This window comes from Puma concolor, chromosome D4 (assembly GCF_028749965.1).
Source record: "Puma concolor isolate L17-30 chromosome D4, mPumCon1.1.hap2, whole genome shotgun sequence".
NCBI classification, from domain to species: Eukaryota; Metazoa; Chordata; class Mammalia; order Carnivora; family Felidae; genus Puma; species Puma concolor.
The window spans coordinates 22389628-22461716 of record NC_141679.1 but is presented as its reverse complement, the minus strand read 5'-3'; positions in this window follow the sequence as shown (position 1 = coordinate 22461716).

Genomic DNA, 72089 nt, shown 5'->3' with positions numbered 1-72089 from the left:
ATATTATAATAAATGATAAGTATAGAATGCTTATGCCAATACCTAAATTTAAAGAAATATCCGAAGTGTGGGCAACATATAAGAGAGATGAAGAAACCAGGCTTTCAGAAAGAGAGGGCCTGATGGAAAGGGTAGAGTGTTAGAACTTCAAACATAAATATAGGCTGCTTCTTTCTAATGGAAGAGAGAAGTGACACAGAGTAATGGGTAATTTAGAAGGTGTTTATATTAGTCTTGGAATGTCGTCAGAGAAGCAAATATACACACATACTCAGACACATGTATATCCCCCCTGGACCTGGGTGGGTGGTAGTAAGGAAACACTGGGTTATTGAGAGTAAACCACAAAGAATTCCGTCACTGATGAGTAATTGAGGGTGACTCTCTTCCCAACAATGCACAATCTGTTCAAGACCTTGACATTCAAAGAAACCAGTGTTACTGCACATGAAGGGAAATTTTCTAGTGTACCCAGGGATTCCTTTTCCTTCCCTATTGGTTAAATCATACAGTTTTAGAACTGGAAGGAATCTTAGACATATTTTAAAACTACCTCTTCTAATGAAGGAGGAGGATATTAAAATCCAGCGAGGTAAAGTGGCATTCTAAGAATCATTAAACCTTTCTGACAGTGGTCAAGAAGTCTTGTCTCTTAATTTCTAGTGTACTGTCTTCCCCAACTATGTGATGAAATCAACTAACAAACATTTAGGGGGAAGTAATTGAAAGGTAATGAAAATAAAGAAATTTATTGTAATGTCTCTGTGCTCGAGGAATTTACATGTTGGAACCAATTAGGAAACAAAAGCATGTATTATTTAAGCTAGTAATCATGTGAATTAGACTGAGAGCACCAACACATCCTAGGAGAAAGAGGCTGGAGCCCTTAAAAATGATCTTTTTTGAAGAACTAATGTAGGTTTTGGAAGTAAACGGAAACATTTTTTCAGGGTTTAGAACAGAGCTGCCTTTGGAAATAATTATCACAGTAATTTTTAATCTTTAAAATTCTATGTTAGTTTTTACAATTTTGTTGATAATTTTGTTTTATTTCACTGTTATTAGAGAAGATAGCCTGTATAATTTATACTATAAAGTTTTTATTAGTTTGTTTGTTTGTTTTTGCTGTATGGACAGATACTTCAAAATTCACTCTGTAGTCCATTACTCAATTTTTTATTATTTTTACTTTTCTATAACGTACCATACTTTTCTTAGTTTATTTTTCTGTGAGAACTATGGTTCTGTTAATGTTTTCTTATATTTCTGTTAATTTTTGCTTCATTTATTTTCATACTATGTTATATGCACGTAAATGTTACTGACTTTTATATCTTCATAGTGGTTTTCCCTACTTCATTAATATCAAATGGCCTTATTTCACTTAATGACATTTTTCCTTACATTTATCTTTACCCGAAATTAATTTGCTCACTTTCCCTTTCTTTTCCTGCTGAACTTTGCTCAGTTTTTTTCTGTCTTTTCAGCTTAGTTGTACTTTTTCAAAGTAGTTCATAGCTTTTTGATATTTTTTGGTAACAGCTGTATTGGAATATAACTCATCTACTTTGGGGCACTTGGGTGGCTCAGCCAGTTAAGCATTCCACCCATGATCTCAGCTCAGGTCTTTATCTCAGGGTTATCCGTTCAAGCTCCACACTGGGCTCCTCACTGGGCATGAAGCCTACTTCCTATACTTTAAAATTCACTCATCTAAAGTATAAGATTTAGTGGTTTTTAATATATTTGCAGAGTTGTGCAACCACTACCATCGTTCCCGAACAATTTCATCAGTGCAAAACAAAATCCTGTACCTGTTTGTCATCATCTTCCAATAATCTCATCCTTCGTCCCTACCCTTCAGCAATTACTAATCTGCTTTCTGTCTCTGTAGGTTTGCCTAGTCTGGACATTTCTTATAAATGGAATTCTTAAAATATGTGACCATTTGTGCTGCCTTGCTTTCATTTAGCATAACGTTTTCGGGTTCATACACGTGTAGCATCTTTTAGTAGTACTGCAATCCTTTCTGTGTTTTCTTTTTTTCTTTTTTTTGTGTTTTAATAATATTTCACTGTATGTATATGTCACATTTCTTTCATTTATCCATCACTTGATGGACATTTGGGTTATTTCCACTTTTTAACTATTATGAATAATGCTGCTGTGAACATTCATGAACAAGTTTTTGTACAAACATGTGTTTTCATTTCTCTTGCATATATGCCCTGGAGTGGGATTATTGAGTCAAATGGTAAATCCATGTTCAATTTCTGGAGGAACTACCGGACTGTCTTCTAAGGTGGATGAACCATCTTACGTGCCTACCAGCAGTGTGCGAGGGTTCCATTTATTAGTGGATGTGAAGTTCCCATATTGTAGTTTTGATGCGTTTTTCCAAAGACTAATGATTTTGAACATCTTTTCATGTGCTTATTGGCTTATGTGTGTATATCATCTTTGGGAGAAATTTCTATTGGGTTTTATTTTTAATTCAGTATAAGAATTGTTACTTTTTAAGAGAAGATAGAGCTATTTACATTCATTGACTAAACCAGCATTTGTTTTTTATCATTTTATGTTTTCTATTTTTTGAAATTTTACTATATGAAATTGATTTATTTTAACTTCCCCAAATGATTTGATGGTTATGAATACTATTTTCAACAATTCTGATGGTTTTATTTAAAATTGTAAAGTTTTTTCCTTAAACATCTCTGGTTATTTAAATAAGATGGAAATTTAGAAATATCTCCTGAGTTCCACTCAGGAAAAATGAGGCCTTTACTAAACTTTTACTTCCGCTTTTTGCTCTGTTCCCAGATTGCATATTGTTGTATAAAATATAAATTTTTTTCAAGAAATGCATGAATAGGTATATGGATACTGGGCTATCTGGAAACAATTTGTTGCTTTTACACATAAATAGATAAAAGTTTGGATTTATAAGCTTTTTCTTGAAGGATGCATATTTATTGCTATATATTGTGTATTGATATTTGAGACTGTAAAATAAGCTTGATGATAAAACATTGTGATTTTTCCTAATTTTTAGCTTTCTTTTTGCCTTCCATATGTTTAGGGATATTTTTTATTATTCCTGTATATAGTATTTTCCAGAGTATGTTCATATATAGATTTTTTGTTTTTTGTTTTGGTCACTTGACCCTTCTTTACATGGCATATTTTGTTCCCTATTATTTTTACAGTTCCTAAAAGTATTTTTAATTATATCATTGATTTGATTTTATGTCAAAATGGTTCTTTTTTTCCTAAGTACTAACTTTTAAACTGGCTTTTTGTTCTCTTTCAATTCAATTCCATTCAGTTTTGCTAAATTATGTTTAACCAGTATCTACTGAGCATGATTATCTACTGAGCATCATCGTATACTGACCTATGCTGAGGATAGATAGATAGATAAAAGTCTTACTCTCGTGGAGCCTAACAGTATAGTTGACAAAAACACTAGATTTGGGTGCATGCAGTGGGAGGGGAAGTATATGCTGCTAAACTGGCACGAAATGAGGAATCTTATTTTGACAATGAGGTAAAGGAAGGCCTTCCAGAGAAAGTAAAAAGTAGTGTGAAACTGAAGCATGGGCACTGTTAAACAAGGCAGGATCACGATGATATTGGCCATGGTTGGGGAATTCTAAGGGACAGAGAGATTACTCAAGCTCCTTGAAAAAAGCAAAATAAAGCAAAGTCCAGGGATGCCATAAAGTAAGAGCCACCAAACCATAAGCTACCATCTGATTTTGTAAATAAAGGCCATATATTATCCATGTATTGTCTATTGTTGCTTCCATGTGATGATGGCAGAGGCAATTAGTTGCAGAAAGGCCTTTGACCTCTGAAACATCAAGTCTTATTATCTGGGTCTATACAGAAAAGGTTTGTCAACTTCTGCTACTGAGGGACAAAAATCCAGTTTTTAATCTGTATGTCTATATGTCTGCCTATCTGTCTGAGCACACCACTGAGCCATTAGGCATATTTTGTGGGAAAGTGAGTTCAAATTCTTACTCTTTTTTAGCCCTGAGAGCAACATGTGGGTAAAATGCCTATTTCTCACCAATATTATCCATAGGTGTGTAGTTTATGGAAATCCTCAGATATTGTCAATAACTAGTTGTCCAGCTTATGTTTCTGTTTTTTCCTCCCTGTATGTTGGTATTTTTGAGAGACGTTATGAGAGACCACACAGGAAAATCTAACAGATATAATTGTAAAACTGCATTATGTGTGTCACTTGAGATCTCAATAATAGAATAATCTATCTTTGTTAGGTTAGGAATTGATGACATGGCCTAACTTTTACCTTCTGGGCTGCTCTAATCTAGTTATTGTTACCATTATTTCTTCAATTTACTGGTCTTAAAATGCTCCAGTTAACCTTGACACTCTCCTTTCATTCTATCGACATTTCTCTTCCTTTCTGCTTGGAAGAAAATAATCTGAGCCCTTATCCACTGGTATGGCTATGTTCCTTGTTCTCCTTTTCTCAAGTTGCCGTCCTGAAAATATCTGTGTGCACACTCCCAGGTTAAGGTACAGAACACTGATTGCCACTGGTGCTCCAGTCGCCACCCTATTCAGAAAACAGCCATGGTGCTATGGCCTGCATGCCAACTCTGACCCTCTGTCTGTTATTATATGGCCTGTGAGCCAATAATCATTTTTACATGTATAATGGCTGCAAAAAAACTTTTTAAAAATACTGTGTCCTTATGTGTGAAAATTATATGAAATTCAAATTACAGTATCCATAAATATACTTCTTTGGGGATACAGTCACGCTCATTCATTAGTATATTGTCTAAGGCTGCATTCACCTACAATGGCCGAGTTGGGTAGTTGCAACAGAGATGATGTGACCCACAAAATCTAGAACATTTCCTTTCTGGCTCTTTATAGTAAAATTTGTGAGTCTCTGGCCTATGGAATTAGTTCCAACTTCTTGGACTCCCATCACATGTCTTATATAATCTGACCTCTAGTAATTTTCTTACCCCAGCTCTCCCCACGGAAATCTTCAACTAAGGTGATTTTTAAAATTTTTTTTCAAATTGTGAGCATTTCTGCTCTTGCTTAGTTCATCTTGTGGTTCCTGTGTGTAATTCCTGGTTCCTCTTTTCTACTTAAATACTGCTTTTCTTTGGTTATGAATTAAAATTTAACCTCATTTTATAAAGTCTTCCCTGATTTGTCCCACCTTTGGTGTTTGACTCATAATAGTTGCTTCTTTAGTCAGGAAAATTAATTCTCAACTCTCAGTGGTTACACTCAATATTTCACAGTTATGCCATAGTTTGATTGGGTGTTTGGTAGGCAGCCTCCATGTTGTAATGTCTCCTTCCATCTTGTGGTACTGATAACTTCTAAACCTTCAGTAGACTACTCTGCCAGAAACCTTATGTTTAGCAACAGATAGAGTAAGAAAGTTTGGAAAGGCTGTTTTATGGCTAGCCTAGGAGTAGCATACACTATTTCCACTTAAATTGCTTTGATCAGTATCCAGTTACATGACATCAGCTAACTGCAAGGGAACCTGGAAAATGTGGTCTTTCTTTGAACCCTGGAGGAAATGGAAATGGTGGAATCTGACTGAGTTCTACCACATTGCCAAAAAGATGTTAACTGTTCTGCAACTCTTTAAGGCAAGGAATTATACTACCATTTATATTTCCAGCTATGTAACACAGTATCTTGTACCTTGTAGGGGTTAAGTAAAGATATCATAATGATACTTAAGCTGATTCTGTCCATTCTAAGTGTGTAATTTTGTCTATTTTTAAAGTTTTGGCTCATCTGAGATGTCTGGCTAATTTCAGCCACTGTTGCATATACTGCAATGAAGCAATATCTACGAACAGAAATACCTTAGGAAGGTTCTTGCTCCAGGGTTTCAATCTTCATTGTAGAGTTACATCATTGTCAGAGTGGCTAGATTTGTACTTATTTGGCCAAGTGTCTCATAGATCCTAATATGTGATTCAGATTGTATTAAAGAAGAATCTGGGGAGATGGCAGAAGAAGAAGCATCAGGAATCTGCCTCCCTACCTAGACAACAATTTCACTGGCAGAATCTGTCTGATGTAACCATTTTGGGAATCTGGAGTCTATTGAAGTCTTGCACCTGTTAAGGGATGCCTTAGACAGTACATTGTAGGTTAGTTTCTGTTAATTTCAGCTCTTAGCTCAGCAGAAGCTACTCATAGCACTCTTGTCTGACCCATGGCAGGCAGCAATACTTGTGTCCCTGCATTAGCATGTATGCAGACTGTGAGAGCCAGGATGGGTAGTAAGGACCCTGTCCTCCAAATGTCAGGGATCTATATTCTCATTGCTAAGTGCTGCTTCTGATCACGGAATTTAAAGAGGTGGTTCCTCTATATCCCTCTTTTTACCCATTTGGGAACCAGACACTAAAGACTGAAACATTCTAAAGCAACTGCATGTATGGCAGAAATTAGAATGTTACCACATATGCCCATGGGAAGGGGAAGGTATAGAAAGGACCCAAGAAGACCTAAGTTTAACCCTGAGGCTTACCCATGTCACAGAGACAGCACAAAAAAGTTTAAAAAAAAAGGTAAAAAAAATAACAACAGGAAAAACTCAGCAAATGCTAGGGAAGGGGGAGATTATAATTTTCAGAGTTACTACATTCTTAAATTCAAATGTCCAGTGTTTAACAACAAAGAAAATTACAAGGCATACAAAGAAATAGGAAATATGGCCCATTCAAGGTAAGAAATTCAGTCATCAGAAACTGTATCTGAAAAAGACCTGATGATAGATTTACTAGACAAAGACTTTAAAAACAATTGTCTTAAAGATAACCAAAGAACTAAAGAAGATGTGGAGATCAAGAAAATGATGTATGAACAAATAGAAATGTTAACAGATAGATATAAAACATTAGAAAGAAATTAAAAAGGAATCAAAAAGAAATTCTGGAGCCTATATTTTATAACTGAAATGAAACACTCACTACAGGGATGAAATTTGGGCAGTCTGAAGAAAGGGTCAGCAAACTTGAAGATAGGACAATTAAATTATCTAGTCGAAGGAACAAAAATAAAGAAGATTGAAGAAAAGTGAACAGAACCTAAGGGAACTGTAGTACAACACCAAACATCAAGGGGAGTGTGAGAAGAGAGAGAAAGGGGCAGAGAGAATATCTGAAGAAATAATGGCTGAAAACTTCCCAAAGTTGATGAAATATATGAGAGTAAACTTCCAAGAAGCTCAACAAAGTCCATGTAAGATGAATTCAAAGAGACCAATAGTGAGACACATTGTAGTCACTCATTCAAAAACCGAAGACAACAGATCATATTGAAATTAGCAAAAGAAAAGTGACTTGTCACATACAAGGGATCCTCAATAAGATTATCCTCAACAGATTTTTCATCAAGTAGTAGGAGGTTAGAAGGCAGTAAGCCTATATATTCAAGTGCTAAAAGAAGAAACTCACCAAAGAATCCTGTGTGCAGCACAACTATTTTTCAAAAGTGAGGAAGAAATAAGGCATTACCAAGTAGACAAAATATGAGGGAGTTCATCATCGCTAGACTTGCCCTTCAAGAAATGCTCAAAAGAGTACTTCAGGGTGAAACAAAAGAACACTAGATAGTAATTTGAAATCATACAAAGAAATAAAGATCTCAACAAAGGCAAATACATGGGCAATTATAAAAGTTAGTATTATTGTAATAATAGACATAAATCCAATTTTGTTTTCTATCTGATTTAAGAGGAAAAATTATTAGTCTAAAGACTAGTATTATTGTAACTTTGGTTTGTAGCTCCATATTTTGTCCATAAATCAAGACTAGTGAAATTAAGAGAATTGTTCCTTAACATCTTGGGGAATACAATTTATGTGATTTTATGACATCCACAACTGAAAGGGATAGAGATGGAGCTGTTAAAGGAACAGAGTTTTTGTATGTTATTGAAATTAAGCTGATAAAAATTCAAATTAGAGTGTTATAACTTTACAATGTTATAAAGTAAAGTAAAGTAAAGTCTCCATGGTAACTGCAAAGAAAATAGCTATAGAATGTACACAAAAGGAAATAAGAAAGGAATTTAAACATTTTACTACAAAAAATCAACTAAACCCAAAGAAGATAGTAATGTGGGAAATGAGGAACAAAAAGAGCTGTAAGGCAGATAGAAAACAAATAGCAAAATGACACAAGTAAGTCCTTTCTTACCAGTGAGTACTTAAAATGGAACTAAAGTTTTCAGTCGGAAATAGAGTTTGGTAGAATGGATCAAAAAATATATGATCCAACTACATGTTGCATATAAGAGACTCACTTTAGATCCAGAGGCACAAATAAATTGAAAGTGGAAGGAAGGAAAAAGATATCCCATGCAAACAGTAAGCAAAACAGAGCAGAAGTGGTTGTATTACTATCTGACAAAATAGACTTTAATAAAAAAATGTTACAAAGGATAGAGGACAGCATATACTAATAAAAGTTCCAGTACAGCAAGAATATATAGCATTATAAATGTTTCTACACCTAATGATAGACCATCAAAATATATGAAGCAAAACTGACAGAATTGAAGGGAGGAATAGACAGTCTTATAATAATATTGGACTTCAATACTCTACTCTCAATAATGGATAGAACAAGAAGAAAGAAGATAAATAAGGACGTAGAGAACTTAAACAATATAATAAACTGACTAGATCTAACATATGTACATAGAACACCCTACCCAGCAACAATAGCATACACATTCTTCTCAAGTGCACATGGACATTTTCGAGGATAAACCGTATGTTAGACTACAAGCTAACTCTCAATAGATTAAAAAATTTTTTTTAATGTTTATTTTTGAGAGAGGGGTGGGGAGGGGCAGAGAGAGAGGGAGACACAGAATCTGAAGCAGGCTCCAGACTCTGAGCTGTCAGCGCAGAACCCGACGTGGGGCTTGAACTCATGAACTGCAAGATTATGACCTGAGTCTAAGTCAGACGCTTAATTGACTGAGCCGCCCAGTTGCCCCATTAACTCTCAAATAGATTTTAAAAGGTAGATATCATACAAAATAGCTTCTCCAAACACAATGGACTGAAGATAATAATAATAATGATGATGATGATAATAATAATAATAATAATAATAGGAATAAAACTGAAAATTCACAAATTTGTGGAAATCAAATAACATACTTAACAACCGGTAGATTAAACAAGAAATCACAAGAGAAACTGGAAATATTTAGAGAATAATGAAAATGAAAATGCATCATACCCCAAACTTATGGAACAAGGAAAAGCAGTGCTACATGGGAAATTTATAGCTCTAAGTGCTTACTTTAACAAATAAGAAAGCTCTCAAATCAACACTCTAACTTTGCCAGTTAAGGAGCCAGAAAAAGAAAAGCAAACTAAGTCTAAGGATAACAGGAGGAAGGATAGAATAAATATTAGAACAGAGATAAGTGAAATTGATAATGGAAAACATGATATAAATTCAGTGAAACCAAAAGTTGATTCCTTAAAAAGATGAACAAAATGGACAGATCTTTAGCTAGATGAACTAAGAAAATAACTGACAACCTTCAAATTACTAAAATTCTACAGTAATAAGAATGATTATAAGTACTGTGAACAAATGTATGCCAACAAATTGGATAATCTAGATTAAATAGACAAATTCTCAAAAACCTGCCAAAATAATTTATGAAGAAATAGAAAATCTCAATAGATCTATAACAGTAAGTTGATTGAATCAGTAATCAAAAACCATCCAACAAAGAAAAGCTTTGGACCTGATGCCTTCACTGGGGAATTCTACCAAATATTTAAAGAATTAACATCAGCACTTCTCAAACTTTTCCAAAAAATTGAAGAGGAGCCAACACTTTCTAACTCATTCTATGAGGCCACCATTACCTTGATACCAAAGCCAGACAAAGACACTACAAGAAAATGATAGACCAGTATTCCCTTCTACACACTGATGCAGAAATCCACAACACAACCAGCAAAATGAATTCAGGAGCATAGGATTATATACCATGACCAAGTGGGATTTATTCTTGAATGCAAGGATGATTCAACATCTGAAACAAAATATAGTCAATGTAATACATACACCACATTAACAAAATGAAGGAATAAAAATTCACACGGTCATCTCAATTGATGCAGAAAAAATTCAACATCATTTTTATGATAAAACACTCAACAAATTAGGAATAGAAGGATGCTACCTCAATAGAATAAAGCCATATATGAAAAACCCACAGCAAACATAATATTCAATGGTGAAACACTAAAAGCTTTTCCTCTAAGATCAGGAACAACACAAGGATGGCCTTTTTTGCTATTTCTATTAACATAGTACGGGAAGATCTAGCTGGAGAAATTGGACAAGACAATGAAATAAAAGGCATCCGAATTGGAAATGAAGTAAAATGATCTCTGTTTGCAGATGATACGATCTTGTATGTAGAAAACTCTAAAGATTTCAGCAAAAAAACTGTACAACAGGTAAATTAATTCAGCAAAGTAGCAGGATACAGTCACCACACAAAAATCATTTCACCAGTAATTAACAATCTGCAAAAGAAATTATGAAAATAATTTCACTTATAATAGTGTCAAAAAGAATAAAATACTTAGGAATAAACCTAACCAAGGAGGTAAAAGACTTATACAATGAAAACTATAAAATGTTGCTGAAAGAAATAAAAGAAGCAATAAATAAATGGAAACACATCTCATGTTCATGGATTGGAAGACACTGTTGTTAAAATGTCAATAATACTGTAAGTGATGCAGGGATTCAGTGTAGTCACTATTAAAGTCCCAATGATTTTTTTTTTTTAAATAGAGAAACCCATCCTAAAACTCACATGGAATCTCAAGAGAGCCAGAATAGCCAAAACAATACTGAAAAAGAACAAAGGTAGAAGACTCACACTACCTGATATCAAAACTTACTACAAATCAAGAGTAGTCAAAACAGTGTGGGACTGGCATAAAGACAGACACATAGACCAGCAGGATAGAAAAGAGCTCAGAATAAATCCTTGCATATATGGTCAAATGATTTTTGACAAGGATGCTGAAACAGAGGGTGCTGGAAAACTGAATATCCACCAACAAAAGAATAAAGTTGGATCCTTATCTACATTATCTATAAAAATTAACTCACAATAGATCAAACACCTACAACTATAAAACTCTTAAAAGAAAATATAGAGCAGTGCTTCACAACATTGGATTTGGCAATGATTTCCTTCCTGCATATTACACCAAAAAGCATAGGTTAAAGAAAGAAAAAAATGGACAAATTGGACTTAAGGAAAAATTTAAAAATTTATACATTGAAAGACACTATCAATACAGTAAAAAGGCAACCCACAAAATGGAAGAAGATATTTGGAAATCACATATCTGATAAGGGATTAATATCTAAAATTAATATATATCTAATATCTAATATATAAACAACAAAAAAACAACCTGATTCCAACAATGGACAAAGTACTTAATTACACATTTCTGGGAGCACATAGGTGGCTCAGTCGGCTAAGTGTCTGACTCTTGGTTTCAGCTCAGGTCATGATCTCATGGTTCGTGGGATCGAGTCCCTCATCAGGCTCTGTGCTGGCAGTGTGAAGCCTGCTTGGGATTCTCTCTCCCCCTCTCTCTCTCCTCCTGCCATGCTCTCTCTCTCAAAATAAACTTAAAAAAAAAATACATTTCTACAGATAAGCCAATCATAAAAAAGACACGTACTGTATATTTCCACTTGTATGAAGTACTTTGAGTAGTCAAAAAATCATAAAGATAGTTGAGGCCACTGGGCTCAGTTGGTTGAGCATCAGTTTTGGCTCAGGTCATGATCTCATGGTTCATGAGTTCGAGCCCTGCATCAGGCTCTGTGCTGACAGCTCAGAACCTGGAGTCTGCTTCAGATTCTGTGTGTGTCTCCCTCTCTCTCTGTCCCTCCCCCATTCACACTCTGTCTCTCTTTCAAAAAATAAATAAACATTAAAAAAATCATAAAGATAGAAAGTAGAAAGGGGTTGGGGGAGGGAGGAATGAGGAGTTATTGCTTTGATGGGTCACAGTTTCAGCTTTACAAGATGAAAAGAGTTATGGAAACGGATGGTGGACATTATGAGTATATTTAATACCACTGAATTGCACACTTAAAAATGGATGGGGTGGTAAATTTCATGTTTTTACCACAATAAAAAATTTGGAGTAGAAGAGTCTTTAGAAGGCTCTTTAGAATTCATCCAGTATTGTTAGAGAACATGGCAAAGACAATGGAAGAAGGAGGTTACACCTGCCAACTGTTTCCTTTTTCCTTCCACTAATGTTTAAATATCACTGGATCTTAGAATTTCTTTAAAAATACAATTGCCTAATAGTTATAAAGATACAGAAGTGAACTAACTGCAATCAAATGGTATAATGATTAGATGATGTATCAATAGGATGGAATGTAATTTTTTTAAATTGTGAACACTGATATGAAACACGGAAAATATTTATTATATGATGCCAAGAGGAAATAGAATTGTTAAGGGCATTGTAATTGGAAAGATGTAAAAAAAACCACAACATACAAAAAATGAAATTGTAGTTAGGCAGACTAATTTATGTGTCACTGGTAACAGTTTTTCATTTATTCTTGCAGTATCTTCTCTTACATTTAAAATAAGGAAAAAGTAGTGGCACCTGGGTGCCTCATTTGGTTGAGCGTCTGAGTTTGGCTCAGGTCATGATCTCACAGTTCGTGGGTTTGAGCCCCAGATCGGGCTCTGTGCTGACAGCTCAGAGCCTGGAGCCTGCTTTGGATTCTGTGTCTCCCTCCCTCTCTGCCCTTCACCTGCCCATTCTCTCTCTCTCTCTCTCTCTCTCTCTCTCTTTCAAAAAAAAAACCATAAAAAATAAAATAAAATAAGGAAAAACCAACCCTCTAAGAAGCTAAACTGTGTGCAGTTTCAGAAGTCTCCACTTACCCAAATTTGTGACTCAACTGGTTGAGGGTTTATACTTAGAATTTACCACTCCCTTACATGCTCCTTTACATACACAATCTCCTTTAATCTGCCTAATTGCTCCTTCTAACAGATCTTTGCTTTTGAATAAAGTCCACTGCTGTGTTCTTCATCACCATTCTCACCTTAGAGACACCTGATACTCTGCTTGGTAGTTTCTTGTGTCAAATTGTGCACCTTAATCTGTTCATTACCTGCCCACTGTGTATTGCAATAAAGATGTCAGAAGCCATTTAAAAAGATTTATTAGAAACTCTTTACATTACACAAAAAATCCAATGATAAGAAGAAATTCTAAATTTGCTTTGGATGTAAGCTTTTCATAGCAATGACAAAATTGGGCAAGTCTCAACAATCATAACAAATGTCTCTCTTACTCAGATGAACCCTGTGTGGCATTTTCTTTGCACACAGGGGCAATTGCTTTCTCCTTACACTCAAGATTGACTCATCATTATTGTTTAGTTTCTAATGAACACTGATAAAATATTCAGGGTGCCTGAAATTTTTATCTTTTTCTTAAAGGAGTTTGGAAATGATGCTCTTGAGTGCATGACTAAAGGTATCCCATAATAAAAGTACATAAAAATGGTCAACAAAATGAAAGTGTCAATAAAAATAGTCTCTATGATGACTTCTAAAGGATGCTTGCTGCTGACCTGGCTTTTATTTCTTCTTTAAATATTAATTGTTGATTTGCTGGTTTGAAAGCTTAGCTTTGAGCACAGAGAGGTCTATAGCTATGAATTTCTGATGCGTTTTTTTATTTGAAAGAGAAAACTAGATTCCACTACTCTCCCGAGAGTGTTGGGGTTCGTGTGCTGGTTCCACCTGTATGTAATATGTTGTTACTGCACTTGCTGAGTCTTCATGTCTTGTTTTAGTACATCGTTGTGCTAGGGATATTGGTGAGGAAATTTCCGCATGAAAGATAGTAGAGCAATAAAAAGGAAAAAATAAAGAGCAAAGGCAGCACTTTCCATTCTGAATGTGTTTTTTCTTAATCCTATCTCAACTCCTCACACATCCCAAGGAGGTAGTTCAATATAATGGAAATGATAAACTTTGGTGTGCAACCATTTTTGGCCCTGCAATTTAAAAGTGATATGATCTCCAGGAAGATTCTCCATCTGTAAAATTGAGGATAATATCAATCTGGCAAGGATTTTGTGAGAATTAAGTTCAGTAATGTGTACAAAACCAGTATCAGCCATTAAAGCATATATCCTGTGTATTCATAAAACCTCTGGTTGCACCTTAGTTCTCCTATCCTTAAATATCTGTAACTACTCACCTATGTATTTGTTTTTTATGTTGCTCAAGGATATGCTCCTTTGAGAGCTGCTTTAAGTATTTTTGGGAAGAGTGAGAGTGTGATAGTTACTAATTTATTGCTTCTCAGCACCAAACCCACACTTCTTTGTCCTACATTGTGCTGTTGGAGCTGGACTCAACAACATTTATTCTTTGCCTGTGGCTCACTGTTAAGTTCTGCCAATGGCAAAGCACAGAGGGAGGTTCCCTGCATTGCTACTTATGTTCACCTTAACAATTCTCTTCTACTCCATCAGTTGTTAACCACATTTTATCATCATGAACGAGCATAGTTAACAGTTCTATATTCTCTGTGCAAATTACTGGTGTGGCTTCCCTGTCCTGACCAGGCCCTGATGGATACATAGAGAGTAAGTATTATAGACAGTATTGATTAATTTCAAATGACTTTTATTTAATAAATTTGAGGGACACCTGGGTGGCTCAGTCAGTTAAGCGTCTGACTTCAGCTCAGGTCATGATCTCACAGTTTGTGAGTTTGAGCCCCGTGTTGGGCTCTATCCTGGCAGCCTGGAGCCTGCTTCAGATTCTGTGCCTTCCTCTCTTTCTGCTCCTCCCCCACTCACAGTCTGTCTTTCAAAACTAAATAAACATTAAAAATAAACATTTAAAAATAGTGTTTAGAAAATTGAGCCAGTTATTTCACTGGGAGTATAAAAATGAGTAAGACAAAGTCCCTCCTCTCAAGAAACTTACAGCATAGTTGATTTATAGAATCATGTTGTGGAAAGAATGTTTAAGATCAGTTTTCTAGTTTTCCAGCTTGCTTGTCAAACATCAATGGTAGGTCCCCTTTTATTCTGGTCTCCAACACTGCCATGAGAGACAAGTGTGGTTTTTTGGCTTCACAGATTATTATCCTGTTATTCCTCATCTGAAATAAGACCTACAGCCTTGTAATTTATTTTATTGAAAAAAAAAAATCTAGGGGCACCTGGGTGGCTCAGTCAGTTGAGCGTCTGACTTCAGCTCAGGTCATGATCTTGCAGTTGATGAGTTCGAGCCCCGCGTGGGGTTCTGTGCTGATAGCTCAGAGCCTGGAGCCTGCTTCCAATTCTGTGTCTCTCTTTTGCCTCTCCCCTGCTCATGCTCTGTCTCTCTCTGTCTCAAAAATAAAGATAAACGTTAAAAGAAATTAAAAGAAAGAAAAAAATCTACCTTCTGGTGTAATTGGTTAATCCAGCCAATATTTATTAGGTACCTTCCATGCACCAAACATGGTTGTCTATCCTAGGGTTGCACTTACGAATAAAAATAAAGATTCTCTGCCCTCACTGAACATGTGTTCTAGTGCAGAGGCAAAGAAGAAATAAGTCAACAAAGAAATAAAGAAGATAATATTGAGAGGGAAGGGAATAAACCTGGTGGTGCATAGCAAGTGGCTAAGGGAGGTAGAATACTTCTTTAGAGGAAGTGGTCATCAAAATCCTCTCTGAGAAAAAATTATCAGGAATGGTTTGGCATGTCAGAGACCAGTGGAAGCCCATGTATCTGGTCAAAGGTAGGCATGAAGGCAAGTGGTACAATATGAGGGTGCAGTGGTTGTAGGGATAGTATATGAGTATATATGGTAGTATAATGAGGGTTTTAAGAAAGGAGTCCCATCATTTGCTTTGGGAGCCTGTCCACTGATTTGGGTACTACATGGGGGCTAGATAATTTTTAAATTTTTTTTAAGAGGCAAACTCTGTTATGCTCTTGACTTTTGCTGAGCCAGTGCTTAGTTAATCTGGGATATGGTGACACCAGATTGTTTTTATTTTACCTTTCATTCTTACAGAATGGAGTTCTTGAATCAGAATAGAGAAGTTTGCTTTTTTCCAGTTTTAAAAGTTGTCTTGTTGGTATTATCATGTATTTTTATCCAAATTATTTCTTTGACAGTGCTAGGTATGTATGAATTGCCTTTCAGAAATTGCCACAATTAAAAATCAGATGCAATGATTATGAAATCTCCAAGTGAACTTTAGAAATTAGCATTAGAGTTCTGGCACTAAGTGACACATGGAATTGCAGTTTCTTAGAATCATCAAAATTCTTTCATGCTTTTCCATATCAGATACCCTAGAAGGAAGGAAGGAAGGAAGGAAGGAAGGAAGGAAGGAAGGGGGGAGGGAGGGGTGACAGAGAGGGAGAGAAGAAAGGGAGGGAGAGAAGAAAGGGAGGGAGAGAAGAAAGGAAGGAAGGAAGAAAAGGAAGGAAGGAAAGAATGAATGAAGGAAGAGAGGAGGGAGGGAGACAAGGAGGGGAGGAAGAAAGGAAGAAAGGGAGGAGGAGGGGAGGGAAAGAATCCCCTTGATTCTGCAGTAAAATGCATAACCAGTCCTTTTGTCAACTAGGATTTATGGCAACATGTGTAGAGCCTGGAGCTGAGGAATAGGTTTGAAATCAATAGAGAAGCCTATGAGAGGTATTTCCTACCTATGCTGAGAAAAAGTTATATTTGTGTTAGAATACATCTAAAAATTAGGATAAATGAGTGTAGTTGAAAAATATCTCTCAAAAATTATAATACACATGAGGGATGGCTTCCTAAAAATTAGTATTAAAGCTTACCCACTATAGCAAAAATGTGGCAAAGTCCAAGAGGTTACAGTGATCGTGACTACAGGGGACCCAGATTTTCTGCAAGTCTGGGATACAGTGATAGTGCCAGAGACTAGGGATACATTTGTGCTCAATTATAACATGTAGAATACTGCACTGGGCTCTATTAGAATTTGTTTTCTATTATATTTGGTTATAATAGGATCGTAGAACATTGTGGTTACTTTAGAGAACGTCTGGTTCCCATCTGAAAGAATGGTTCTTTGTTTTTGCCAAAGTACTGGGACAAGAAAACAACTATTCCCAAAGGGTCATTGTCTTCAGAAAGGTGAAATTGAGATGAATGCTTTCAAAATGTGAAAATGAGAATAAGGAGGCCAGCGGGATGCAAATGGAAAGAGTGCTGTAGATCTGGCTGAGTGTCTACCCCATAGATGTTCTCCCCTTGATACTTAATTGCCCTGACCACAAGTTCCCCTGGGACAGCAGTGTGCCTATATGAGAAAAAGCTAAGCTCCATAGAGGCCTTGTAGCTATAGATGGTCATGTGACCCAACCTTAGTCAGTGAGATGTAAATAGAAGTCAATTGGATTGGGATTCTGGAAGTGCTATTGCTGTCCTATTTTCAAATTTTTATTTTTTTTTAATTAATTAATTAATTAATTAATTTATTTATTTATTTTTTTTTATATATGAAATTTATTGTCAAATTGGTTTCCATACAACACCCAGTGCTCATCCCAAAAGGTGCCCTCCTCAATACCCATCACCCACCCTCTCCTCCCTCCCACCCCCCATCAACCCTCAGTTCTCAGTTTTTAAACTTTTTTTTTTCAACGTTTATTTATTTTTGGGACAGAGAGAGACAGAGCATGAACGGGGGAGGGGCAGAGAGAGAGGGAGACACAGAATCGGAAACAGGCTCCAGGCTCTGAGCCGTCAGCCCAGAGCCCGACGCGGGGCTCGAACTCACGGACCGCGAGATCATGACCTGGCTGAAGTCGGACGCTTAACCGACTGCGCCACCCAGGCGCCCCTGTTCTCAGTTTTTAACAGTCTCTTATGCTTTGGCTGTCTCCCACTCTAACCTCTTTTTTTTTTTTTTTCTTCCCCTCCCCCATGGGTTCCTGTTAAGTTTCTCAGGATCCACATAAGAGTGAAACCATATGGTATCTGTCTTTCTCTGTATGGCTTATTTCACTTAGCATCACACTCTCCAGTTCCATCCACGTTGCTACAAAGGGCCATATTTCATTTTTTCTCATTGCCACATAGTATTCCATTGTGTATATAAACCACAATTTCTTTATCCATTCATCAGTTGATGGACATTTAGGCTCTTTCCATAATTTGGCTATTGTTGAGAGTGCTGCTATGAACATTGGGGTACAAGTGCCCCTATGCATCAGTACTCCTGTATCCCTTGGATAAATTCCTAGCAGTGCTATTGCTGGGTCATAGGGTAGGTCTATTTTTAATTTTCTGAGGAACCTCCACACTGCTTTCCAGAGCGGCTGCACCAATTTGCATTCCCACCAACAGTGCAAGAGGGTTCCCGTTTCTCCACATCCTCTCCAGCATCTATAGTCTCCTGATTTGTTCATTTTGGCCACTCTGACTGGCGTGAGGTGATACCTGAGTGTGGTTTTGATTTGTATTTCCCTGATAAGGAGCGACGCTGAACATCTTTTCATGTGCCTGTTGGCCATCCGGATGTCTTCTTTAGAGAAGTGTCTATTCATGTTTTCTGCCCATTTCTTCACTGGGTTATTTGCTTTTCGGGTGTGGATTTTGGTGAGCTCTTTATAGATTTTGGATACTAGCCCTTTGTCCGATATGTCATTTGCAAATATCTTTTCCCATTCCGTTGGTTGCCTTTTAGTTTTGTTGGTTGTTTCCTTTGCTGTGCAGAAGCTTTTGATCTTCATAAGGTCCCAGGAATTCACTTTTGCTTTTAATTCCCTTGCCTTTGGGGATGTGTCGAGGAAGAGATTGCTACGGCTGAGGTCAGAGAGGTCTTTTCCTGCTTTCTCCTCTAAGGTTTTGATGGTTTCCTGTCTCACATTCAGGTCCTTTATCCATTTGGAGTTTATTTTTGTGAATGGTGTGAGAAAGTGGTCTAGTTTCAACCTTCTGCATGTTGCTGTCCAGTTCTCCCAGCACCATTTGTTAAAGAGACTGTCTTTTTTCCATTGGATGTTCTTTCCTGCTTTGTCAAAGATTAGTTGGCCATACGTTTGTGGGTCTAGTTCTGGGGTTTCTATTCTATTCCATTGGTCTATGTGTCTGTTTTTGTGCCAATACCATGCTGTCTTGATGATGACAGCTATGTAGTAGAGGCTAAAGTCTGGGATTGTGATGCCTCCTGCTTTGGTCTTCTTCAAAATTACTTTGGCTATTCGGGGCCTTTTGTGGTTCCATATGAATTTTAGGATTGCTTGTTCTAGTTTCGAGAAGAATGCTGGTACAATTTTGATTGGGATTGCATTGAATGTGTAGATAGCTTTGGGTAGTATTGACATTTTGACAATATTTATTCTTCCAATCCATGAGCAGGGAATGTCTTTCCATTGCTTTAAATCTTCTTCAATTACCTTCATAAGCTTTCTATAGTTTTCAGCATACAGATCCTTTACATCTTTGGTTAGATTGATTCCTAGGTATTTTATGCTTCTTGGTGCAATTGTGAATGGGATCAGTTTCTTTATTTGTCTTTCTGTTGCTTCATTGTTAGTGTATAAGAATGCAACTGATTTCTGTACATTGATTTTGTATCCTGCAACTTTGCTGAATTCATGTATCAGTTCTAGCAGACTTTTGGTGGAGTCTATCGGATTTTCCATGTATAATATCATGTCATCTGCAAAAAGCGAAAGCTTGACTTCATCTTTGCCAATTTTGATGCCTTTGATTTCCTTTTGTTGTCTGATTGCTGATGCTAGAACTTCCAGCACTATGTTAAACAACAGCGGTGAGAGTGGGCATCCCTGTCGTGTTCCTGATCTCAGGGAAAAAGCTCTCAGTTTTTCCCCGTTGAGGATGATGTTAGCTGTGGGCTTTTCATAAATGGCTTTTATGATCTTTAAGTATGTTCCTTCTATCCCGACTTTCTCAAGGGTTTTTATTAAGAAAGGGTGCTGGATTTTGTCAAAGGCCTTTTCTGCATCGATTGACAGGATCATATAGTTCTTCTCTTTTTTTTTGTTAATGTGATGTATCACGTTGATTGATTTGCGAATGTTGAACCAGCCCTGCATCCCAGGAATGAATCCCACTTGATCATGGTGAATAATTCTTTTTATATGCCATTGAATTCGATTTGCTAGTATCTTATTGAGAATTTTTGCATCCATATTCATCAGGGATATTGGCCTGTAGTTCTCTTTTTTTACTGGGTCTCTGTCTGGTTTAGGAATCAAAGTAATACTGGCTTCATAGAATGAGTCTGGAAGTTTTCCTTCCCTTTCTATTTCTTGGAATAGCTTGAGAAGGATAGGTATTATCTCTGCTTTAAATGTCTGGTAGAACTCCCCCGGGAAGCCATCTGGTCCTGGACTCTTATTTGTTGGGAGATTTTTGATAACCGATTCAATTTCTTCGCTGGTGATGGGTCTGTTCAAGCTTTCTATTTCCTCCTGATTGAGTTTTGGAAGAGTGTGGGTGTTCAGGAATTTGTCCATTTCTTCCAGGTTGTCCAATTTGTTGGCATATAATTTTTCATAGTATTCCCTGATAATTGTTTGTATCTCTGAGGGATTGGTTGTAATAATTCCATTTTCATTCATGATTTTATCTATTTGGGTCATCTCCCTTTTCTTTTTGAGAAGCCTGGCTAGAGGTTTGTCAATTTTGTTTATTTTTTCAAAAAACCAACTCTTGGTTTTGTTGATCTGCTCTACAGTTTTTTTAGATTCTATATTGTTTATTTCTGCTCTGATCTTTATTATTTCTCTTCTTCTGCTGGGTTTAGGCTGCCTTTGCTGTTCTGCTTCTATTTCCTTTAGGTGTGCTGTTAGATTTTGTATTTGGGATTTTTCTTGTTTCTTGAGATAGGCCTGGATTGCAATGTATTTTCCTCTCAGGACTGCCTTCGCTGCGTCCCAAAGCGTTTGGATTGTTGTATTTTCATTTTCGTTTGTTTCCATATATTTTTTAATTTCTTCTCTAATTGCCTGGTTGATCCACTCATTGGTTAGTAGGGTGTTCTTTAACCTCCATGCTTTTGGAGGTTTTCCAGACTTTTTCCTGTGGTTGATTTCAAGCTTCATAGCATTGTGGTCTGAAAGTATGCATGGTATAATTTCAATTCTTGTAAACTTATGAAGGGCTGTTTTGTGACCCAGTATATGATCTATCTTGGAGAATGTTCCATGTGCACTCGAGAAGAAAGTATATTCTGTTGCTTTGGGATGCAGAGTTCTAAATATATCTGTCAAGTCCATCTGATCCAATGTCTCATTCAGGGCCCTTGTTTCTTTATTGACCGTGTGTCTAGATGATCTATCCATTTCTGTAAGTGGGGTGTTAAAGTCCCCTGCAATGACCACATTCTTCTCAATAAGGTTGCTTATGTTTATGAGTAATTGTTTTATATATTTGGGGGCTCCGGTATTCGGCACATAGACATTTATAATTGTTAGCTCTTCCTGATGGATAGACCCTGTAACTATTATATAATGTCCTTCTTCATCTCTTGTTACAGCCTTTAATTTAAAGTCTAGTTTGTCTGATATAAGGATGGCTACTCCAGCTTTCTTTTGGCTTCCAGTGCATGATAAATAGATCTCCATCCCCTCACTCTCAATCTAAAGGTGTCCTCAGGTCTAAAATGAGTCTCTTGTAGACAGCAAATAGATGGGTCTTGTTTTTTTATCCATTCTGATACCCTATGTCTTTTGGTTGGCACATTTAATCCATTTACATTCAGTGTTATTATAGAAAGATACGGGTTTAGAGTCATTGTGATGTCTGTATGTTTTATGCTTGTAGTGATGTCTCTGGTACTTTGTCTCACAGGGTCCCCCTTAGGATCTCTTGGAGGGCTGGTTTAGTGGTGACAAATTCCTTCAGTTTTTGTTTGTTTGGGAAGACCTTTATCTCTCCTTCTATTCTAAATGACAGACTTGCTGGATAAAGGATTCTCAGCTGCATATTTTTTCTGTCTAGCACACTGAAAATCTCGTGCCAATTCTTTCTGGCCTGCCAAGTTTCAAAAGAGAGATCAGTCACGAGTCTTATAGGTCTCCCTTTATATGTGAGGGCACGTTTACCCCTTGCTGCTTTCAGAATTTTCTCTTTATCCTTGTATTTTGCCAGTTTCACTATGATATGTCGTGCAGAAGATCGATTCAAGTTACGTCTGAAGGGAGTTCTCTGTGCCTCTTGGATTTCAATGCCTTTTTCCTTCCCCAGTTCAGGGAAATTCTCAGCTATTATTTCTTCAAGTACACCTTCAGCACCTTTCCCTCTCTCTTCCTCCTCTGGGATACCAATTATGCGTATATTATTTCTTTTTAGTGTATCACTTAGTTCTCTAATTTTCCCCTCATACTCCTGGATTTTTTTATCTCTCTTTTTCTCAGCTTCCTCTTTTTCCATAACTTTATCTTCTAGTTCACCTATTCTCTCCTCTGCCTCTTCAATCCAAGCCGTGGTGGTTTCCATTTTGTTATGCTTTTCGTTTAAAGCGTTTTTCAGCTCCTCGTGACTGTTCCTTAGTCCCTTAATCTCTGTAGCAAGAGATTCTCTGCTGTCCTCTATACTGTTTTCAAGCCCAGCGATTAATTTTATGACTATTATTCTAAATTCACTTTCTGTTATATTATTTAAATCCTTTTTGATCAGCTCATTAGCTGTTGTTATTTCCTGGAGATTCTTCTGAAGGGAATTCTTCCGCTTGGTCATTTTGGATAGTCCCTGGCGTGGTGAGGACCTGCAGGGCACTTCCCCTGTGCTGTGGTGTATAACTGGAGTTGGTGGGCGGGGCCGCAGTCCGACCTGATGTCTGCCCCCAGCCCACCGCTGGGGCCACAGTCAGACTGGTGCGTGCCTTCTCTTCCCCTCTCCTAGGGGCGGGATTCACTGTGGGGTGGCATGGCCTGTCTGGGCTACTTGCACACTGCCAGGCTTGTAATGCTGGGGATTTGGCGTATTAGCTGGGGTGGGTAGGCAAGGTGCACCGGGGCAGGAGGGGCAGGCTTAGCTCACTTCTACTTAGGTGATCCACTTCAGGAGGGGCCCTGTGGCAGCGGGAGGGAGTCAGACCCACTGCAGGAGGTTTGGCTCCACAGAAGCGCAGAGTTGGGTGTTTGCGCGGAGGGAGCAAGTTCCCTGGCAGGAACTGATTGTCTTTGGGATTTTGGCTGGGGGATGGGCAGGGGAGATGGCGCTGGCGAGCGCCTTTGTTCCCCACCAAACTGAGCTCTGTCGTCCGGGGGCTCAGCAGCTCTCCCTCCCTTTGTCCTCCAGCCTTCCCACTTTCCGAGCAGAGCTGTTACTTATGACCTCCCAGACGCTAAGTCGCGCTTGCTGTCGGAACACAGTCCGTCAGGCCCCTCCGCTTTTTGCAAGCCAGACTCCAGGGCTCTGCTTGGCCGTGGAGCCGCCCCTCCGCCCCAGCTCCCTCCCGCCAGTCCGTGGAGCGCGCACCACCTCGCCGCCCTTCCTACCCTCTTCAGTGGGCCTCTCGTCTGAGCTTGGCTCTGGCAACTCCGTTCTGCTAATCCTCTGGCGGTTTTCTGGGTTATTTAGGCAAGTGTAGGTGGAATCTAAGTGATCAGCAGGACGCGCGGTGAGCCCAGCGTCCTCCTACGTCGCCATCTTCCCTCTCATCTATTTTCAAATTTTTAAAGAGACAGTTTGAGCTGGTATGCATTCTTTTTGTGCCTTTGCCTTTTAGTTCCTAGAATGTGAATTTGAGACTGAAGCACCTTCTTGTAACCATGAGTCAACAACAAGGAAGAGGAAAGCCATGTAATAAGGTTGGGGGGACAGATGAAGAGGTCATTTGGGCATTACAGGGCCTAATGAAACTGCTGGACAGCCTGGGGCTGCTATCTCTGGACTCTGTTCAGTGAACAAAATTAAACCAAGTTTTACTAGGGTTTTCTTTACATGTAGAAGAATGCAGTCCTAACTGGTTGAGAAATCTGACCACAAAGATGAATGAATTTGACTTGATCCTTTACAGGAAATGTCTTTTATGAAGTCAGCGCTGTTGGATTAAACTGAGCCAAGTAAATGTCTAAGATGGCTTATTTGATCATTTGAACAAAACTTTCAAATTAATGTCATCAAGGAAAATGTACCCTATTTGTTTCAATGGATTACTCACAGTAGGCCAAAAATAGTGGTTAAATTTAACTCTCTTCTTACCAAATATCATAGTTCTTATTGACTGAAAAACAGGGGCTCAAATAAACCTCTACTGGTCTTTTAACTTTGCGTACAGGCATAAGTGTACATACACCACCCCCACCCCCCCCACACACACACACAGAGAGAGAGAGAGGGAAATACATTAGGCATTTCCTGTACATGAACACCTGAAACAAAATGTTATCTCTTTTCTTTTCCAGATCCCTCAAATGCAAGTAGGGTTATGAGCTTTTGGCTGTTTGCCTACCTTTTAGTGCAAATTACCTTTTAAGATGAGGGCCCTTAATCATAATGGATTTAGCCTGCACTGCTATACAATGCTGACAACCCATGTCTTATTAATGAGTACTTCAAGCATCCATTTCTGTATATCTTGTCTTATATGACAGGAAAACATACCAATAAATCTTCTCTCCTCTGTTCATCACAGGTTTGACAACAGGAGTGTGAAGAAAGACAAAAGAAACATGAAGCTTAAAGAGATGTTGCTGCTGCCCCACAATGTACGTCCCATGTTGAAATCACAGGTAACTATTATCTTACCATTGCTAAACATCAATACTAATTTTTTTAAAAAATTGCTAGTGGGATCAATATCAGTTAATTCTACTGTGCCAAGAATGAGTAGAACTGATCCAAACCCATATTTCATAAGGTCTGACTACCAAGGCAAATGGTTTAGACACTGTTCTGCATTAAGGATCTTCCATCATCAATGATAAAATATTAAGTCTCTGTAAGTCTTTTAAATTTCATAGAAAACTTTAAAATAGTTCAAATCTATTAATTTTAGTGAGATTACCAGCATTATTTGTTGGTTCTTAGCAAGATGAATATCTATAATACCCATGGATATTTCTTTCTAGTAAAATAGTGGTGTGTTGATAATTGCTGAAGATTTGTTTTGCTAAACCAGAATCTTGAGGGATCTACGTGTCTCCTCTTACCTGTCATCTCTTCCCACCTACCCTTTTAAAAATTCTCTCTCTCTGACCCCCTCCTCACAGTATTTAAAAATTTTCAATTTTGCTCCATTCTTATCATTCTTACCTTATTTGAAACCACCACCATCATTCTCTAACTTAACCTTAATTAATAGCCTTCTAATTGATCTCCTTGTCTTTATTCACAATGGTTCTCCATTTTTTTTCACACTCAACACATGCAAACCTTATTGTCAATTAATAGACTGTGTTTTAGAACAGTGTTAAGTTTACAGAACAAATGAGCATGTGTAGAATTCCCACACATTCCCACCTCCATCTACAAACCCCCAATCATTTCCACAGTTGTGAACATCTGACATTAATTAGTGTGGTACAATTGTTATAATTAAGGAAACAATATTAGAACATTATTATTAACTGAAGTTACATTAAGGTTCACTCTTCCTGTTACACAGTTCTGGGGGTTTTCACAAATGCATAATGTAATGTGTTCACCATTATATTATCATACAGAATGGTTTTACTGCCCTTCAAGTTTCCAGTATGTCACCTATTCAACCCCCATCCCCACCTTGAGCTCCTGGTAACTACTAATCTCTTTATTACTTCCCTATTTTGCCTTTTCTAGAATATCATATATTTGGATTCAGTCTGTTGTCTTTTTAGACTGTCTTCCTTCATTTAGCAATATGCATTTAAAGTGTCTCCATATCTTTTAGTGGCTTGATAGCTCATTTCTTTTATCACTGAATAATATATCTTCATCTGGATGTTAGACAATTTGTTTATCCATTCACCTGCTGAGGGACATCTTGCTTGCTTCCAGCTTTTGTTTAATTCACATATATTAAAATTTCTCTTAAGACTTCCTCTGTGACCCATATGTTGGTTAGCACATTGTTATGTAATATTCAACTCTGGGGATTTTGCTGCTATCTTTGTTATTGTTTCTAGTTTAATTCCATTATGGGCTGAGACCATGCTTTGTATGATTCTTATTCTTTTAAATTTGGTAAGGTTTAATTCTTAGCCCAGCATGAGGTCTATCTCGGTAAATGTTCCATGTGAACTTGGGAGGAATGTGTATTCTACTGTTGTTGGATGAAGTATTTTGTAAATATTGAATAGATCAATTTGATTGATGGTGCTGTTCAGATCAACTCTATCCTTATTCCTTTTCTAACTGCTACATCTATCAATTATTGATAGAGGGCTGTTGAAGTCTCCAATTATCATGGTTGATTCATCTATTTCTCCTTGTGGTACTATTAGTTTTTGCCACGTGTTTTTTTGATGCTGTATTGTTAAAAGCATGCACATTATGAACTGTTATGTGTTAAAGAATTGACCCCTTTGTTACTATATAATGCCCCTTTATTCCCCTTGATTTTCCGCCCTCTGAAGTCCGCTTTGTCTGACATTAATATAGCTACTCTTGCTTTCTTTTAATTAGTGTTTGTATGGTATATTTTTCTCTATCCCTTTTACATTTACTCTCTCTATGTCTTTATGTTTAAAATGGGTTTCTTCTAGACAACATGTACTTGAGGTTTTTTTCAATCCACTCTGACAGTCTCTTATCTTTTAATTGGTGTATTCAGGCCACTACGAGACAAAGGGATTATTGATATAGCTGCATTAATATCTACCATGTTTGATACCATTTTCTGTTCATTGCGTGTGTTCTTTTCTTTTTTTTATGTTTCCTCTTTTTCTGCCTTCTCTGATTTCAACTGAACATTTTATATGATCCTACTTTATCTTCTCTCTTTGCATGTTAATTCTACTTTTAAATTTTTTTGCTAGCTGTCCTTGGATTTTCAATATGCATTCACAACTAAACCCACTTGCAAATAACTCACTGTTCCATGTCATGGGTAGTACAGCTACCTTGTAATGGAGTATTCCCATTTCACCTTTCTTGAGGCTTATCACGTTAATTTCGCTTATCCGTGTAATGTAATCACCTAATGTATTTATTGTTGATGATTTTGCTTTATACTTATCTATTATATTAATATTAAGAAAAAGCTTACAGATTTTGTTTTACCCTCATTTATTCCTTCCCTTACACTTTTCCGGTTTTGATGTAGATCCAAGCTTCAGACCTGTATCATTTTCCTTCTTTCTGAGGGTCTTTTTTTTTTAATGTGTATTTTTGAGAGAAAGAAAGAGAGAGAGAGAGAGCGGGGGAGGAGCAGAGAGAAAGAGAGACACAGAATCTGAAGCAGGCCCAGGCTCTGAGCAAGCTGTCAGTGCAGAGTCGGATGCGGGGCTCAAACCCACAAACTGTGAGATCATGACCTGAGCCCAAGTTGGACATTTAGCACACATAGGCTCTTTCTGAGGGTTTTAACATTTTCTTATAGGGAAGGTCTACTGGTGACAAATTCTCCCAGCCTTTGTCTGGGAAAGTATTTCTCCTTCATGTTTGAAGAATAGTTTTACTGGATACAGATTTCCGATGTTGGGTTTTTTTTTTTCTTTCAACGTTGTAAATATCTTGCTCTGTTCTCTTTTTGCTCTTGTGGTTTCTAACAAGAAGTTCAATGTAATTCTTTTCCTTGTTCTTTCATAAGTGAATGTTTTTCCAAGTTTTTTCCCACTCTTCTTGCTTCTTTCAACATATTCCCTGTGCCTTTGGTTTTCTACAGTTTGGATATGACATCTTTGGAGTGGATCTTTGTAATTTATTCTGCTTGATGTCTTCTAAGCCTCTTGGATCTGTGGTTTGGTGTCTGTCATTCATTGTAGAAAATTCTCAGACATCACTGCTTCACATATTTCTTTTGTTCCTTTCTCTCATCTTCTCCTATTCTCCTTTTTAAAAAAGTTTATTAAATATTTTGAGAGAGAGAGAGAGAAAGAGAGAGAGAACAGGGAAGGGGCAGAGAGAGAGGGAGAGAGAAAGAATAAGAAGCAGGCTCCACATGGAGCCTGATGCAGGGGTCAAACTCACAAACCATGAGATCATGACCAGAGCTGAAATAGAGTCTGATGCTTAACCAACTGAGCCACCCAGGTGCCCCTCCTTCTCCTATTCTCCTTATACATATGTTACACCTTTTGAATTGCCCCAGAGTTCTGGGATACTGCATTTGTTTTTTAAAAATTCTTTTTTTTTTCATTTTGAATTTCAGTTTGGAAAGTTAGTGTTATATCTCAGCATCACTGATTCTTTCCTTAGCCATGTCCAGTGTATTAAAACACACATTCTTCCTTTCTGTTATAATGCTTTTAATTTCTTGGATTTTACTTTGATTCTTTCTTAAGAGTTTCACACTTTTTTACTTACATTACTCATCTGTTCTTCCATGTTGTCTACTCTTTCTGTTAGAGTCCTTTACATGTTTGTCATAGTTTTTAAAAATCTTTGTCTGATAATTCCAAAATCTGCGTTGTACCTGAGACTGGTTCTGATGCTTTGTCTCCCCAGACTGTGTTTTTCTTGCCTTTTAACACACTTTGCAATTTTTTGTTGAAAGCTGGGTGTGATGCATCACTTAACAGGAACCAAGGCAAATAGGCCTTTAGTGTGAAGCTTTATGTTAATCGGACCAAGAGCTAGCTGCGTTTAATATTTCCACAGACAAATGTGACAGAGGATTCGTTTTCCTCTAGTTTCCTTGTTTGCTTCCTTCCCTGTTGTGTTTGTATTTCTCTACGAAATTAAACGGGGCCTGTGTTTTGCAGGTCTCTTGATTGTAACCCACTGTCATTATTGATTGTATCTCAGTTTTTAGTGGGACTCAGTTCCTGAGCTGTGACCTTCAGAAGCATTTCTTAGTCTTTTTTTATTTCATTTTTTCCTCTGTGTCTCTAGATAGGAAACCTAGTGAGCTGCAGTTGGATAATTGTGCTTCCTTCAGGTCAGATAAAGCTGTGGTGTAGTAGTTTTCCCGGAGGACAGTCTTTTGTTACAGAAAAGCTCTGATTGTGTTTCAAAAAGGTAACTTTTGCCCATCCCCCCCACTCTATCTGCCTGGAATAGGAGGGGTTTTGCTCAGACCTTCACTTTGAATACCTGCTGGGGTTCTTAGAGATAAAACCCACAAAAGCATGGAGGTCCCAACAAAAACTGAGCCCACAGAATTTTTAAAAATTTTTCAAAAGCATTTGATCAAATAGGAAACATATTTGCAATATGTATAACACAGGAATTAATACATAAAGAAAATAATAAAATGATGGTTTTAATGAACATTAAGACAAAATATGTGAATAAGAGATTCACCAAAAAGATGTATCTCTAAATATATTTCAAAAGTTAACTCTTGGCAACTCTTTTTTTTTTGTTGTTGTGGTAAGAACACTTAACATGAACTCTATTCTCTTGATGGATTTTTAATTGTGCAAACTGTACTGTTAACTACAGGCACATATTGTACAGCAAATATCTAGAATCTATTCATCTTGCATAACTGTAACTTTATACCCACTGATTAGCAACACCTCATTTTCCCCTCTCCCAGAGGCAGTAAGTGATAGGAACTTAAATGGTAACTGAGTATGGATTGGCTTGGGAATTAAAAATATGAGAAGATATTCCTTGAAGTTCTAATTCTCAAGCGAAGCTGTACTCAACCTTCAGCAATTTGTCACCATTTAAGTGATCCCATCAGTTACTATCTGCAGGGGCTTCTGTTCCTGGTTTGTTGATTTTGTTGTGGTTCTCTGTATTCTCCTGTCTCCCCAAATTTTGGAGTAGTGGTTTGCCCTGTGACATCACTTCTCTGCTGGATCTGAGAAAAGTCATTGGTTTTCAATTTGTTCAGCTTCTTTTGTTGTTGTGGGATGGGAGTGATGACTTCCAAACTCTTTAGATGGAGCTGAAAGTTCTAGGTTTTTTTAGTCGAATAATTTTTTAATAGTAGCTTTACTGAGATATAATTCACATACCATGCAATTTACCCATTTGTAGTGTACAATTTGATGATTTTTCGTACATATTTACACATATGTATAATCATCACTGCAATACATTTGAGAACATTTTCATCACCTCATAAAGAAAACCCATACCCTTTAGCTGTCACTCACTATCACTCTCACCCAAACCTAAACAGCTACCAATGAACTTTCCGTCTTTCTGTATTTGCCTACCCTGGACAGTTCATATAAATGGAATTATATATGTGGTCTTTGTGATTGTCTCCTTTCACTTAATATTTTCAAGATTCACCCATATGGTAACATGTATAATGCTTCATTCTTTTTATGGATAGTAAAATAACAATATGCAAAAATATCAAATTATATTCCACTGTATGCTATGCCACATTTTGTTTATCCATTCATCAGCTGATAGGCATTTGAACATTTGGATTATCACCATCTTTTGGTTATTATAAATAACACTTCTATAAATATTTGTGTACAAGTTTTTATGTGGTCGTATGTTTTCATTTCTCTTAAGAATATACCTAGGAATGAAATTTCTCGTTCATAATATAACTCTGTATGTAACCTTTTGAGAAGCTACCAGAGTGTTATCCTAAATGGATATACCATTTTCCATTCCAACTAGTAGTCTATGAAGGTTCTGATTTCTCCACATACCCACTAACACTTGTTATTATCTGACTTTTGATTAAGTCATCCTCCTAGGTGTGTAATGGCATCTCATTGTGGTTTTCACATGTATTTTCCCCATTGCTAATGCTGTTGAGAATTTTCATGCATCTGCTAGCTATTTGTATATTTTCTTTGAAGAAATGTGTAGTTACATGCTTTGCCCATTTTTAATTATATTATTTGTCTTTTTATTAAATTGTAATATAGTCTGTATAGTTTAGATAAAAGTTCTGTATAAAATATGTAATTTATACATATTTTCACCCTTTCTTTTAATTATTTTGATAATTTCCTTTATAGTTCCATTTACAGTAGCATCAAGAAAAATAAAATACTTAGTAGTAAATTTAGCAAAGGGAGTATAAAATGTATACTCTGATAATTGTGTTTGAAAATTAAACAGAAAAACATCACATATTCATGGGTTGGATTTCTTGATATTGTTAAGATGGTAACCTTCCCCAAAATAATTTACAGATTCTACACAATCTCTATCAGAATCCCAACTGGCTAGTTGTTGAAATTGACAAGCTGATTCTAAAATTCATCTGGAATTCCAAAGGATCTAGAATAGCCCAAACAGTTTTGAAAAACAACAACAGAAACAACAACAACAACAAAATTGGAGGACTTGTACTTCATGATTTCAAACCTTTACGTAATAAAACAGTAGTCAATGCATTGTGGTACTGGTATTGTGATACACATATAGATCAGTGAAACAAAATTAAGAGTCTAAAGAAAATCTCATATATTTGTGGTCAACTGATTATTGGCAGAGGTGTCAAGACCATTAAATGAGAGAAAATAACCTTTTCTTTTTTTCTTTAAATGTTTTATTTTGAAAGAGAGAGAGAGAGAATACAAGCAGAGATGGAGAGAGAGAATTTCAAGCAGGCTCCATGCTCAGTGCAGGGCCCCACATAGGGCTCGATCCCACAACTATGAGATCATGACCTGAGCCAAAATCAAGAGTCAGACACTTAACCTACTGAGCCACCCAGGTGCCCCAAAATAACCTTTGCAACAGTGGTACTGGAATAACTGGATAGTCACATGTAAAAGAATGAAATAAGACACTTACTTCATACCATATAAAAATTAACTCAAAATGACTCAAAGATCTAAAGGTAAGAGATAAAATTATAGAACTCTTTGAAGAAAACAGGGATAAATTATCATGATCTTGGATTTGTCAACAAATTCTTAGATATGACACCAAAATCATAAGTAGCAATAAGAAGAACAAAGAGATAAATTGGACTTCATCAAAAATCCTAATCTTTTTTTATTTTATATTTTTATTTTATATTTTATTTATTTTATTTTATTTTTTTAGAGAGAAAGAGAGCACGAGCAGGGAAGAGTGGCAGAGGGAGCGAGAGTGAGAATCTCAAGCAGGCTCCATGTTCAAGTGGAGGAGCCCAATGCAGGGCTCCATCCCATGACCCTGGGATCATGACCTGAGCCAAAATGAAGAGTCAGACGTTCAACCAATTGAGCCACCAGGTGGCCTCAAAAGTTCTAATCTTTTTAAAAAGATAATCTGATGAAGCCATTCTCTAGCTCAGTATTTTTCAGTAGATGCCTATTGCCTTGAGATTAGAGCCCAAACTCCTAAACATATCATATTTGCTTCTTCATTTAAAAATGCCATCTACAGGTGCTTGGGTGGCTCAGTCTGTTAAGCATCCAACTTTGGCTCAAGTTATGGTCTCACGGTTCATGACTTGGAGCCCCATGTCAGGCTCTGAGCTGTCAGTTCAGAGCCTGTGCTGACAGCTCAGAGCCTGGAGCCTGCTTCAGATTCTGTGTCTCCCTTTCTCTCCGCCCTCCCCTGCTCACACTCTCTCTCTCTCTCTCTCTCTCAAAAATAAATAAACATTAAAAAAATACTTTTAATTATTTAATTAATTCTAAAGAATTAAATATATTTTAATGTAAAATAATATCTAACTACATATCTGTTTACATATTGATATCTATTTAGCATGCCTGGGTAGTTGTGTGGGCATGTTTTAAATTGTCATTTACTTATTTGTATACATATTTATGAAAATATTTATTACTTATAAAGTTTACTTATATATTAAATCACAGAAGTTCATGTCATCTCTAAAATATGTAAATAAACATAATAATAGATACATAACCATTTTTATTCCTCAAAGGCTTACCTTATCCTGCTTGCTGCATTGATTAGATGTTAGTTTTCAGACTGAGTCTTTTTGAGAGCTGTATTTCATACTTGACATTCCACTTCCATAAAGTACCTGACTCAGGAAATAGTTGGTATTTTCCATAGGGAGCTCAAACACAGAGAAAAGGTGTGAGCATACTCTTGGGATTGTCACTGAAGTAAGAATTCTGAATCTGTAAAACCACCTCCCTCTCACCTAACCCCTAGTAGATCAAACCAATAACAACATGAGAGGGAGAGGCAAGGGGAGGACCATCTGTGGTTTGACAGTGGTTTCACTATATTATTATGTAGTTATAAAATGCTTGACTATTTTACTTATTCATATTTTTAGGATTACTATATACCAGCAGTGTAATTATCACCCTGTATTATATATATATATATATATATATATATATATATATATATACACACACACATCGTCTTCTCTCTTAGGGTTCACAGTCTAGTGAAAGAAGAGACAGACAAGAAAATAAGCAACTATAATAGAGTTTGATAAGAACCATAGTAAAACAAGAAGTATATGCTTTCAGAAGATGTGGCGGGATATCTACTTGGGTTATAAAGGGAGTGAAGAAATTGTGTCCTGATGGAACATACATCTGAGGAAACATCTGCATTGGTTAAGAGTTGGCAGGCAAAAAAGAGGGATGGTTGGTGTTGGAGGATGTTATAAGCAATGCCCAGATCTTCCTTTTGGGACTTTTCCTACTGCTGACTGGATAGCTTTCAGCTGTCAGGTCTTTCTGGACTTTTCCTTTGGAAGTCTGTACTTGCCAAAGGTCACATCATATTCCTAAGGGCAACCTGCCTCCATTGACTGGCCTCTGCAAGAACATAAAGGTCTGGTCCACTCTCACAAATAAGTGACAACTCTGAGGAGCCTTCCTAGCTTCAGAGCTCCCTATGGAGTCAGTTGAGGCCTTTGATGAGACTATATCACAACCCAACTTTCTAATCAACTCATTACTGTTTCCTTTCCTTCCCTTCCTTCCCATGCCACAGCTCTTGATCCTAAGAGAAATCCCTAAGAAAGTCTCTGTACTTTATGTCTCACAAATCTGCTTCCTGGGGAGCCCAAATTTTATCAATTGGTACCAGGAGTGTTGTGGGAACACAGACACTAAGATGAGATGCGGAAGCTGTACCACATATCAGTTAGTTGGCAGTGATAACTCCATCATTGAGTGGAACATGAATATATTCCACTCACACATGAATATGGATATCCCTGGCACAAGGTAGATTTTTAATAGTTAAAATTTTTTATCAGTAGTGAATTGGAAAGAGTATACCAGTTGTTTCAGTTACGTACTGCTATATAATAAATGACTCCAAAATTAAGTGTACTAAAACAGAATTTTGTGGATTTCCTATGCTTACCTGGATACAGTGGGGCTTCCATGCTTTTGTCCTGTGGTGTTGATCAGCGATACAGGCATCTATAAGTTCAGTTTGGCTAGATGTCTAAGATGGTTTGCTCACCTGGCTTGCAGTTGATGCTGTTAGCTGAGAGCTCAGATTGGGCTATGGAGAAGTGTACCGATATGTGGTCTCTGTGTGGTTTGGGTTTCTCATGATATGTAGTCTAGGGTCAGAGAGGATGTAGCCTAAGAGCAAGTGTTCCAAAGACCCTGGCAGAAGGTAGAAAGCTTCTTATAGCCTGAGTTTAGAAGCTATACAGCATGACTTCTACTGTACTCTGTTGGTCAAAAACAAGTCATGGGGCTAATCCAGATTCAAGCAAAGAGGACAATGCGAAGATGTGAATACTTGGAGATGTGTTTCACTGGGAGGAGGGAGCATCTTTGGTGTCTATTTACCATACTGGGGGCAATATATCAATTATTTGAGAAATCTTTGTGTGTATAGGTGGATGTGCATGTCTGTGTGTGTGTGCATGTGTGTGTATATGTAGAGGGAGGGATAATTATAAGGACAGTTTAATTGAGTGACTTGCTAAGCATGATTTATATTTTGGAAAAACATATAAAAAGCAGACAGTATTTAATTAGTAATATGAATATGAAAGTCATAGGGCCTGCTTTGTAGTATGTAAAAAGGCTTTCATTCCAGGCAGAGGAAAGAAAAATCATACGATATTTTATCCTAAGGACATAAAGATATACGGACTAAAGGATACGTGGGCCCATTTCAAACCCAGATGAATTCTGGAAAATAATACCGGAATGTAAACTCAACTTTGACTACTATAAACTCAGCTTTATACCGTTACTTGACACCATTACTACAGCGGATTTGCATGGCCTCAGGAACATGGTATGGCCTTTGATCAGATATTAACTCTCTCACTCACTGTCATAATGTAGTCTGAAGAGACCTGGACTGTCGGAAGACATGACACTGGTGCCTATGTTGATAACATGCTAATTGGACCAGATTATCAACAAGCAACCAGTATGTTGGGGGCATCATTAAAATGCATATGCTCTAGAAGGTGGGAAGTAAATTCGATGAGGTTTAAGTGGTTCAACATATTAGTTAAATATATAGGTACCCATCAGTCTGAGATATTTCATGACATCCTATCCAATGTAAGGACAAATCATTGCATGTCACAACTCCTTCCATGCAGAAGGAAGCCCAACGTGCAGTGGGCCTCTTTGGGTCACAGAGGCAGATGATCTACCTCTGAGGCTTATAATACCTCCCATATACTGAGTGACTTGAAGAGCTGCCATTTTTGACTAGGGACAAGAGGAGGAAAGTATTCTGTAGCATTTCAGGTTGCAGTTCAAGAGGCTTGATATTTGGGCCATATGATCAAGAAAATGTAACATTGGTAGTATTTGTGGTGAGAAAAGATGCTGTATGGAGTTATGGCAAGCCCTAACGGGAGAACCACCATGCACACTTTTAGGATTTTGGTGCAAGACTTTACCATTGGCAGTGGAAAATCAACATACTTTGAAAAATAGTTCTCACATTGATAATGGGTTCTGGTAAATATGGATGACCTGACTATGGGTCATTAGGTGCATGAATCACAAGTGCCCATCATAAAATGGGTTCTGTCATACTCATCAGGCGATAAGGTCTGGCAAGCCTAGCAACAATTCATTGTGAAATGGAAGCTGTGTGTTCACAAATGGGCATGAAAAAGGGTAGGGACCACAAGTAAGCTGAACAGTTCATGATTCAGACTCTGATATTATCCTCCTCTTGTACCTACACCTCTCCTTAGATCACACCTATGTGTAACCCCAGATGACTGAGAAAGACAAAAACTAAATTTGGTTCATGGATGGGTTGGCTTGGCTGGGGCAGAGCACTGTATTTCACCCTACTAACATTTTAAGTTACCTCTAGTAAAAGAGGCCTATGAGGATTTTATGTGAAGAAATATCTAAGGAAGAAAAGGGGTGGACTTCAGTAGAAATTTGGATGAATCAGTAGATCCTATCTTCCAGATTTATGGATTGACTGGGAGTTCTTTTAGCTGACAGCCATTAGTCATTATTCCTCTCAAGAAATTTCCCTCATTTAGAGAGAGATTCCATGTCCAACATCATGTTCCTTTCCCTGGTATAGCATTCACTCAGTGACTGAGCTATGTGGGAGTATAAAGACCTATTCCCCTCTTTACAGTGGGGACAACTTGAAAGGGCCACCCTAGTTTTAGAATTCCCCATGGGTTAGGGCGCCTGGGTGGCGCAGTCGGTTAAGCGTCCGACTTCAGCCAGGTCACGATCTCGCGCTCCGTGAGTTCGAGCCCCGCGTCGGGCTCTGGGCTGATGGCTCAGAGCCTGGAGCCTGTTTCCGATTCTGTGTCTCCCTCTCTCTCTGCCCCTCCCCCGTTCATGCTCTGTCTCTCTCTGTCCCAAATAAATAAATGTTGAAAAAAAAAAATTTAAAAAAAAAAAATAAAAAAAAAAAGAATTCCCCATGGGTTAGCGGAGACCTTTATAGAAATTGAATAGGAACCTGGCTTCTGCTACCTAATTTTGTCCCTTCCCTTCCCTTCCTTTCCCTTCCCTTCCCTTCCCTTCCCTTCCCTTCCCTTCCCTTCCCTTCCCCATCCTCCTTTACCCTTCCCTTTCCCAGGTATTCATCCTGAGAGAACTCTTTAGTAAGTTTTATGCACACTAACCTTCATCTTAGAGTCAGGGAAACCCATCTACAATAGCTTGAGTTCAAGCAAGAGGGAACACTTTGAAGTCATGCTTGAGCAAGATGCATTCATTTTTTTCTAGAGTCAAAAAGGTGACTTAGTAGGAAAAGATGAAATTAGAGAAGTAGCCAAAGGCCTTGAAGGCCATTTTCATACTTTGGCTCTATGCTAAGTATAATGTGTAGCAATTGAAATGTTTTAAATGAGAGAAAGGGAAATCGGATTCATATTTTAGAAAAATGACTGAAAGCATAGTGGGAAAAAATGTAAGACTGGACACAGGTGTTGTAGTTAGGAGACTTTCATAGTATTATGTAACAGAAAGGAGAAATCCACTTCCTGAGCTAGAGAATTGACATGGAGGAGGGGGGCAGTTGATGGATTTGAGTTACTTAAGAAATAGAATTGGGTGATGTTCTGTTTCCTTGCTTGAATGGCTGGGTAGATAATATTCTATTCACAGTTATGGAGAATACAGAAGAAGAAGCAGATATGTGGGAGAAAAACAATGAGTTTAGTTTAGCTATGGTGAGTTTGGGACATTCAATTGAATATGTACAAAAAGTAGTTGGATATGCAATCTATAATACAGGGCAGAACTCTAGGTTAAATATGTGTTTCAGTGTATACCAACGGTGAGGCTAGAGGAACAGATGGGAGAATAAGTAGAGATAGAAATAGAGGGTATAAGACAACCCTTGAGGAGTAGAAGATTGAAATAGTTTGCAAAATAAAAGGGCTTTCAGAGAGGTATGGTGAATAAGTGGTAAAATGTAGTAGGTACAATGTAGGAAGCCCTGGAAAGAAAACAGGTCAGAAAACAGAAGGAAAAGCAGGAGAAGGAGGAGGAGTGGGAAGGACAAAATGGCTGTACTGAGTATTTAAGCAAGTCAAATACTGGAAAGTACATGTTGAGTTTAGCAACAAAGAGAGGGATTTGTTCTTATGTATTAATATTCTGAAGCAATGTGATATTATTTTGATAGCAGTTGTTCTCAATGATCTTCAAGTTCCCTTCAAGCCCTCAAACTCTATGAAATTGTTTGAGTTGTGTGCAGTCATCTCAGCAAAGAGCTCAGCCTAAGAAATCAATAAATTGGATTCGAACAAATATTCTCAGGATATATCTGGATGGTCAATAGCCAGAGCAACATGTAGCTCTAGGAAATCAGCAATTTGAGGCTAAACAGTTATCTATAGTCTTTTTTTTTTTTTTTTTTTTTTTTTTTTTTGGCTCATGCCATTCAATGCAAGTTCCAAAAATAAAGTTTAGGCCTAAAATCCATAAAAAAACTAATATATTTACTTTGGGAACACTTGGAATGCTGCTAAACTTTTTATTTACTAAGTAATTAATGTTTGCTGACCTTTGAGAAGAGTTGGAAAAAACATTGTATTAGACAAATTATAACTAATATTGTGTAAATAAGACTGGACTCAAACTGAGATGCCATGGGCAATGGGAAAAAAAAGTTGAAAGTGTCCACAAATAAAAATTTAGCACAGAGGATTAATTTAGAAGAAGTGTATGTTTGTCATTACATGAGCTAATTTGTTGCTTAATTTATTAGAATTTCTACTTGATTACATTGTACACGTTTGCTAAGTTCTTAGTTACAATGTTCTGTCTGTGAAATATTCTCATAATAAATATCCAAGCCCTCAGCTTGTGCTATTGTATTGAGAATAGATCAATAAGTTTGTTATATTTTAAAAACTTATTTGCTTTTAAAAGTCAGATTTCTCAGTTCCATATTATGTATTGAGTTGTATTGGTTCTTTTTTCTTTCCTAGATATTATCATTTCCATTCTTTCTCCTATTTTCCTTGTATGATACAGTTAGAAAAAAATAATCTTAAAATGTAGAAAAATTGATATTGACATGAAATACATGTTTAACATAAAAAGTATAGGAATCACATATCTGTGATATCAATAAGAGATCTAAAAAGTTGAACTCAGATGTATTTCAGTAGATAGTGCTATACCAACTCACCAATTTTCAAATATCCTATTTTTCCTACCATCACTAGAGAAACTTTGTACAGTAGCATGAATAGAAAGACATTATTTTGTATTTCTTTAGTGCTTTGAAGATCTTCAGTACTCTATAAACCTTCTGTAATGAATTAGAAATTTCAGAACAGTTTTTTGAAGTGTTAAAATCTATTAAGAGCAAAATTAAAACAATGCAGTAAAATTTCAGTTATCCAGAACATGTAGGGATTGAATTATTCAATGTAGCTCTTTTTCTGAAAGTTTTCTCTCTCTAGGCACCAAACATTTTAATTTCAATCGTGTTGGTTGAAATTTTTTTCTATAATGAAATATTAACTTTCTCAGGGGGTTAAATAATTCAGTTTTATTTTGATAAAAATAAATGCTAGTACATAGGTTAGAAAATTCAAATAGCATCTCAAATTTTATGATAAAAAGTAGACTCTTATCTCCAAACCCAGACATAACTACCTATAAATATTTGGGCTATCTTTTCTGGCATTTATCTCCATCTATGTAAATATCATGGCTGTATTGTTATTTCTTGATTTATGAAGTTTGTGTTTATTGTGCAAGAGTATAATTTATCCCATTTATATCACCATCCTCATAAACTCCTATTTCCCCATTCTCTCAATATAGTTATCTGATAATTTGATAAATCAATATTTATTGTTAAAACCTTATTAAGATTACATAAATACGACTCATAACAGAGTCATGCAGCATATACCAGAATTTCATTTCCTTTCTTGATCAAATGTTTTATCTTCAGTTAGTCATTGCTTCATATTTTCCTTACTTAGTGGTCTATCAATTCAGCCCAAGCTTTCAAAACTTCTTAATATGACCAAATCTATTGTCATAATTTATTATTTCTGGTTGTTTTTTTTTTTTTTTTTTACTTTTTAGCAAAGTTATTGAGGTACAATTTAAATACAATAAACTTTACAATTGAAAGCATCAAAATTGCTAGATTTTGACATATGTGTATACTTATGAAATAATGAAGAAAATGAGCATGAAGAATGAAGGATAAAAACAGATGCAGAAAAAACATTTGGCAACATTTCAATATCCTTTTATAACAAAAATTCTAACAAATTAGGTACAGAAGGAATGTAACTCAACATAATAAAGGCTATATATGACAAGCCCACAGCCAACTGAGTGATAAAAAGCTGAAAGCCTTTCTACTAAAGTAGGAATATAAGACAGTGATGCCCATTCTTAACATTTCTAATCAACATAGTATTAGAAATCTTGGCTAGCACAATTAGGCAAGAAAAAGAAATATAGGTAGCCAAATTGGAAAAGAAGTTCAACTACTTGCATGATGACATGATCTTTTAGAAATAAATTCCTAAATTCCACATGGGTAAATCAGTATGGCTTGCATAAAGATATTAACCAAATTATAGGGAATAGGTGATGGTGTGAAGGAGGGATGAACTATTAAATATTTGGACAAGTAACTAAAAGATTCATACTAAATTGCCTATTAAGGCTATGGAGTGCTTGAAGACTTTTTGATAAGACTTTGTATATCCACATTGGATTTTAGGAATTGAACTAGTGCTGAACATTGCTCTGAAAACAGAGTGCAGAGGAATTTGAAGTCGAGTATGATAGATAACTTTAACAAGGAGAATTGATGATGGACACAGAGTGAGGGAACAAAACCTTATAATGTCACTAGGCTTCTTCTTTTAGGAATTGACGAACTGATTCTAAAGTTGATACAGATCCTAGAATATCAAAAGGAATCTTGAAAAGGAAAAATGAAGTTGAAGAACCCACACTGTTTGATTTCAGGTCTTCTGAAATCTACAGTAATCAAGACAGGGTGTAATTTGAATTAGTATTAACAAGTAGATCAGTGGAACAGAATAAAGAACCCAGAAATAGACTGACATTTGAGTTTCAATCAAAGATTCAAAGACATTAAATGCATAAATGGATATCTTTTGCATAAATGATGTTGCCACAACAGGGTGTCCATTTGGGAAAAAATGAATCTAAAACAGTGCCTAAGATCATACCAAAATTAATTTGAGATGGCTCATAGATCTAAATGGAAAAGCTCAAATATAAAACTTCTGATAGAAAATATAGGTGAATATCTTTGGGAATAGAGATAAAGTTTTCTTGGACAGGATAGAGAAAGCAGTAACATAAGGGAAAAAATGATAAATTAGGCTTCATCAAAATTTCAAGTACTTGTCAAAAGATATCATTAAGATAACAAATTAGAAATCTACAGACTGGGAAAAAATATGTCCAACACAGATATGTGACAAAGGACTTGTACTCAGGATATAAAAAGAACTTATACAACTCAAATAAAAAGGTAAACAATCCAATTAAATGCAAGGTAAACAATCCAATTAAATGCCTGCAAAATATTTTAGCAGATGCTTTACAAAAGAAGATACACAAATTAGCACGTGGAAAAGTGTTCAACATCACAGTGAGATACCATTGGACACCCAGCAGACCTCATTGAATGACACTCTCAAGATTTACACATTCCTTTGTAGGTAGGAGGAACCTCAAAATAAAATAACTGTGACTAAATATTGAACTCTAGGTAATAGTGTGCACCCTGAGGTTTTAGCAAGCAGCATAGTAAGAGCTCCAACTTACTTATACATATATCAAATAATAAAATGTGATGAAACAAGCTTGGTAAGATGTTAACTGTGAAATTTAGGTGGTAGGTGTAAAATTCTTTCACTTTGCTCTATATTAGCCTATTTTTATAGTAAAATGAAATATTATCTCAGATTGAATTGATTTAATGCAGGAATGACTGAAAAGCACGAATGAGGATACGTTTGTGGATATATCTGCTACCTAAGTAGGAACTTCTTAAAACAATAATAATGTGTTGTGGGTTTTCTAGTGTATGGAGAATTATAATTTTTGAGAAGAGTATAGAAGGAAGAAGGGAGATAAATGGAGTTAAGGTGAATTGAAGATGACACGAATCTGGAATATAGGTTTTAATTGCCAAGGTAAAGAATGTGTAAAAAATGGAAGGGAAAACAAAATAATAAAAAGATTGATTGCTTAAGAAAAAGTTAAGAAGGGAAAAGAAGGGAAAAAAGATGCAGATGAGAGAAAAAAATAAATACAATTGTAGATATAAGTTCATATATATTAGTAATTATGGTAAATGTAAACCGATCAATACTATAATTAAAAGACAAATATTGTTAGATTGGACTGAACAGCAAAATCCAACTATATGCTGCTTATAAGAGATTCACCTTACATAACCAAGATACATAAAATTTGAAAGCAAGAGAATATTAAAAAGATATACCTTATATACACTAACCAAAAAGAGTTGGTGAAGCTACAATATTAGTCAAAGTAAACCTTGATGAAGAGATAACAGTAAAAACACAAACAGGCATGTATGTCATAATATTGAATGAATTTGTCAGGAAGAAATAATAAGAATAAATTATATGCATCTAATATCAGTATCAATATACAAAGCAAAGTCTGACAAAAATACGAGGAGAAATAGATAAATCCACAATAGATTTCTAACACAACCCTCATAACAGATAGGACAAGCAAACAAAAACAAAATCATTAAAGACAAAAGATTTGAATTTAGGATTACTGACAAACTTTAAGTCCTATACAAGTACATCAGCTAAGAATGTTTAATAGTAGCTCTATCAACAAAGCTAAGATGTGCTACTGAGAATCAGAATTTTCTCCAATTGTGAGGTTCCCTTGTTTATGCAATTTCTTTATCAAAGACCCTAGATTTACAAATAACTATGCTAATATGTTCTCAAAGAGATCTATTGAATATTTCACAGTAGTCTCCTGCAAAGGAGAATATTAGGCTCCATTTTAAGCCATATTTTAGTCTGTAGCCATCCACAGTCAAGTACCTTGATGGTAATTTTCCATCAATAGAATTTCAGTGTAATGCAAACTGCAGGTATTATAGCAACTAACTTCTATAATGAGGCTTCTTCTCCATGCTGTGAGGCAAGGCTCCTTTTCCATGCTGGTTTGGGCACAAAGCTTATTATAATCTCCCCAGTCTTACCTACTAGTCTCTCCCAAAGTAACGTCATCACTTCTAACTGTAATAAGATTAAAAATATAGTAGCAACCTCTATGTGGCAGGTACTATGCCAGTGAGCACCAGAGAGATAAATAATCTCTAATAGCCATTCAGAATTTTAAAGAAGTGTACAGCTTTTAGCAGAGTATTCCTAATTGACTCACAGTAAAAGTATATTGATTGAATACACTCCTACTCATTAAAGGATACTTTATAAATGTAGTTGAATAAAACGGTATTGGACAAAATCAAGAATGCAGGCACTGTATTTATTGTTTACAAAGATGCGTGTGTATGCCTTAGCAGAAGATCTCACTTTGGCCCAGACATGAAAGTTCCTGAAGCCCTAGGAGGCAAATTGCAAAGTGAAAGTCCCCTGTGCCATTTTTCTTGATTTATCCCTTTCTTTATTCAACAAATATTTATTTATTGTGCATTATGTATCAAGGACCAATGTATCAGTGACTAAGACTGACAACACTCTAGCCCTCTAGCTTTCGTCAAGTTCACATGTTAGCTTAGGAGACAAATATTTTTTTAAAAAAGCTCTCTCAACTTAAAACAAGATTAATTACTTAATTGTGATTGTGATAAGGGCTATAAAGGAGTATAGGGTTGTATAGGCTCTTAAAGGTACAGATCCCAACCTTGCATTGGTGGTAGTGGTAGGGAGTGTGGAGTATGTGTCACAGAGTGTTTCTTGAAGACCGTATGTCTGAACCACGCCCTGATCACAACTTAGATGAAGTAGAAGGGGATGGCCATGTACCCTAGATTGAGAGAACAACCCTTGTGCCCAAAGACTTATCCCTTCCTTAACAAATACAGTTGTACTTCTTAAATGAAACCGAGTGTTGTTAGTAGAGTGAAATGGTGGAATAGAAAAAACTGCAGCTGGATCAGGCAAAGCTTTTAGGAAAGGTTAACCATTTTTCTTCTTTATCCCCAAAGAACAGAAAACCTCCAAAGGAAGGTAAGCAAGGGAGTGAAAGAATTTTTAAAAGATCATTCTAGATGGACTCAGGGCAGGAATATATGCAGGCAGGCCACTGGGACGCACTGACTACAGAGCAGGAAAAACTCCCTAATGCCCTGGACTAGTATGGTCAATGGGGACATAGAGAAACCTGGTTTCATTCGAGGAGTATTTAGGATGTAGAACAGAAAAAAACAAAAACAAAAACTGGTGCTTGATTGGCTATGAGCAGTGGGAAGATGGAGAAGTCATGGCTGGTCTATGGTTTCTCTAACTGCGTGATGGAGGTACTCTTCTTTGAGATTCTGAATAGTGGAAGGACAGCAGGCTGCAGGAGGAAGATGATGATGTTCAGTGTGAGCTGCCTTTGGGACTTCTAAGGAGTGATGTAGGCAGTTCCATACTTCATCTAAAATTCAGAAGAAAGATGTGGACAAGAAATAAGAAATTGTTGGATAGTCAGATGGCATTGCCTAGGGTGTAAATATGGAACTAAAGCAAGCTTGGTTTTGAACCTCGAGGAACTCTTACTTAAAGACCACACAGAGAGGCTGAGCAGGTAGACACAGAGTGAAAGTGACATTTGTAGGAGAGAACCTATGGGTATGATGTCTTCTAAGGCAAGGGGAGAGTGTTTTGAGAACACAGAGTGATGAATGCTATTCCTCAGAATGAAGTCTTCTCATTATATATTTGAAGAAGGTTTGCTTAGTGTTCTCTTTGAAATGCTAATGTTACCTGACTCTGCTTAGAGTGATGGTCTACTTACTGCAGGTGATAGGAAATAAAATCCTTGAGAACTGATGACTTTATATTGCTAAGAGTGCATGGTGCCAGATCTATTCTAGAATAACATTTATCTCTTGAATGGTATAATTTAGGATGTCTTCATTTAATTCACTGCTAATGTTGTATTAGAAGTTAATATGACTTGTCAGTGCATTATTGTATTCACATTGAAAAGAATTCTTTCTGACATTAAGTATGAGCATCTGAAAGTCTGAATGTGTTTGAAATCATGTATAAATACAAGTATTACATGATCAGTTACTTATACAGGAAATTTTCATTCACTCCCCCATTCAGCAAACATTTCTTAATTGCCTAATATATGCCACCAGTTATTCAATGCTGGTGAGGTAAAAAAATGATCTTGAAACACATTTCTTGTAAACCATCAGACTGTTGGGGAAACTACGTGTGTGGTGGGGAGGAGAGGTTGAAGCTGACAAGATAGGTCAGAGCTGGATTGTGAAGGACTTTCAGTACAGAGCGTAAAATCACGGTTTAGGGTAACCAAGTAATTAATGAGGAAAATTTCTCCTTTATAGACAATTTCTAGCTAATAATCAAGAAGAAATGGTAAAATATCACCATTTTGCTTGTAATACCTCATTGATCTTGCTAACGGCTGGTAACATAAAAAAGAGATGAGTCATTCTTAGGTACCTCTTGACACAAGTATCTGAGGCAACCTATGGGATTTTCTTGCCTAAAATATAGAATCCAAAACACATCACACCACTAGATCTGACCACCAATTTATAGGAAATGCATAGCAAACAAACAAACAAACATGTGAAATAATATCCTGGAAATGTAATAAAAAAACCTAGACAGAACAGACACCCCATTTTCTTCAACAACTACTATAATAACAATGAAAGAAAGGAAAGGAAGAGTGGACACCCATAGAGTAAAAGAGGCTTAAAAGACATAGAAACAATAGTAATTTCTGGTCCCTATTTAGACCCGATTCAAATTGTCAAATAAAAATGCACATGGCAATCAGGGAATTATGAACACTGTTTGACTTGTTGCTATTAAGAAATTATAGTTAGTTTTTTTTTTTTTTTAATTTTTTTTTTCAACGTTTATTTATTTTTGGGACAGAGAGAGACACAGCATGAATGGGGGAGGGGCAAAGAGAGAGGGAGACACAGAATCGGAAACAGGCTCCAGGCTCTGAGCCATCAGCCCAGAGCCCGACGCGGGGCTCGAACTCACGGAGCGCGAGATCGTGACCTGGCTGAAGTCGGACGCTTAACCGACTGCGCCACCCAGGCGCCCCAGGAAATTATAGTTAGTTTTTAAGTGTGACAATGTTTCATAACTAGGTTTTTAAAAATATTTTTAATGTTTACTTATTTTTAAGAGAGAGAGAGAGAGACAGAGTGTGAGCCGGGGAGAGGGTTCGAGAGAGACACACACACACACAGAATCCGAAGCAGGCTCCAAGCTCTGAGCTGTCAGCACAGAGCCCAACTCAGGGCTTGAACCCACAAACCATGAGATCATGACCTGAGCTGAAGTAGGACACTCAACTGAATGAGCCAGCCAGGCACCCTAGTTTTTTTTTTTTTTTTTAAAGAGTTCTTTTCTTGTGTCTTTTAGAATGGAAATGCTATAATGCTTGGGATTTGTTTCAATATAATCAGGGATGGGAAGTAGATGAAAATAAATTGGTCATGAGTTGTGAACAGTTGAAACTGGCTAATGGACACATGAGATTATTTTATTGTTTTCATTACCTTTCTATAGGTTTGAAAATTTACATAATAAAAAGTAAAAAGAAAAAAGAACATTCCTAATCATAGAGAAAGGAAGAAGGAAGTGGTTTTTGATGGTGAGAAGCTGAAATTAGTTAAACAGCTGTTGTAGAAAAACAGGATGATGAAGTATTAAGGCAATATTTTTTTAAATAAATTAAAAAAAATTTTTAATGTTTATTTTTGAGAGAGACAGAGTGCGAGTGGGGGAGGGGCAGAGAGAGAGAGAGAGAGGGAGACACAGAATCCAAAGTAGGTTCCAGGCTCTGAGCTGTCAACACAGAGCCCGTGGGGTGGGGAGGGGGGCCTAGAACTCACTAACTGTGAGATCATGACCTGAAGTTGGACGCTTAACCCACTGAGCCACCCAGGTGCCCCAAAGCAATATTTTTTTTAAGTTTATTTATTTTGAGAGAGGGAGCCAGCACAGGAAGGGCAGAGAGACAGGGAGAGAGAGAATCCCAAGCAGGCTCCACACTGTTATTAGCCTGGAGCCCTGGGGCTTGAACTCCCAAATCATGAGATCATGACTTGAGCCAAAATCAAGAATCAGATGCTTAACCAACTGAGCCACCCAGGTGTCCCTCTTTTCCTTTTCTTCCTGAAACTACTAGGTTTGTTTGTTTTATTTTATGAAGTGGTTCAACAGGATGAGAGGATTTAGGGGACAGTGTGGAAAGATTAGCCAGAAAGAAGAGAAAGGATCGATTTTATTAGAAACAACAATGAGGAAAAAGGGGAAAAAGTTCTTAGAGGAAGGGAAACTTGAGGATAAGCTAGAGATAATTAAAAGGAATTTTAGATTTTTTAAAGACAGAAGCCATTATTTTTTTCTGCCATCTCTTCATGAAAACAACAAAGAAACCAGAACGTGTGTCACCCATTTAATGCTCTGGGGTTAGATTTGCATCGGATAGTTTCTGTGCTGGGGCGTGCTGAGACAGGCTTGGAGGGCAGAGCAGAACAGTGTGAGGACTGGCTTTTCCATTGGGGTTCTGTATGGGTGCTTTCAGAGGGAACTGGAGGAAGAGACAGACATGCATTTGTATTGAGGGTGTTTTATGCTGGATTTTAGCCATTTTTTACTATCTTTATATGCTATAAAGAAGAAGACAGTTCTATAAAATTTTATATATTAGAAAAAATCCAAAAATTGTGGAACAATTGTAAGAAAATAAATGTGGGAGTTGTATAACATTTCCAGCAGGAACACAGTGATATCTTTTGAAGATTCCACAGACGCATTAGACTGAGGACTAGTGTGGGTAGACAGTTATGTTCCAGAGACTGGGATCATGTAAAAAAAATGATATGATATGTAGCTGGCCATGTTTGCAACACTAAGAAATATATTATGCCCCTTTTGTAGATCAAAATAAAAATAAAGTGGTATTTATACAAATATTTGACACAGTCAGTGCTTGATAGATAGGGTTATCATCATTGTCACTGTCTTTGTCACCTTTGTCATAAATCATGAAAACCAGTTGAGAGAAGGAAGTAGACACAGAGAAATACCATATGGACAGGGGCAGCTTCAGTGGCCGAAGCTCGCTGTGCTACATCAGAATGTTCCAGCACAGTGGGTAGGATACTCTGCTCTCTTGGTCACTTTCCCTAGGATTGGCAGCTGCGGTGTTTGCCTCCCACGATTAGATGCTTGCAGTTTTCTCCAGTGGGGCTGAGGGAACAGGAGGACCCATGCAATGTTGACAGAAATGATCTCTAAAAAGAGCAATTTATGGCGGTACAACAAATGATTTGGCAATGCAAGGAGAGATGAAATATCAGCATGAAAATATATTAAGTAGGGACAGAGGAAGGTTCAAAGAACGGGGAGAGTGTACTTGAGCCCGAATTGGGTATGATTAATTCTGAAGAAGCACATATCTCTCGCTCATGGGGCATGGTTATTTGAGATAGACTCAGGTGATAACCAGAGAGGAGACCATTACTGAAACTGGCTTTCTAATTAAAATATGGGAAGATCGGCACATTTCTACAGGGAAAAAGAGGTTGGGGTTTCACATTAGACTGTCATGAAAACAGCTAATACAAATGTGGTGAAGGCTTATTCTTAAAATAACATTTTCAGTAACAATGGAGCACATTTTAGTATAGATGATCTCAATATTGTAAGCTACATGGAGGTGGGATCTGTGGGTTTTTCTTATATACCCCCAGTGTTTCCATTACAGGTAGGAATGTAATGGAAAGTCAAAGATTTTAAAATTAAGCATAATGGTGACCTGAAAGAAAATTGGATTTAAACTTTTCTCTTGATATGGCTTTATCACTACCTACTCTTTTGACACGGAAGCAGTTCCTTTATTAGCAAAATGAGCATATTGGGCCAGTTTTTTCCTATGTTCTCCTTTATGGTTGTAAGAGGAGTTCATTTTAAATTAGATATAAATAGGGCCTGATACACACACACACACACACACACACACACACACACACAACATGACACACATAAACAACAAAACAAAGCATCAAACCTAGAATACATTTTCTCTGTGAAAATGAGCCACCATAAATAAAATACTGAAATTTTACGCCAAAGGCAAAAATGTCTGTGTCATAAACAATGTATTTTCCCCAGTGGAAACTCCCTGGCTTTGCCCTTCTGGCTGATGTACTTACCCCCTAGTTGCTCCGAATGTCTGCTGCTAACAGCTCACAGCTCCCTCCTTCATTGGGCCACTGCCCTTGGCTGATTCAACCAAGGTTATGCCCCCTTATAGGAAGCTGCACAAGGCCCCTAATTGGCTGCTAGGGGGATAAAGGCCAAAACCCTTGCCTCATTTGGCACAATTTTCATGGGCCATTCCATACATTGCAAACCAGCTTCTCCCAGTGTCCGTTCTACTAGTTTTCCTTCCTTACAGTTGCAGCTCTCAGGAGTCCTCCCTGGTTAACCTTCTGCATTCAGTTCTCCATCTCAGTGCCTGTTGCCAGAGAACAATGTCATCACATGTACCTGTTTATTCACCTAAACAGTGTATATCTGCAAATGGACTTCGGGCTCTTTCTTGAATTCTCAAGCGTCCATGTATATGTGCTGTCCACGGAGAAAAGAAGCAGAGCTAAAGTAAAGCACAAGCATTTATTTGGGGTCTTAGGATTGCAATTCTGGGAGCACAGATTCAGGTAGCAACACAGATCATTTCTCACTGGGAAACAAAAGTCAAGGGGTTTTAACAAGGCAAAGAGGAATGCTCATATATGCTTATGCAGAATTTTGATTGGTGTTGGCAGCAGAAAACTAATTTTGCCCAAACATAATTTGTTGCCAAGGCTATCACTAAGCAAAAGTCTGTTACTGTAGCAAGGTGCAGATGTTCTTGTAGAGACTCTGACTATGTGCAGTTTGGCCCAGTTGAAAAGTTCATGGTTCCACCCAGTGAGGACATGCATAATAAGGTCCATCTCCTTAATGGCCTCCCACTCCATTGAAAACCCCCTGACATAAGTGACCCCAGTTCATTTCACCTTTCACGGTGTCATTCCCTGTGTCACCAAAGACAGTAGTTTCAATATGAGCCGTGAACCATCTCAGATGAGATCATCTGTGATAGCCTTCAACCTGGGATTGGTGAAAACAAAGTTCAAGTCCTTTCCTGTTCCATTGAGCGTGTAGTCACATAGACAGGGGATAAAGCTGGGGCTTGAGGACTTCATGATGACGTGCTTCCCTCTGCAGCAATATGCTAGGATAATTGAGAGAGGAGTGTGTTTACATAAGGCTCTCTAATTCCCACAGATGATGGAAAATTACATAAACCCCAAGCATCTGGAAGCCTTCTTTCACAGGTGAGACATGAGACAGGTAAAAATATAAATATAGGAAAAATAAATTAAAAACATAGGACAGAAAGAAAGAAAAACGTCCAGAGCATATTAACAAAACAAAACAAAACAACTGATTTCAACTTTCTGGTAATAGAATAAATCCCCTCTCCTCATAAATGGTCTGGGGGCAAATATAATCAAATCATTTGTTTGCTCAAATTTAACTTTACTTCTTCTGGAATGGAAAGTTTTCTTAACCATAAGGTAAGAGAGAAGAGGGAAAAACAAAAGCAAATTCTGTCCCTAAAAAGGGGAGCATGTATAACACATACAAATAAGTTTTAAAATGCTTTGATATAACATTTTTCTATGTGGATATTTCATGACAGATGCAACAGTATCTGTTATTCAAGCTTTTAGGTTTTTAAAGTCATAGGAAATTAGAGTAGAATTTCAACTCATATGTTTGAATATGAGTAAATATTCTGGGATGCATGACAAATTGCATTGTTAGAGCCTCTTAGGTTGTCCAAGACATCAAATGCAAAAACGGGGTCTTTCAATTTTGGTCATTATCCTCACTCCAATTAATTTTTTTTTTTTTTTAATTTTGGTCATTTAGAGCAAAAGCAGACCTACTTACTATTCTTAACTCTATTTCTCAATTTTACTGTGAGCTTCAGAACTTTTGAAAATTGCAGTTACCCCTCTACATCGATCATAAAGCTATTCTATGTAGGAGTGGCTAACTCCTTAGTGATATAAACACACACACACACACACACACACACACACACACACACACCAAATAAACAGCAACAACAACAAAAAAACCCTGGAGCCTGGGGCCAGAGGACACAGAGCAGGAAGTCTTCTGGTATCCTCTCCCAACACCTATTTTCCTTACGACTAAATTAGCTCTTTTTACCCCTTCCTCTTTTCTCCTTTGGCCCTATTACTTCTCCATATTAGCTCTATTTCTTCTTTTCCAGGTGAAAAAAGGAGAAGCTGTTACCATAGCTACGTTTTTTTGTTCAGTGTTTTGTTTAGCATGGGGCTTGAGGGCATCTGGGAGGAACAAGTTTAGAGAATCATCAGTCTACAACCAGAATTCATGTTCAGTGCTGGATTGCTTGGGAAACTGGCCTATTAACTGCTCCATTTCTTTGTGTCCGTTGAAATAGTTAGTGATACTTTCCTTGATCTGAGCTAGTGGTTATTTTTCTACATTATACAGAAGATATGAGTTTTCTTTCCTCATTTCCAGTGGCCTGCTGATCAAGCTAGCAGAAAGTTAAGGGCAAGTCATGGCTCTATTCATCTCCGGACATCAAGGAGCTCCTTCCAGTGCTCAAATCCTATTGCCATCTTGGCCTGTTGAAGATGTAACAAGTTTTCAGTGAAATTCTTGTGTCTTTTGAGTGTATCCCCTAAGGCTCAGGGAGCAACTGACTGAGCTAAATAAACCATGTCGTCCAAACTTGGCACAGTGGAAATCTTGGTTTAGGGCTACTCGTTTGGTTATGAAATAAAATCACATAAGAAAGCATGGGAAAATACACTTTTCATTCAGAAGTCCCAGAATACTCTAATTACTAGGCAGTAATTTACTCATTCCATATAGGCTTGTCCTATAGTCAGGCAGGGTCAGGGCTCAATTCCAAACCACACAGCTGGAGGTAGAAAGCAGGAAGGTTAGTCTGCTGTTTTAGCACTACCTCTGTAAAAGTTCTATTTTGACCCAATGTTGCATTAGGGATCTCTGTATTTGCTGTCTCCCAATCACATCTTGTGTTTCTGGTGCACGGCATGATGCTAGGAGCTAGGAGCCAGCTTTTGACAGCCTCACCCTATTATAAATAACCAAGGGTATTGTGTGCACAAAAAGCTATTAAGGGTGACTATCTTATCAAGACAGCGGATCAGTGGCTGGGACCGTTGCTAAATTCACTGGATGGACAGGGTGCATTTGTAAACTTACTGATCAAATCCAGAGCATTGTGCCATTTAAAGTGACATTTTTCTGCAAAACACGACTTACTCTTTATCGTGATTCTAAATTATAGGAACAGCAGCCACGCCCTGGAGGATTCCAGAAAATTGCACTACTTGTGCGCAAAAAGCTGCTTGGAATGAAGGGTTAGCCTTTTCCGTCATAAAAAACATTTTATGTGATTGGCAAATCAGAAAGTGGTCAATCAGCAGACAGTTATAGAGATGTTTTTCATCTCTAGTAACAGCAGGATGCTAATGGGAGAGTTAAGACGAAAAGGAAAAAAAAAAAAACAACAACATTGATTTGTTGACAGAGGCCTAGCAGCTGTCACAGTAAAACATGGTTCTCTTGCACTTAATCAATGTCAGTCTCCAACCCAATCGTTTTGTAGCCCAGATGAGAAGCAATCAAGAGGAACACCTTCATAAGCATGAAGCTTGCTAGATGGGGTTCAATGAAGTGTGTCTTTAAGCTTAGGCGCTCAAAATGTGATGCGTGACCCAAACCTAATCAGAAACGTTTAACCCTTTGAAAAGAGGCAGCAATTACTTGCCTATTTCTTTTTTTTAAAAAAAATAATAGACAATACAATTCGCACTCCACCTACAATTTTTAAGGCATCTGTGTCTGTTTTGATGTACAATTCTGTTCTTGCTGGATAAGGTGAAGCGTGGTCATTAATCATGGTTCCCATCCTAAAGTGTAGGGTGCTATTTTAAATGCATCTCATTTCTCAGAAAGACAATACAAGAATACTGACTAATTTCACTACTGATTTTCTATCGTTTCTTTTTGTGTGGATGTTTACTTTATGAAATGGCGCCTTTATCATTAGTGCCTCTGGCCCAAGGCTAATGGCTTACGGGACTTATGTCCCTGAAAATCAAGACCTAAATCATATTTCCTGTAGAATGAGATTTAATTTCATGTGAGTTTCTTTTTCTGCTGACCGGTGGGGAAGATGCTCTGACAAACAGGGTGCCCGAGACAGGTTCACTCAAATGGAGAAAAATACCCAGCAACACTTGGTCTCCCAGCCTGGAGGAGATACCAGCGTTGCTTCAGCAGTGCCCAAGGAAGCCGAGTCATCAGGGTTTATATTTCTTTCCAGTTCTTATGATTTGCTTATGAATCAGAAGTGGTGGTGGAGAGACTTGCTTGGGAGTGAGCTGTGAACCATCTTGGGAAAAACAGAAGGAAAAAACCCTACTTCCCCACTTAATGTGAAATACCAAAGACAGAAAACTGTATTCTCTGTCTTTTGTGCCATTTTTCACTGTAGGTACCTTGGTAAACTTACTGATCAAATCTAGGAACTAAAGTGGCATTCTTCAGAAATAATCTGTGAGTTATATATATTTAGAGAGAGAGACAGAGACAGAGACAGAGAGAGAGACAGAGACAGAGACTCAAAGGCCTTGATAGCTAGTGTGGGACGAGGAAAAAGTATTCAGTAGAGATTAAGAAACAAGACTCCTACATAGTAAATTATTAATTATGGCTTGAGATTGCCAGGAAATAAATTTAAACAAAAAATAGACAAGAAATTAAAATGAGCTTTTATCTTTAAGCAATTGTATATTCCTAGGCTTTTTGCTAACAAAGTTATTTTAATTTTACAATTCAGGTACAATCTGTTTAATGGGTTGATTATAATCATGAGAATTAGGAGGTTTTATACCCGATTTCCCACTGGTCAGGTTTGCCACCAGAAATCAATACTTTTATTAATGAGAATTCAGTTACTTCTCCTGTTAGAAGATAAACTGAGGCATATAAAACAGTTCAAGATTCATTTGATCAAAAATTGATTAGACTCATGAATGGTCAGGTGCACTCCACTGATAGGAGCTCGGGGAAAGACTTTATAGAGAAGATGTGGAAGCCAAGCAGGGAAATGATTTGATTGGCTACAATTTAGGTGGTCGCCTTATTTGGGAAGACCTAGTTAGTTGGCTGTTTGTGGTTCACTGTCCTTAGGTTTTGATTTCTTGACCTGAGGCATTAGTGGCGTAGGTTTTGGTTTACTCCTGCAGGCTACTAAGCCATTACAACCATCTCAGTCTAAGGACCTCTTTGTTTAATTAATTTAACACTCCCAAACTCAAACTGATACCATTTCTTACATTCGTGACAGTTTGGGGTCTAACATAAAGAAGTTGCAGTTTACTCTGACCAGTAAAACAAAAACAAAATCAAAACAAAACAAAACAAAACAAAATTAACAGATTAGAGGATGAAACAGGTTTCATGCCTTTGTCTATGATAGTACTGCATCAAAGCAAAACAAATTCATGACCCTCACTGCAGGGACAGCCTATTCTCAAGTTTTTTTTAGTGAGCTAAGGATAGACCAAGGAAAGATATTGTTTCATAACCACTTACTACAAATTCCAAATATGTAAAAAGTCATCAATATTTTTCTTTACTTATGTGCTGTCATTGGCTTTTCTTCCTGGTTTTGTTGTTATTATTGTTTATATAAACAATGTTTTAAATATTTTCATAGGTGCGCTTGTGACTCCGTGCCTCTCTAACCCATGTTTACCTCATAAATTCTTAAATGACTCCCAACAACAAATTTATCTGTAACAAACATGTTTAGAAGCATAGCTACGAAGATTGTGGTGACAGAATATACCGACTCATCCTTAATGCCCTTTTCCTTCACCAAGATGTCCAAATCCAAAAGATTTATCATCTACCAAGTTAAATGGAGGTAGAGAGGCCAGGTGGAGAATAAGGCAGCCAGTGCTGTGCTGTTCAGGCCTGTCCTTAACCGCTGGATGTTCCTTTCAGTGTGGGCTTACATTTGCACTTGACAAGGCCTTTTATTTTGCATATCTGAAACTTCTCTAACGCTGGAGCTTTTGTTTCCAAAAGCTTCTGTGGAAAAATCTTTTATTCTTTTTTGCCTTCATCAGCACTACTTCAATATTTATCAGATCAGAGGTGTTAGATTCTTTTTATTAGCAATTAGTCAGGGCCTGGTATCAACATACATTGATTGATAGCTACTGAAATGCTACTACAGAGACTGGAAGTTAGACTTGGATAAAGACAGGTCATTTACATGGTCTGAACACAATTAGATTAGCATCTTTAAGTGTTTTTTCTTAATAAGGAGATGCATGAGATGCCCAAAGTCATGGAAAAGCCCGGTGAGTAAATGAATGAGGTAGGCATTTCACATGCAGCTGCCATGGGTAGTGGGGATCCCCATCAAGATGGGAGCCACTGCCCTTATTTGCTTGAACACCTATGTGTGTGATGTTTGATCATGAAAAATTTCAAAGATACACAAAAGTAGAGAAAAGAGTAAAATGAACAACTAGAAACTCATCCTCTAGATTTAACAATGGTTACTTACTATTTGGCCATATTGGATTGTATATCATACATGCACGCACACACACACTATATGTAGGTGTGTGTGTGTACATATATATATATATATATATATATATATATATATATGTATGTATATATATATATAAATATATATATAGCAGCGCCTGGGTGGCTCAGTTAAGTGTTCGACTTCGGCTCAGGTCATGATCTCATGGTTTGTGGGTTTAAGCCCCAAGTTGGGCTCTGTGCTGACAGCTCAGAGCCTGGAGCCTGCTTTGGATTCTGTATCTCCCTCTCTGTCTGACCCTCCACACTCACACTCTGTCTCTCTCTCAAAAATAAATGAACATTAAAAAAATAAAAAATATATATAATTATATAGATTCATGATCTATATTAATGTATATAAATCATTATATATTTGCTAAAATATATTAATAGAAATTACAGAACATAAGTGTTTTGAAATCACTACAGCATTGTGACTATTGTTCATTTAGCTAATTTTCATTCGCGTTATTTGAGAGACACCCGAAGTGCCTCAAACGATATACCAAGTGAATGTTTAGAATCTTAAATGTCATTTTTGTTGTGGCGACATCCTTTCTTTTTCATTTCAGGATACAGTTTCATATTTGTATTAGTTGTTCATGGAAAATATGGTTGAAGATGCAAACATTCATTCTATACAAATTGGAATATTTCTGATAAGTCCCTGTCTCTTAAAATTAATTTTTCAAATCCATGGAATATAAAAGTATCAGGAGGGGTGCCTGGGTGGCCCAGTCGGTTGGGTGTCCGACTTCGGCTCAGGTCATGATCTCATGGTTCACGAGTTCGAGCCCTGCGTCAGGCTCTGTGCTGACAGCTCAGAGCCTGGAGCCTGCTTCGGATTCTGTGTCTGTCTCTGTCTCTCTGCCCCTCGCCCGCTCTCGCTCTCTCTCTCCCCCTCTCTCTCAAAAATAAATAAAACATTAAAAAAAAAGTGTCAGTGTTCAATGAAGGCAAACCAAGGCTTGGCTTTTTTTGCCACAAGGGGGTTTTCAAAAACTCTACTATTGTGACTTATATCTGGAAAGGGCACAGCACCTTTTTGCCTCCTGAGGGACATAGGTTCTAGAATTAGGATTTAGGCTTATTTTAAATTGTCCTAGATCTTTAAGAATAGAGATGGTATAGAAGGAAGGTCAGACTGGGGTGCGTCTGGCTAAAGTCTTTTACTTGCTTCAAATACTGACTGAAACTATTAATTCCCATGGAGTTATCAGTTGTGCTTGCATCTGATTTGATGACTATAAGGCAGGAGGAGGGGAGGCCAGGGAGACAAGCTCACCAAAGTAAAGGCATTTTGGGTTTAGGCTGACCCTTAACCTAAAAGTCAGCAGGTCATAAAAAGAGTCACAAGATCCGACTCATGGCCAACCACAAGACCCCGCTCCCTCCAGCAGTAAAAGACACGGAGGCTGCGCATTCGTAAAATTGCTCCCTGTGGGTAATTTTACAACCCTAATCACAATGCTAAGACAATGAAAAAACTAACTGCCTAATTAAGGTAAGTGATAAACCCAAAGTTAAAGAGTAAGCCCCTCCCTGTAGGGTTAGCTAATTAAAAAAAAAAAAAATTTTTGCAAAACCCTTTGCTAGAGGCAAAGGGATGTCCTCTTCCTCATCTGGAAGGAGAGACCGCTACTTTGTGAAGTAGCTCCTTTCTTACTTCTATACTTCATAAACCTTTATCCTTTTCTCTAAATGGTTTGCTCTAGAATTCTGTATTGCAAAAAGCCGAGAACTCTCTTGGCAATGCGCCTGAGGCCCTCCCTCTCTGAGCCTTGGCCTGTCGGGCATCACGTATGCTTCTGTCTCTGTCTTTCTTTGATTCCAGATCATGCCCTACCTTCCTTTCTACCTGACATCCCAATTTTATTCTTGTCTGTGGCCAAGACCGCAGACTGTAGTCTTACCCCTTTAACCAGCACAGCCTGTGTCTGTGCGTCTGCACTCAAGGGTGCTCCTTCCTAGAAGGATAAATATACTATTTCCTTATATTTACCCACTGATTTTTGATTTAAAGGATACTTTCCCATGCAGTCTGCTTAACTGTTGCCTCAGCTCTAAGCTTTTCCCATTGACTAATTGACTTTTTGGAGCCTTTTTGCTGGAGGGGGTCAGGGTGTAGGAGAGAGATGATTGACATGGGTGTTGGCTCTCTGGCTGTACATCCTTCTACCACACTCGGCAGTGGGCTGGGCTCAGGTTTCTCCAAGGACCATGCCGTTCTTGTAATTGAATTAACTGAGATAAAGCCCCTAGCACAGAGGTTACCTAGCACATGGTAGGTTTTCTACACATACCAATTTTCCCTTTCCTGCCTACCAGAGAAAGAAGGAAATGGAAGGAAAGAGAGAGTCTAATGTGAGTCCTAAGAGATATTTCAGATTCAGTTTTGAAGAGATCATGTTCTTTCACAGCTGTCCATATTCTCCCACTGAATTCGACTTCTTTAAGCTGTACTTACCTGTAGAGGGAAACGTAGGGATAGCTAGCTGCCTTCAGCTGTTTGCTCAAAACTAGATTTAGATGTGTACCCACATCTCTAAATGAGGCTCTGTGGCCTGGAGAAGGAGAATCCACATATCCATGACCATCAGTAAACACCTTCTGAACACATTTGCAATGGACACATTGCTAGGCTCAGAGAGGGTTACAAAACGACTCATATATAGATCATATTTTCCCCACTCAGTCCTCACACCCACACCTGTGGAAGCAACCACTTTCTGGAAGGATCACAGTCTCAAAAGTCCAAGCAGCTCACTTGTAAGACGGTGTGTTCCTTGAGACTGGCTGCCCAAGGAATAGACTGAAGCGTCCCCTTATATAAGAGTCACATCTCTTTGCTCCTAGTTCTTTTTGTATTTTTACTTAAGAGAAGGCCAGGCAAATGGCTCCCAAATGTTCTCAATTGACAGCAATTTTTGTCCATTTACACATGAAAGCAAGTGGAATGAACAGGCATGGAGGGAGAGTGGCGAACAGGCCCATGGAGCCAGCACAGAGCATGGTCTCCATGCTAATGGGAGAAATTATAAGAAATCAGGCTTACCAAATCTTTCCCCGAATGTGTTATTAAAGGGAAGCCTCACAGATTCTTAGTTATTTGGTCACCTCTGTATGCAAAGCATTTGGAAGGTAATTCTGGATGTTATTTGATCAATGGAAAGCGATGAATCATCACATTTCAATAATACCAAATGTACAGGAATGATAAATGAGCAAGTGATTGGTGTCCCGGTAATGAAAGGAAATGCAAGCCGTGCAGATGTTATTCAGCTCTGGACGTGAAAATTAACCAGTAAGGCACATTTGTCAGAAATTTCTCACTCAGGGTTTTATTTATTCTCCCTTCCTTCCCCCATCATTTATCTTAATGTTTAATTAACGGCCCAAGCTATGTTTAGGTAGCTCAGATCAAGTGCACAGAAAAATCACTGATAACTTTTTCTCTTCTTTTCACATTTCATTTTAATTTTTGTACAAACGTTATACTACTTTCTGTGCTGTCTTAGGCTTAGTTCTTATTTAAAATGTCTTTCACGTGAATGTGAAAATTCTTTACATTTAGCATTGAGTGTGGTGTGGTGTTGGGCAGTGGTTTACTTTATGGCTGCTCTATAACAACATTAGAACTCTGAATGATTTCAGAATAAATGCTGGATTTCCAAATCCACTCTTGCGAAGTGAAAATTCATTATAAGTTACTTAGTTTATCAGTAGCTAAAGAGAAGAGATTAATTGATGTCTCAGACCTGAAAATAATTTTTAAAAAAGTGTCCAATCAGTGTGCATCCTGTGTAAAATATAATTAAAATGTTTCTGGAATTATTTGGGGAACAATTCCCTTGAAATTCAAGCATATTGTGTTTGAAAAAACATCAGGAATTTTTTGTGATGGTTGGTTGATATGGCTCATGGTAGATAAGGAAAAAAATGTACTGTAACTTTCCTAGAGTAAGATTACAAATATTGTACGCGCAGAATAATAATCTTAAATCAACCTGGGTTGCCCTTGACCTCTCCCCTACCCCAGAGCTAGTCCTTAAACCATATAAAGTGGTCTGGAGTTCATTAGGATTTATTATATATCGAGTATGCACACCCTCTGTTGCTATGGGGTGAGGAAACCTTACTGCAAATTAGAGTATATGGCTTTGTTAGCTTCCTGTGGTTGCTGTAACAAATCACCACAAATTTGGTGGCTTAAAACACAGAAATGTATATTCTCTCACAGTTCTGGAGGCAGGAGTCAGAAATTAGCATGTGTCATCATGGCCATGCTCCCTCTGGGAATCCTTCTTTGCCTCCTCATCTTCCGGTGGCTCTTGGTGCTCCTTGGCTTGTGCCTGCACCTTTCCAATCTCTGCCTCTGTCTTCACATGGCATTCTCCTCTTCAACCTGGCTGTCTCGCTTCCGTGACTCTCATAAGGATTTAAGTCCCACCAGGATAAACCTGGAAATGATCTCATCTTGAGATCCTTAATTATTCTCCAAGATCCCTTATCCAAATGGGATATCATTCGTAAGTTCCAAGATTTAGGGCATGGACATATCTTTAGGGGGCAGACATCATTCAATCTTCTATGATGGCTTGGGTAGAGACAACAAAGTTGGAGCTTCATGAAGTACAGCTACAGTTTTCCACTTCGTGGGCCCTTCTGAGATTTTAATTTGGCCATTTCGTTTCAGTACTAGTCCTTCCCAGCTTGTCTGCAGCTTCTTACCATGCCAGTAAAATTTTGTTCTGCAGCTAGAATGACTAGAATAGTGCCTGCTACATTGTGTGTATGTGACAAATGGTTGTTAAATGAATGAGCAAACGAACCGCCCACTTTTTGTCTTTATTTATTTATTTATTTATTTATTTTTGAGAAAGAGAGAGAGAGAGAGAGAGAATGCAAGTAGGGGAGGAACAGAGAGAGAGGGAGACACAGAGTCCCAAGCAGGCTCCAGGCTCTGAGCTGTCAGCACAGAGCCCGACATGGGGCTTGAACTCACGAATTGTGAGTTCATGACGTGAGCTGAAGTTGGACGCTTAACTGACTGAGCCACCCAGGTGCCTGAACTGCCCGTTTTACAGGTTTCATTATGGAAACAAAACATGGTTTTTAAAGTTTTCCAAATATGGTTTGGAATTATAATATTGAAACTGATTTGGGGGCATACATCCCCGCCAGTAATCAGTCGCTTCTAGTGTGATATGCCCCACCAATTAAAGGTCAATTCTCTAGAAAATATGAGATCAGTGAGTCTTTTGGATTAGGAGAGTGACACATTCAATCCACATAGAAAAGTTGTACCATGAGACAGATCTGACATTAAGAGCATTCTAAATTTAGCAACAGTGGGCGGTACACAAGAAGGGTTTGAGAAATAATGGGAATTTAGTGGAGAAGGTCCTGGGGAATTTGGTGAGGGTTCTGCTTTTCAAAAACTGGTGATATTATTCCAGAGAGCAGGATGATTAGATGGATTATATTGTTTAGCTTCCTTTTTATCAAAACGGAAGTTACTTTGTATCCCCCCCTTTCATTAAGGATTATTATCAATATATTTTTATATACAGAAATGTAAAAACAAGAAATAATTCCAAGAACTCTACAACCAGAAATAAACTTGTACATCCCCAAGTGGACAGTTTGATAAGGGCAGTTGAAAATCTTTGACCTGGAGAGGAGGTTGGACCCATGATGAAGGAAAGAACTGTGTCTGCCTTAAGCTGCAGAGTAGTGCTGACCATAAGTGGTAATGAGTCCTCTGGAACCCTGAAGTCAAAAGCCAGAGAGGGCAGAAAGAAAGCAGGGGCCATGTTGTGAAATGATGTAGGACAAGTGGTTTGGGATGTTTGTCCTTGGATGGTGGCAACAGGTTGCTAGGATTACAGACCTGATGGGTCAGGGGAACTGGAAGGTACCAGATAGCATGAGAGTAAGGGGGGATGACTCACAGGAGAGTTGGAGGAAGATTCTCTAATGGGAAGAAACTGTTGAGGCAGTGATTTTATCATGCCATGATTAACATGTCAATAATTATCACAGCAATTATTTCCTTACTGTGATATTTAGAATTACTTTATGACTTATAGCATGACCACTTCTAAAATAGTTTGAAGCAGATTCCAACTAGAATCATGTATATGTTTGTTGCCATATCAGCCCAGGCTGGCCTTGATATCCAAGGCAATATCTGTCATTCCCAGGGGATGAAATTGAACTCCAAGCTGACTCTGATGTATAGCCAGGGTTAAGAGCCACTACTCCAGGGTGGCCAATGCTAAAGGATTTGGTGGAAATTCTCAGTGTCAAGAGTTTGGATTGATTTGAAGAGCAGGATCTAATTCTGTTGGCAGAAGCACTCAAGGTCATCAAGGTTCATCAAAGTTAGGCTTCAGTTTGAGGGAGCCATATTGGGAATCTGGACTTAAAGCCCCAGGCATGGGGCTCATCAGACAGACCAGCCACACACATGGGTAGTGGGTATAGTGGCAGGCCTGTAAGCTGCCATGAGAGGCTCAGAGGACTAAATGCACCCTAGACACAGGAAATTGCTTCTTGGTGTAGAATGTTTGTGGGTCAGATGCACTCACCCACTGCCAAGCTGGATTCTCATGGGTGTAGGACCTAACCAGGATAGACCTCTTAATGGCAGAACTTTGGCACTTGCATCTGGGCAGGACAGGGGCTGGCAGGGAGAGGCATATTTGGACCTGGAGCTTGTTCGGCAACTCTTTTTATCTGGAGGATTAATGGAGAATGTGATGTGGTAGCACAAGAGAGCCAGCCAGTGCCTGTCAGTTACCGTTTGCAGGGCAGAATGGTGGCAGAGCACATAACGAGAATGGATGCATTTTCAAAGAATTAAACCACCCTGTTAATTACTAGTCCTTGAATCCTTGGCATTATCCTCAGCACCAACTACTTCAAACCCCCTCTAGTAGGGTTTTTGCTAAGCATGTATTTGCCAAAGAAAACTTACTCATTGTAGCAGATATGGCAAAATGTTTCCATTTAGATTACATGTGTGTGTGTGTGTGTGTGTGTGTGTGTGTGTGTGTTGAGGGAGGTGATGAAGGGGTGGATGATTCTTGGGAAAATAGCAAACTGCTTAGTGGATACAAACAACAAAACCACTGTACCATCACTAGTTAAAAACCAAATAGGAGTGTGGCAAAATTAAGCTATTGAGAGATTATCACATGGTGTTTAAAGATAATTTAGATTAAGGGTACATTTAAGCAATACTTAGATAAATTAGCTAATTCAGAGTCAAGGATTTTTGTTGCTGTTGTTTTTGGAGATTAGAAACACATATGGAATACTACTTGGCAATGAGAAAGAATGAAATATGGCCTTTTGTAGCAACATGGATGGGACTGGAGAGTGTTATGCTAAGTGAAATAAGTCATATAGAGAAAGACAGATACCATATGTTTTCACTCTTATGTGGATCCTGAGAAACTTAACAGAAGACCATGGGGGAGGGGAAGGAAAAAGAAGTTAGAGAGGGAGTGAGCCAAACCATAAAAGACTCTTAAAAACTGAGAACAATCTGAGGGTTGATGGGGCGGGGGGAGGGAGCGGAAAGTGGGTGATGGGCACTGAGGAGGGCACCTGTTGGGATGAGCACTGGGTATTGTATGGAAACCAACTTGACAATAAATTTCCTATTAAAAAATAAAATAAAATAGAACCAAAGAAAAAAGAAACACATAGTGAAGGGAATTTGGAAACTGAAGAAAACCAACCTCTTTAAGGAACAGATTTGAAAGGGTGATAGCAGATTTCAAGTCCTGACGAAGGAAGGTATGACACTGTGTGGCTGTGGCACTCTCGGGGCTGCTCTTTGCAGTGGTGCAAAGTGGGCGATGACAGGCCGTTAGCAATGATTATTGCTGATGGGTGAGGTAGGATCCCTGGGAATCAGAGCGGGCCAGGTCTGTGGCATGACTTTCAGCTTTACTGACTTTCAATCCTCAAGGTCGGCTTGGCCTGATTGGTCATCTTCAGCTCAGGGTAATAGCAGTAATTTTCACTTTATTCATTTCTGCCTCTTGGCTGGAGATTCTTTAGCACATCACTTAGTGAAGGTGTTGGCCAGTTGCCGTCAGCTTTTGATGAAAAGAAGATTTTTGATTGTGACTAGCATTTTAAGCTCGCACATCTGCCTTTGACTCAATCAGTTATTTTCTGGGTTGTTTTACATGTGGCCTATATTGCAATAGATGATTCTTTGTTTCTTCCTTTTTAAAAAAAATCTTTTCTCTCTCAAGAGATTTTCCTACCATGTAATACCTTAATTAGGGGAAAATAAATTATGACCGGTTGGGAAAATATCAGGTGCCCAATGTTCTAACGCTGAGTATATACTTCCCGTGGAAAATCTGAAAGTTTAAAGAACACAGTGGCCCATGCTGAGTCCTGTCTCTGTAAAGCATTTTCAGTCTTGCAGATCTACATGGGTGAGTCTAGCCGTCACAGTTTGGACTAGCCATACACGATGAATAAGCACGTGTGGCTACCCTAGTGGACAGCTCAGGTCTGGAGAAAAATAGAAATGAAGGTGAAACTATATGACAAGTGCGAAGGTCTATGATCCAAGTACATTGGGAAGGACCCTCTTAATTGATTCACAGATTTCTTCAAGCAGATTCCCCAGACCTTGGCAATAATAGACTCATACCTGAAGTTTTATGGAAAACATATCTTCAGAATATAGTACAGAAAAGGACTTTCCCAATGATGAGCAATGCCAAAGTGATGCAAAAATATCTTCTGTACCTACTCTTTGTGGGGCACCCTCTTTCAGGTTCATCCCCTGCTGGGTCACCCATCTTGGTAACTCTGGTGTAAACATGAGTTCTTCCTGCCTTCATGTGGGCATTCCAGTGCTATGATGGTGCCTCTGAAATGCCTCTTAGAACTGGACCCTCTGTTGTATTCTTATTACCCCTGCTCTAGTTACAGTCCCTGTCATGGCAGATACATTTGAAATACTCCCAGTCTCTCCTCTTTGCCATCTCTGTTTTAAAGGGTCACCACAGATATCTTTCTAAAACTTCAGTTGGATTATCTCACTTTTGTCCCTTACCAGTGAATTACTTCCAGTACCCAAGTCAGGAATAAAAGTCAATTTATACAACATGCAATGTGAGATCCCCTGAAAATTCTGAGAGTAAGGTGGATTTTTTTAAAGCAGATTTAAAGAGGTAATTTAGGCTGAACATGCATATTTTAAGTCGATATGCAGAGCAAACATAATGAAAAAATCCATACATATTTGGTTTAATTTCATCTGATTATATACTAATAACTTTATCCAACAGATTAAATATATTTTAATTATCTGAAGTAATTGACAGAGAATATTATTTGCTCACCAGAAGAAGTCTATGTTATCCAGAAAATTCAATATGAGTATATTATAAATATTGTATAGTTATATTTATAATTATAGACTTTAAAAAATGGGAAAACTTCTTCAAGTGGTCCAGGCTACAGAATTTTATAAAATATGAAAAATCACTTTAAAAAATTTAGTAATATGGAGCACCTGGGTGGCTCAGTCAGGGAAGCATCTAACTACAGCTCAGGTCATGGTCTCATGGTTTGTGAGTTGGAGCCACACATTGGGCTCTCTGCAGTCAGAGCAGAGCCTGCTTCAGAACCTGTCCCCCACTCGCTCTGCCCCTCCCCTACTTGCTTTCTCTCTCTCAAAAATAAACAAACATTTAAAAAAAGGAAGTGAGTAATATGAAAGCTAGTGAACATACATAACCACAATGCAATGATCAAAATTAGGAAATTAACATTAATGTGGTATTATTATTTTATATACTTTGTTTAAATCTTGTCAATTGTTCCATAAATACTCCTTTTTTGGTCCAGGATCTAAACCTAGGATTACATGCTGCATTTAGTTGACATGTCTCTTTAGTAGGTTGTACTCTATCTGCCACTTATTTGGGGACAATAGCAAATAAGACTCTTACAGCCCTTATGCCTCTCACCCCCTTACCAAAAAAAAAAAAAAAAACAAAAAAAAAAACAAAAACAAAAAAAAAAAAAAAAACAACAACTCCCCAAACAACTGAAGTCTTAAGAGGCTAAACTTAGACTCTAGAAGCTAATAGGAAATAATGTCTTACCTAAATCTTGGACTTCCCAAAGCAACACTGAATTTGCCAGAGATTTTGCTTTCCTTTATGCAACTCATGAAAAATGGATTGTGGATCTCCCGAGGCTTCCCAGACATCTAACTGGAACACCAGCAGTAAATGAACAGATTTGCTGGAGCGTGGTGCTATTACCTGCCATCTTTTTCATTACAACTCTAGCTAGTGATCCCGCCAAACAAAGAATCAGGGTATAACATATGCTCCTCTGCTCAACAGTCAGGCAGCATTTGAGGAAAATCATGTCTGTATAATGTGCCAGGTCAAATAGCTGAGAAAGGATAAATGGACACAAAGACACAGGACGTAGGGGTAACTAAATAAAATCATCTGTAAGGAGAAGACATTGGAATTGCTTCCAAATTGTTATACCTTAAGAAACAAAACCTAAACTCTTGACTCCTCAGACTAGCATCTTATTCTTATAGGGTAACAGTAGCTATTCAAATATGCATTCACTTACCATATGTTTATCAAATGCCTTCATTCTGTATGTAATTGATATTTAAATACAGAAATTAGTAAAATATGATCCTTATTCTCATGATGCTCATAGTGTAGGGTAGTGCTGTTGAATAGAAATATAATACTAGCCATATTTGTCATTTTAAATTTTGTTTTTTTAAAAATGTTTATTTATTTATTTATTTTGAGAGAGAGAGAGAGAGAATGCATGAACAGGGGAGGGGCAGAGAGAAGGAGAGAGAGAATACCAAGCAGGCTCTGCACAGACAGAGCAGAGCCCAATGTGGGGCTGAAACTCACACAAACCATGAGCTCATGACCTGAGCTGAAACCAAGAGTCAGCTGCTAACTGACTGAGCCACCCAGGCATCCCTGTCATTTTTAAATTTTCTAATAGCAACATTAAACAAATGGGAAGAAACAGGTAAAATAAATGTTAATAATTTAGTTTACTCAACATATCCAAATATTATCACTGTACTACATCAATATAATATAAAACATTAGATATTTTATATGTTGTTTTTATGTTCTAAGCCTTTAAAGTTTGGTGTGTATATTACGGTTATAGTTCATCTCAATTTTGACTAGCCACACGCGATGAATAAGCATATGTGGTTACCCTAGTGGACTGAGCAGGTCTGGAGAAAGATAGAAACGAAGGTGAAACTATATGAAAAGTGAGAAGGTCTATGATCCAAGTACATTGGGAAGGACAAAGTTAAGTTTAGTGACATGATTCTTAGAACAAGGATGATATCTTGTATTCCAGTGCCCATAACAGCATTTAGGTACTCAATACAGATATACTTTTAATACATTCACTCTTTTGAAAATGAAAGAGCAGAGGCAGAGTCATAAAAATAATCACTGAGACATTTAAGTCAAGTCTTGAGGGGCTTGTTGGGGCCTACCTGGGAGCAAAGGAGGTACAAATGGGAAAAAGAAAAATGTCATCAGGCAGAAAGAAGAGGATGCAAAAAACCCTGAGATCTGGGGTTTATTTCAATAGAGTATGTCTTTTGCTGTAATCACAGATCTGGTTTCATTTCAAAATTGAAATGATCCATTGAGCTTGCTCATATATTTTGATCAGACACAATATTAGAGAAAAATGTTGCAGAAATAAAGTATAGAATTGTTAAGATAGTTTGTGCCCGACAGTTAATTGATCTGGAAAATTCAGGTCAAGTTTTTTTTCAGCTTCATTCTCCCCAGGTCCTTTCCATGAAAAATATAAATTTAAGTGTATATATATTATATATCATAACATATATAAATATTATAATATATAAATATTATATTATCTGTAAATATTATATATGTGTGTAGGTATACACACACACACACACACACACACACACACACACACACACACGTTGTTTATATTGCTTAAGGTTAGTTTAGAGGGATCTGAATTCTGATCCAGGCTGGCATTATGAACATTGGTTAGCTTTTTTAAAAAATCAAATGAATAGCACTCTCATGTTAATGTTTGAAAGATGCTTCACAGCTTTCAATGAGTTGAGTACAGAGTAACATTTCTAAAATCCACTTGACCAATCCCAGATCCTTGTGAAACAGATTGTTCCCTTGCAGTGGAAAGAATGTATCAGGGGGGAAAGGTAGGTCAACAACTCTTAACCCTTTTAAGTCTGCTTCAAACTCCCCAAAAGGTGATATAAGGTCATTTCCTCCAGCTTAATTTTGCCCTTGTTCTGTAGATAAATGATGAATTTATGTATGTAATGTTCTCAGTCAGCGAAGCATCCGGGCCAAGTAAAGAAAGAAAAAATCATGAGAGAAATCTACTTGAAAAGTGCAGTTGAATATAACACCCTTTTACCTACAAGCTTAAATATGCAGACCTTTCTTTTATAAAGGGCGGTTGGTGGGGGGAAGGTAACTGAACAATCTCGGAATTGAAAAGCACACCAGCTTCACAGAATTGCTCATTTTCCTCAGGAAATAGCAAGAAAGGCGAAAATGAAGACCTTGTCCAAATGCAAACCCACTCAAATGAAGTGTGAACGCCAATCAATTTTAGCAGTGGTCTGGCAGCCTCGATTCCAAGCAGCAAGTTGAGACAGCTCGCGCCTGCGTGTGATTTGCAGGCTCTGTTCTGTGTGCTCGCCCAGCCTGGCCTTGAGACGCAGGCGACACTACACGCACACGCAGGGCGAAAGGCCAGTCTGATGCCCGTAATGAGAGGCGGGTTCTGCACTAATTACTCTGGCAGCAGGGTTGTGCAAGAGTGAGGGAGAGCATCTTTGTCCAGGTCTGTTTGTTATTGGTATGCTCCTGCTCCGATTTGAAAAGAGCATGTGGAAAATACGAAAATGAACGGTGAAGTGATAAATTGCCTTACCTGGAAAGCAACGTCTTTATTTATCCTAGGTTTATTTGACTTTCAGTTTAAAGGCCAATTCCTCTAAATATTCCCCCTTTTTCTGGAAAGATTGACCCAAAGTCTTTATGTGTGCGATTTTTAATTAAATGCCACACATGACAGATTATACTTTTCTTTTAAACCAAACAAAATAGGAAACTTTCAAAAAGTGGAGTTACATTTGTAACAGTTTAATACTACAAACAAATCCCCTCAGATTTAACATGTTTTGCCAATTCTAATCCAGAGCAAGACGTTTTAGAAAAATCTCTGCAAAGTCAACAAACATTACATCATAATGTAATACTGTTCTATGAATAAAATGTTTCAAAGTTGAAAGGAGAAAAACGATCTTACCCATGTGCTTTTAAGTTCTCATGAAAAGCAGGAGCTGAATCTGTGGTGTCTGAATGAAGTTCAAACTTGGGAAAACACTTGAATGAAATTTGTAGGAGTCGTACCGTCCACTGCTCCCTGGCGAAGCTTCAAGACATGAGAAGAAAGCAGAGACAATGTCACAACAAGGCTGACACCAAAGAAAAATGGAGGCGATTGATTTGGATAACCTCCATCGGTATTAGCAGAACTTAAAGAATCTACTACTCTTGAACATCCCAAGAATCTTCTTTTTGTAAAACCCAAACACAACCGAGCAACTGTAAGAAAAGTAATGTGAATTTATTTACTTTAAAAATACTACTACTGTTTATTGTAAGTCAGAAACTAGTAACATTAATGACCCTAGACACACATACGAAACCAGAGGGGGGAGAAAAAAAGTAGCCTCAAAGTGAGAGAAAGCTATCACAAAGCTCATGGGCTTTTTGTTCTCCAGGAAAGTGTTATTTCTGAGCTATATAGTTGTTGGAAGCAAAGCAGTACATAAAAAACACATGGGAATACACAAACAAAAGAAAAAAAAAAGAGCACAGGAGGAAACCACCCTCCACAATAAATCCTCACCAAACGAAGCACAAAACCTTACCGTCCAAAAGCCCCTAAAAGCATCACTGTCCATATTGTGGTTGACACTACTAGTTGGCTGTCCACCCTGGCATTATCAGCCCCTGTCACATTTGTCACCTTCCACCATAAAGGCTGGAAAAGCTAATTACTCATTTTCCCAGGCTGCTTATGGCAAGAAGTGACCATGTGGCACGGTTCAGCTAATGAAACATAAGGATCTGTTGGGGGAATTTCTGGAAAGAAATTTGCATTCCCGATAAAGAGAAATACATGCTGTGTCTTCCTTCTTTCATTTTTTATGCTCGAATGTGACTGTGATGTTTGGAGCTGGTGTAACGTCTTGAGACTTTTCAGGGAAGGTACAAGTGGATCCCCGAGACGTCACCCCCCACATCTTTGAGCTGCTGAATCCTTGCCACTTGTCACATATCTCTGGTTATGGGCAAAAAAATATTACTCATCAGCATCACAAAATCATTTCCCTGGAATCATCAGAAAATGGTAAATTATGTTCTCTATTATTGGAGTTTTCAGAAGCTAATAAGTAACAACCACCACTCCCTGAGTTTGAAACCAATTGAGAGTCGGCATTCATACAGAAACCAAAATATTAACATTATTACATTTTTTGTGCTGTTGTTGGAGGGTGTGGTTTTGGGCTGGAGGAAAATGTTATTGCTAATAAGTACCCCCAAATTACATAGATTTTCCTACTTGAATCCAGGTAGCTGGGCAGTATCTGGCCTCGACGTGTAGCGCTTGCACTGCGGGAGAGTTCAGAATATGCCTTCTTCACAAGGATACAAAAGAAGTCCCCAAAGGAAGGAGAGGAGCGGACTGAGGGATGAGTGTTTAGTTTTACTTCCAGACTCCACAGTCAGCAAGGAGCCGCTGTCTCTCAGGGCAGTCTCGCCTACTTTTGCCTTTATGATGCTTAATACAAATGGCTTTTCCTTTTGGGGATTTTCTTGGGTTCAGTGGTGGGCATTTCCAGTTTATCCCAAGAAAGCCCTAAAGTGGATCAAATCAGAACAGAATTACAACTCCATTCTTACTGACTTTTCTAACTGCTTGATGTATCAATTACTGAAAGAGGAGTATTAGAGGAACAATTGGAATAGTGCCTTTCTCTATTTCTCCTTGCTGTTCTATCGGTTTTGCCTCTATAGCTTGATACTCTGTTGCTGGGTCCATGCACATTAAGCCTTGTTTATGTTCTTGAATAATGACTTCTTTTTTATTTTTTTTTAAGTTTATTTATTTATTTTGAGAGAGGAAGAGCCGTGCACATGAGTACAGGAGGATCAGAAAGAGAGGGAGAGAGAAAAGCCCAAGCAGGCTCCATGCTGTCAGGGGCAGAGCCCCAATGGGGCTCAGTTCCTGGAACTGTGAGATCATGACCTGAGTCGAGATCAAGATTAACCAACTGAGCCACCCAGGTGCCCCAAGAATTGACTTCTTTTTTTTTTTTAAATCATTTTGCTCTATCCCACTTTATCACTTCTTTGTTATGACTTCTGTTTTGTTCAAAATTAATAAAGCTGCTCCAGCTTTCTTTTGATTATTATTAGCATGGACTATCTTTCTCTATCCCTATACTTTTACACTATCTGAGTCTTTATATTTAAATGGTTTTCTTGTAGACAGCATGCAATTGGGTCTTGTTTTTTCTATCCATCCTGATGAAATGTGTCTTTGTGTATTTATATCATTCACATTTAAGGTGGTTATTGATATAGCTGGATTAATATAACCATGGTTGCAACTCTTTTCTATTAATTGTACTTGTTCTTTGTGGTTTTGTTTTGTTTTTGTTTTTGTTTGTTTGTTTTGTTTTTTAAATCTTACCTCTTCTGTCTTCTGTGGTTTTAATTGAGGACTTTATAATTTCATTTTATTTCTTTCCTTAGCATATAAATTATACTTTTACTGTGGACTGAATTGTGTTCCCCCTAAAATTAATTTACTAAAGCCATAGCCCCCAATGTGACTATGTTTTATTATCTTATGACTAAATCTCAGTCTTTCAGTTCGTCTGTGTTCTAGGGCTGTGACTTTCAGAAATGTTTCCATAGGGGCGCCTGGGTGGCCCAGTCAGTTAAGCC